General features: G+C 35.9%; 2 protein-coding genes across 3 annotated transcripts in view; one reads left to right on the forward strand and one right to left on the reverse strand.

Annotated features, from left to right (window-relative positions):
* Window positions 1-378: 378 nt before the first annotated feature.
* Window positions 379-23,274, reverse strand: LOC129276657 (uncharacterized). 2 transcript variants are annotated; one of them, XM_054913051.2, is made up of 9 exons: window positions 23,107-23,274; window positions 14,538-16,346; window positions 13,848-14,022; window positions 12,620-12,777; window positions 11,423-11,687; window positions 8,952-9,110; window positions 8,225-8,294; window positions 2,102-2,233; window positions 379-1,462 (listed from the first exon to the last, which is right to left on the reverse strand). In XM_054913051.2, the coding sequence occupies exons 1-9, from the start codon at window positions 23,204-23,206 to the stop codon at window positions 1,295-1,297; spliced, it is 3,036 nt and encodes a 1,011-aa protein (XP_054769026.2). In that variant the 5' UTR covers window positions 23,207-23,274; the 3' UTR covers window positions 379-1,294. The 2 variants fall into 2 exon arrangements, with proteins under 2 accessions (XP_054769026.2, XP_063951357.1); XM_064095287.1 differs by having other exon boundaries at window positions 1,288-1,462; window positions 11,423-11,684; window positions 23,107-23,251.
* Window positions 23,275-41,973: 18,699 nt separating this feature from the next.
* The window catches only part of LOC135153247 (protein crumbs-like), a 15,877-nt gene continuing 6,137 nt past the window's right edge, over window positions 41,974-51,713 (forward strand). The window contains exons 1-5 of the mRNA XM_064095707.1: window positions 41,974-42,139; window positions 45,998-46,052; window positions 47,781-47,960; window positions 48,380-48,487; window positions 51,487-51,594. Coding sequence (XP_063951777.1) covers window positions 42,065-42,139; window positions 45,998-46,052; window positions 47,781-47,960; window positions 48,380-48,487; window positions 51,487-51,594 — 526 coding nt within the window. The 5' untranslated portion in view covers window positions 41,974-42,064. The remainder of the gene's footprint in view (window positions 42,140-45,997; window positions 46,053-47,780; window positions 47,961-48,379; window positions 48,488-51,486; window positions 51,595-51,713) is intronic.

Raw genomic sequence — 51,713 nt, forward strand, 5'->3', positions numbered from 1 at the left:
CAATTTGCGTTGACTTTGTACACAAAATCAAGCTTTTGAACAATTTTTGGTCTGACATGCACTTACATAATGTTGCGTAATTTTGAAACCGCGTAGCTGGGTGACGCAAAGCTGGTCTCATAAGGCCCCCCCCCCTGGCCTGGATAGGGTTAAAGGCATTAATCTTCACTACCACATTTCTCACTCGAGCATTAAGTTTGCTCAATCTTCAGATTCTACTTTCATACCTACACCTGTAAATTACAAGTCTTATTCAGTCCTCAAAATACCTAATATTTACTTTGTATGTTCACACAGCCCTGAACCTGATAAAGTTCCTGTAGTTAAAGGCCAGTTACAAAACTCTTTTATTCCTATACAAACGTTTTTTCCTCCTTTGTAAAGTTCCTGTAATTTGCTTTTACATGGCTAAAATTCAATGCGTGCTTAGAGAATATCCTGGAAAATCCTTGCAATTTTTTAAAAGAACCTACCAACTTGTAGGTATTAGGGATATCACACATTCATGTAATTTACTTTCACACTGGCAAAATATCCTGGTGCTAAGTATCTGAATTTGTTAGAATTCAAGATACACGAAAGTACCAAATTTTTTCGTTCAATATATCTAATTACATGTCTGACCTCACGATCCTAAATTGTACAGGGACTATTTTATAAAGAGTTACATCTCTTGTATTGTCTGCGAAGGTAACAGGGACCAGCAGCCAATTATAATGAAGGTTACCATGGAAGTTCATGACAAAGTTATAAATACGGTAGTTGCATCTTGGTCTTTTGGACACAGTTATGGAAAGATTGCGCAACCATCCCTATCTGGTTTGTAAGTATAAATGCAATATAAAATTACACAACAGATAGAAAATTTGGTTTCTCTCATGCTTTGTACATCATATTGTCTAATTCTGTTTATCCAGGCACATTTCTAGATTATAATTGTATATTCTGATACCATGTCTTTGTAATAATAATAAGATATTTTCTTTCTGTTTCTTGATTGCATGCACTTCTACATGTATACTCTGTCCATAGAAGTAATGTAGTCTCCAGACACAGACCCTATTTATAACTGTAATTAACAAGAGAGTCTTCAGACATGTATGTCTCACAAATACTACCTTTTGAAATAAACACACACACACAGCAAAAAGACAAACATAGTAGTGTAAAAACTAATGATTTGTGCTCATAAGCTACCCTCGAAAATGGTTTTATTTGATTCCTTTTGTGCTTAAGGGGCCAGAGGCAAGTTTAAGTATGTTAACAAAGATAATAATGAAATTCAACAGAAAATTTACCTCTTTGAAGTGACTTTATCTCCCTCACTTGCTCTTCTTTTCACTCCTTTTCTTCCTTCATTCTTCATCTTACGCTTTCGATGCCAGAGGGGACATTTATTTCCCAGCATGCACTGCCCAGTCTCATTAAACTCTGCACAGTCCAGAGTGTGTTTCTTTTTACACTGCAGTGTGAATCACAAGCAAAAATAAGATAATCATAAAATCATAAATTCTATTTCCAACTTTTCCTTTTTCATCAAAAGCCATACTGTGTGCCTAATTATACCACATTATCCCACCTATGGCACACAGACTTGTGAGGTTCGTAGATTAACAAGATGTATGCACTTACTTCATTCCCTGGGAGCACAATCCACAAAGTAATATTGTTCAGTATACTACAGATATGGCATGCCATTTGTCTCATACAGGCGATAAATAAGTATTTCACAGATAAATTCAGTTTTTTGCTGATAGACAAGTTTTTCGCCAATAAACTCAGTTTATCAAGAAAATCTCTATTTATCCCTGAAAAAAATTAGTTTTTTGTTTGATAAACATGTTTTTGGGGATAAACTTTGTTTTCACTTGAAAAACATAGATTTTTTGATAAATGCAGTTTTTCTTTTGAAAAGACAGTTTCTTTATAAACTTAGTTTTTGATGCATTTGTTGATCCAGAAGTGGCATAAGCAAGAAAATATACTTCTAATTCAGAAAAAATATTTCTAATATGATTTATGATATATATCATTTTCAAAATAAATGATTAAATGAACCTATATGAGTCAAAGAAAATCTCTGAATTACGGACTGTCTCACCTTGGCCCCACGAGGGCAGTAGCCATGAAGAAATTCCTGACACACCTCTGCCTTCTTACTGACCTTGACATGGGAGTAGGGGCAGTTGTCACGGTTACAAATCCCTTTCAAGAAGTACACGCATACTGGCATCTGTGGTAAATGATATTAGTTGGCAATACGTCATTTTCTCTACATTAGAGTACATGGTTCTGATGTCAAATACTCCGAAATGAAAGGTCAAGTCCACCACCCAACAAATAAGTGGATTTGATTGACATGGAAAGATAAAATCAAACAAGCAGAGCCCTGTCATTTCATCAAAATTGGATGTAAAATAAGAATGTTAGTATGTGGTTTCAATAATCTTCACAAAATAAATGGACAAAGAGTTTCTAATCATAATGAAGAAATATAGATAATTTGGTTGTTCTGGTATATTTTCAAAATTTGTCTTCCAATATTATCTTTTTGCAGCAGTGATCTTTCCATGATGTATTTTTATGGTAAGAGTCTGATTATCACCATCTTCACATTAGTTTCTTAATTGTAGATTGTGTTGGTTGTTCTTTACTCCAAGACAACGTTCTCATTATACTTTCTAAAACTAGTTTACTGGAAACCAGTTCAAGAAACCAGTTTAAAAGATCGCTTTGCTAGCGTTCCCATTTGATCACCCGAAAGTGGTTTTCAAAACCACTTCACTGAAAGCGATCTTGTTGCTATGGATACGCTCTCAGTTTCGCGCGAAATTTGAAACCGCAGCATAGGCATTCTACACACATGTGCGAAGATCGCTTCCTGAAGAATGGTTGTGTTCTCACGCGAAATCTTGAAAACTACATCGCGATGTGGTTTTCCGAACCGGTTTGGAAGACCTCTTCCAAGACCGCTTCGACCATTCTCATTACACGTTAAACTAGTTTCCAGTAAACTACAGTTGTTTTCCGGGGTCATAATGAATACAACGATGAAACAAAACCATTTTTTTCTTCTCTGTTATCTCCCTCTTTTGTTTTAATGTCCGACATTTATCTTATTGAATTATGCAAATATGTTACTTGATTATACACTGTGCCAATTGAAGGTTTTTTTGTCTTTCCTTTTCCAAATAAAAAAAATGATGAAACTACTTTTGGTCATTTTGCTAATGTTTAAGATCAATTTAACTTCAGGAGTTGTATCTGACACAACTCTTTGTAAGTCAAGCCTCTGAATGTACATGTAACAAATACCTCCCTCCTCTCCTTCCTGTCATGCACGTACAATTTACATAAAATTTTACATTAAAATTTCTATTTTGTTGTGTTATCTTGCCTCATCATAACCACACATGAGTTTATATTACATGCTGCTCCCTTTTTCTTTTCTCTATTAGTGCAAGTGTATGTATTTTGCATGAACAAAAGCCTTTCACACGCAAAATTCGTTCCGTAATTTGAGTGAAACTTAAACTGGCATTCACCTCAAGAGTAGAATTTGAATTTGTGATTGTGATTAGCATTCGTGATTCTAATGATGATCTAGTTTGGTTTCACACGTGCTACAAATTTGTCATTAGCCTTATTTTTAACTGGATTCATTCCAATTACGTTTTTTTTTACCGTGTGAAAGGGCGGGTAGTGTACTAAAGTTCATTGCAAATATGCTGAAGGCAAGTTGCATGATAATTTTCTTAAAATTATCCTCTCCAAAAGCATTCACATCAATTCACACATAACACATATTGGTATCTGGTATGTGGTGCCAGCCACTGGCTAAAAAAAGAAAGGGGGGAGGGAGAAAAGAATATAAAGTGAATAGGAACTGTAAATTCAATTTCAAGACACATTGAGAACACATTATTCTTCCTGCTGTTTTTTGTTTCTTTCTCTTTCTGGACCAAATTTCACACAGCTTTACAGCTTAATTCCATAACTGATTAGATAAACCTGTATTGTCAAAACATTTGGATTCTGGCCAAATTTCCAGAGTATAGCGACTGTAACAATGCAAATTTTCCCATCCAAAGCTAGCCGTGTTCCAATCACATCAGAACGGTCTGAATAATTTGACATTGATGGATCAAACTTGAATGGTTACCACTAGACAAGGACAAATCTTTGAGAAATTATGGATGCAATGTTTTGAAGAATACTGGATTATTCGAATTTTATTCAATTTCTGATAAAACAAGAGCACTTATTTTTCTATCACAGTGCACGTTAGCTTTCATCTGGGCATTTGACAAGAACAGCTAGTACAATAATATGCCAACGGCAGTCTGTACTTTACAGGAAAAAGAAGAAGAAGAATTACAATAGTTTTCAATTATTTGGAGATGTAGGAAAATTTCATTGCATAATGCGATGAAAATTAGTTTATATATTACTGTTATACAGTGTATATACAACATACTGTTATAATGACTTCTATGTCATTATAAAACAAAATGTTAATTTATGTCAAGTGATTTCCTCCTCATTCTTCTTTCTTTTTTTTCTTCTTCTTCCTCTGCTTCCTTCTTCTTCTTCCTTCTTCTTCCTTCTTCTCATCCTCCTCCTCCTCCTCTTACCCCTCCTTTCTTACATAAGTTATAACTATATTTGGTAAAAACAAAGTGTTTTTTTTTTAATTTGGAAGTCAAAACCTTAAATTAACCCACATAAATGTATAAATTGCATACATCCTGTATAGTAGCCCTTTATCCTGTGTACATGTACATGTATACTGTGTACTGTGTATTGATAGAAACCTTTTTAAACAAAAGGAAATTGATCATCACTGGTTACACATACACAATAGGATGCAGGTACAAGATAATTGCAAATAAATAAGGAAGTGTGATCAATTCTTGTATTTCCTTAAAATAAACCATAGTAGGAACATGGAGTTATATTCCATGGTGTGAACACAACTCGTGGCATAACCTTGTCATGTGACACAGACATCTCAACTTGTCTTGTTTATACAATTAAGCTCATTTAGGAAACCAAGTAATGGCCAATGACGTTTCCGCTGGTAAATTAATCAGGGCTCTCTCATTCTCTCTCTCTTCAATTCTCTACTCTACTCGTCCCCCACTTTCCCATTTTAGCTTCAGGTGGTTGTGTTTGTAGGGTGACATTTAATTATGTGGTTGATAAGTTGAACCTTGAACACTGAGCTCTGTTTCCCTTTTGGTAGCAGTTCAAGTGCAGTGCAAAATCAATACAATAAATTCCAAAAGTTTAGAACATCTACATATTATATGTGTTCTGAAAAGCCATAATAACTTTATTACAAAAAATCTGGACTCTGTCTTACAAAGGAAAAGTTTTGATAAATTTACATCAAAAGCAAATGGTGAGTGATCTAAAACTATCATCCCTTTACAGTAACAAATTAGATCACACATCAAAAGTTTGAATTTGAATCTTGCAAAATCTCTTTGCAAGAGAGGGCCTTGCACATCCTATGTAAGGGTTGCAAATATAAACAAATATGATGCATGTCTCTTCTCTGCACATTGTGTTTTTTATCTAAAGGTCTTTGTTAGCTTTATTAATTTGTTTCTTCTTCAATATCCTCTTTATTTGAAATGATAATATTTTCCTCTCAGATTGAATTTTCCACTTTCATTTGCTTCTGACAAGGACATGCATTTGGAGTGAGGAACTGGCTGTGTTTTCAACACAATTTCCTAAATTGACATTGCCTGTTCTCTCCAAGCCTTGAAAAGTCTGCTCTGTGTTGATAGGAGTGGCTGATTCCATTGAATATATAAACAAGAGAATGAAGAATAATATTGAGCCGGTACTCAGAAAATGAAAGTAGATGTCCAAGATGTATGCAATCGGTTCGAATGTGAGCAGTAGGCCTACTAATGGAAAGAAATGCAAATTTGATATCCACCACACTTTCATACCTTGCAATTACAAAAATATCTGTAAATTACAAGAAATTATGGAGTGATTTCAGATGATATCACATGGAGGGCATGATGATGGGAAACCTGTGCATCAGAGCATAAAAATAATGATTTATCATGGCTTGATGCACATGTTTTTACTTTTTTTTTGCCTCCAACATGTCTGCTTCTAGGGATGCTCAAGCAAGGCCTCAAATCAACTAACCTTTGGGCAAGTCCTCGTGGGCAGCTTGTCTGCTGAAAAGGGTTTGAAAATAGACTAAGGCAGTGTCCGTTTAATAGTGATCAATGAACCAAGCTTCTTCGGCGACAAGGCCTTCGCTAACTTGCGGAGCTCATTGTATATGTGCATATGTATGAGGGTCTTGCATATGCAGCAGTTACTGACGATTGTGGCCAATCATACTTGTTTTGCAGCAGAGAACTTTTATCGGCACATGTGAATAAAAGTAGCCCCCCCCCCAGCGCCCCTGCAAAACTCTAGGCAGTTTTGGTATGAGAGGCCAGCAGGATTTGTGTTTGCAGCCACTGTGGCCTGTGGCAGTGCTAACAAAGAAATCTTGCAAAGTGCAATGACTTGAAAATGCAGCAGATTTGCCATAAACCGGTTGGAAGATTAACAAACACATCTTCACTTTTCTATGCTGATCCTATAACTTTTGATTTTAACTCCTTAGAATATAACAATTTAAACCTTTTAACCCTATATATTCAAGCCTTCCTGATACAAAATCTTCTTCATCACCTGCCATGTGTATTGAGCATGTGACAATGCATGATCAATTAATCAAAAGCTTTATTCATGAATATTCATTAAATTCTCTAATTGATTAATCATATTAGGTGTGAATAAGTTAGCTTTTGGAGTAAGCTATTTTGCAGCTGATTGTCTATCGATTTGGAAACAAAAGTCTAATAACAGAAGAAAACATATAAACAACAACAACCATTCACGTTAGTACAGACCTCGGGCTAAAGCACCTCAAATTATAGTCTATGCATTCAGGTATGTTCAGGTGCAATTAGGGAAATATTCTGTATTTATTACCCAGTAATATTCAAGGTTTGTGAGTGATCACAAATAGAAAGAGCCTAAAAAAGCTGAAGAGTGTTGAAAACAAAAGCTGAACTTGAAAGAGCTCCTTAATTTTGTACAGAGAAAATATAAAATAAGCTGGAATTAAAGGTGAATCCAACAAAAATTAAAAGTTGTTTTTAGAGGAAAAAGGACAGATTAGACAAGTAGATAGGTAATGGTTTGAACAATACTGGAAAACAATAAGAAAGTTATATTTCAAAAGTTTTAAAGGAGGGTATTCACTATACCTATGGAAACTTCAAATTGGTCAAAACAAGCTAAAAAAAATTGTCTCATGAAAAGTATCCAAGCAGAGAGGAAAAAAAAACCCAATCACAACCTGTATGTATTTTAACATGATATACCTACACACACAAAAATTTGTTAAATACTTTTTTTCCCCCAATTATTGAAGAGGAATTTGAAAACTAATTTGGGGGTGACAGACAAACAGATGCAAAGCTTCATGCCTCCTCTACACTTTGTCTGGGGCGGAGGGGGCGGGTGAAAATACATGATACAATACAACTTTCATTAGCTACCCATATTCAATATATTTTGTAGCCTGTAGAGTTTATATATGTGAAACAGGAATTTATGAAGGCCAATTCTGGGATCATTTGAATATCTTTTCTAATGATAAGGAATGCATGTAATTCCCTCATACTGAGAAATGGAATATAAATCCGTAAAACAACTAATGGGAAATGGTGTGTTGGAATTATCATTAGGCCCTACTTTTACTTGGGATATTAGGTATATACATGTTAGTGATTTCTTTAATTATTTATTCATTATTTATTTTTTTCATACAGATATAGCTATGAATATGTTCATATATATTCTGCCATCTCAGTCTTTACTTTGATAGCACATGTTATGTTACCATTTCCTTAGAATTCGGACAGAAAACATAAGGTGTTTTCCAGTTATTCGGTTCTCTTTCTGGCATTCCAAGGGCCAATGTAAGTCTTATCTGGGTTGGTGATATTCAGTGCGATTGTTTTTCAGCATATATTTCATTGTGCATACACGTAGCTTCAAAAAAATAAGGTTCATATAAATTAACCAGTTCTATTATGAAATTGTGACAATTATCCTTCATTTCAAAGACTATCTCACTTAATAAGTGTTTATTGCATCTACATAAATGTTTTTATTTTCCTTTTAGACTCACCTTATCCTTGGAGACCTTATGGGAGAAGGGACAAGAACCATCAGTCTTCTTACAGGTTCCTCTCAAGAATCTACATATTGAGAGAAATATAAGAGAATGTATAATACATGATAAATATGAAATATGAACTACTTTCATGACATTGCTGAGAGTAAGATGGTTGGATCAAGGATTCACTGAATCATTCTAAGTGGAGAGAGGGGATAAATAAGGATGAATGCAAGATGAAGTGCGAGGTGAATCCCGTCATGCCCAGTCAGCAGGGACAAAAACAGTATTTAAAACTTGGGACTAATAACTGACTGACTGACAAAAAAAAAGATTCATAGCTTTAATACATTGAAAACAACTAATCGTTCATAAAGGGAGTAAAAAAATTAATAATTTGATATCAAAATACTAAGTTTGTTGACCTCACATCACCTTTTGACACTATTTTTATTATCAAATAAAAACCTCAAACAAAATTAAATTAATTTGATGAAATATTTTTAACATAAAAATCAAACATCAATTATTACCCAAGTTAAATTGCTCCGAAATGACATTTCGACCGTGACCCAGTAACCTGAAATTATACTTGTCTAAATTCTGAGCAAAAAAAACCAACAACAATAATTCATCAGAACTAAAGCAGTTATATTGGTTCATTATCATGCATGCAAAATGGCTTGTTCATGAAACAGTGATGATATCAAACAACCCTGAGAAGTAGAATCCTACTTACTGTGTACAGACAGCAATCTTGTCTGGGTCATGAATGTAAGGGCACTTGTCTCCTCTGTGACATCTGCCATAGCGATTGTAGAACTTGCAGTAGGGCTCCCTCTTCAGATTCTTGTTGCCTCTCTGGATCTTCTCCTGTATTGTCCGTCGAAGGACACGACTGGTGAGGATAGAGGGATGGACAGAATTGTGATTTTATTTCATTAAATTTTTTCATACAGTTTGGAGCAGGACAAAACTAGTGAAGACAGACATCAAGAACTATGGTTTTTACATTATGATAGATTCCCACTGCCTCTCAAAGAAAAGGAATGTTATAAAGGTACCTTGTTAAAAGTCAGAGCAGAGTCTTTGACAGGAGAATCCACAAAGCGAACTTTCATTACCAATTCTTATATTTCATCATAGAAAAAGCAATTGCCAATGCAGGAAAGCCCTAATAAAAAGATGCATAAAAAACCTTTGAACCCGAAAAGCCAGAACACTGGCTTCACCATGAACGCACATATACCCGAAAAGCCAGAACACTGGCTTCACCATGAATGCACATATACCCGAAAAGCCAGAACACTGGCTTCACCATGAACGCACATACATGTATACCCGAAAAGCCAGAATACCAGCTTCAAGTAATGTGATTGGAAAAGCAAGGGTTTAAGATATCAGGTGACCAATAAAAATGACGTCATTCTAGAGATATTCAGTCAATAACTTCAGTTTATAATTTTGTCAACGATTGACTTTCATTTATAAAGTTTTAGCATATAAATTGACCAAATATACTACCCTACCAAGGAGGCTCGTGTGATAATACAACAATGAGTCGTATACGGACTATGCCTAAGCTATTGTTAAATTTTACTTCGTCAAAGCAGTGATTTTGGGGCAAAATTTGAGATTATCGTTAGTACAGGAAGCTAAACAACATTGGCCGGGTCAGGCCGGATACAGGCGGAGCTGAGCCGATTAAGGTGCCGCTGACATAGTTGGGCTCGAATCATGAGAGTAGGAGATAATGTGTTTCAAATGTCATGTATTCCTTCATTTTACAGATATTCTTGATATCGGCAAATAATTCAGGGTGAGGGTCACGATCGTCTTAATTAATTCATGGTTCAAAGGGTTAAGGCAGGATTCCTGCTATAAGGCATGGCATTGACTTTTGACAGGGAGTTGACAGAGAGTCTCGAAAAGAAATGATTTAATGAAATTTCGCAGGATAGGAATTGCTAAGGATAGACTGGCAGACAGAATTATGGTGTTTACTTCATAAAATTTCCATACGGTCAGACGAATACATATTCATACAAAAAATTATCAGAGCATTGTATTAAGGTTTGGCAAAATGACATTAAAAATAATAATTTTGTAAAGTCTTGATTTCTTTGATTGTCTCATGCAAGCAGTTCCCCAATAAAATAACGTTAACACATTGCTTTCATTGAGTCATTAAGATTTCACATATTTTTTCATAGAAGTGTGTGTGATATATAGGGTAAGATTAGACATTGAATGCATGAATTAACTAATTCTCCATTTTCTAAGAAAAGTGGCATTTCATGAAATTCATAAGCAATGAAATCATTCATAACATTGCAAAATTCAACATGTACAACTCTGCTTAAGATCCCAGAATGGATTTTTGCCAATTTTGTTTTTTAGCAATTTGTGTCTTTCAATAAAATTTGTTAGCATTTTAACAAAACTAGCAAAGGGGAGGGGGTGGACTTTTGTTTTAATTATCAATATGAATAGAATATAAAGATCATCACAAGGTTCAATAGATTATTAAAGATGTCTATATTTGGATGGTCACATGGGTGACAGTGTTTGCTTTAACCAAAGGCGATAAAGGTCATTCCCTTGGTTGCCCACCTAATCTGCCGTGCTGCCCTCAAAATTTTCCTTTTTTACAAAGTGGTTAAAAAGCCCAGCGCAAAAAACAAGGTCTGATACGACAGTTTTTGAAAAATATATCGCATTGAGCATTAAATGTGAAAGTTCAAGAACTAAACTTATTTCCTTTGCAGTTTGGCATAATGATAAAAGTACAAAAATCAGAACTCTTCTTTGCTGCACGCCTTGCGGTTAGAGTAAAGTGCAATTGGCGTTTAGTTTCAGCCGTTGATTATGTTATTTCGATTTATGACTGAATTTGATTTTATTCCTACAGGGAGGCTTGAAATTCAGAATTTTGATCAATAAGATTTTATATGTTGGAATGTTTTGTATTTGTATTTATTTAGACAAGTAAAACATACAAAGTAAAACATGTTAAGGGATACAAAAAAAGGTTTGAAAAACCCGTACAAGTTTGAATCCCAATAAATACCAGTATCATATACTCTAAAAATCAGATAGCAATGGATGGTGTTATGTGCGCCAGGCTTTTGGCAATTTTTGGAAAAATCACAATGACCTTTAGAGGGCTTTCTGCAAGGGCTGATGGGTAAGTTAAGGACATCAACTTACTTTGCAACCCACTGTGTGCTGGAAACCCTCACTGCACTCTGCCTCTGAGACCATTTGTGCATACTGGCAGTCCATGACCTAGAGAGGGAGCCCTGTCTTAATCTTGATGTTGCTTCTGATCTGTGGGATGATGATGCTAAGACAGCAGGGGAAGAGCCCGATATTCTCCTGAGACTCTTCCCTGACTTGCTCTGATGGTAGTGGACCCCTTTAGCTATGACCAACCGAGGTCTTGGATGCTTCTGAGATGGGCTCGAAGGAGCTGCTGCATGAATAATTGTAACAATAATAATGTTATTATTAATAATGATAATGATGACGATAATAGTCATAATAATAATAATTATATTCATAATAATAAAAATATATGCACTCCTACATTAAGACAGTTGATATGACATAATTTTAAAAATTATTTTCCAGGGTAGTCAAGCAGTTAAGCTAAAGCTTATACTGGCAATCCCTGCAACCCTTTTTAAAATCTATTTATTCATTATTTTGCTTGTATTTAGAGACAATTTTTAATCAAATATTTTGTTACATACTATGTTTATTGTATTTTCTTTGCTAATTTGTTTAGTTGCAGAAATCAATAATTTCAATTCATACCTATAATAATCGCCATTCCTATGTATGTTTCGGACGGCATAACAAGGTAAGAATTGGAAATCCCTGGGTAAACTTGGGCCAAACTATTATAGAATGCTCATTGCCAAATCGTGCACCAAATTCATCTAATTTATATCCTGCAGTAACTATTATACTGTAAATACATATTTTCTAAACAAGATATGATTAAGAAACATATAACTGAGTATACAATTAACTTCTATAAATTGCTGGGTACATATTTGTCATTAATATTGATGAAGATGAATCCTAGCATTGTGTTTCAGTATAGAGCTTAATCTGGGATTTCTTTCTCTCTTATTATTTGGAAATGTCAAGAGACCCTAATAACTGCCCTCCTATCCCTTCCTCTTCTTCCTTGTAATTGTTACCATAGAATTAGTTTTTGTGCTAAAAATTCTGGATGTCGTTCAAAAGTGGCCTGCCATTCTCAGTTTCCTTTCCCTTAATTTGTTTGTGACCTTCCAATAGTAGACAAACATACGGATTTGTATTTTTAACATGGTCCTTCCAAGAAAAAACACAAATAAATATGACATTGTCCTTCAATGATACAGTAATACTTACTTGTTGATTTTCTGATAAGCTTGGTCCTGGTTTTCTTGAGAAGTGGTTGCTTTGGGCTGTGTCCTGTCACTGTCGTTGAGTTGGTGTGTTGAGAGTTGATGAGACGGAAGCGGGTGCGGAGTAAGACCGGAGTGTGTGTAAGGACAAAATGCATTCTCCTGCAGAAATCAATTATCATGGAAAGAAAATAAAATCTGATGACATTCACTTTCCACATTCTTCATTTCAATATGAAAGTTGTTTTTATGTCTTAAACAAGATTTAATTGTCTTTCTTTGAAGAAAAATATGTTCACTTAAAAACTATAATATTCATTACCAAACAATTATCCTAATACTAATAGTACCTCTTTTTCAAATGTGGTTTTGGAACCACTGTGTGTTTTACCACTGATTGCAAATCCACAAATGATAACATTTGCCTTCAATGACCCAAGTTAAGTTTTCATACTACCTAAATTCATGGTCATTAAGTAAGAGAGAGAGAGAGCAGAAAAACTACTGGAGTATGTAGAATTTCAAGGGTAAGTATATGGCATTGATATATGAAAATGGAACGATGCAAAAAATTTCAGATTCAGACTTTGGGAAGGGAATTGCACATAAAACTTGGCAGAAGAAGATTCAGGTTTATGCATACGTGGTCTAAAACCAGTATTCACTTCATCTAATAACCAGACGGACTATCTTCATTTGGGCTAAGACCATTTGGTCCACATTTAAATTTTGTTTGACTGGTGCAGCGATGCAGCCGAGTAGATTAGTCTCTAGACTTTGAAACAGAGGTTCGTGGGTTCGGTTTCCAGCAATGGCATGATTTCCTTCAACAACGAATTGGTCCACAATGTGGTGCGCTCCTCCCAGATAAGGTAAATGGGTACCAGGCAGGAATTAAGAAATGCAGTACGCGTTACAGCTGCTCTGCTAAAGCTAGGGTAATTATGCTGTACTTTATCAAATTCCCGGAACATTTAAATGAGCATTTGGTCTCATTATCACCAGGTTAAATTACTTCTTGGTCTAATTCCATTTGACCCAAAGAGGACATCAGCCCAAATATATAGCCAAACAGGACATTTAGGTGAACTGATTATTAGCCCAAATGGAAATTAGAAAAAATATCTGGCAGGTGAACTGTTTGCAGACAAACTGTGGAGTTGGACTTACTGCTAATCAGACCAATTGCTCATAGACCAAGTGAAAGTGTGCCATAATACTATTTTGTTTACCTGCGCATGAAGGTATCCGGAGTGGCAGGTTTAGAAGGAGATGCTTTCTTTGCTTGCCACTTGAAAGGGGATGAGCTGGGTGACTGCATAGGGGGCATCTTCCGGGGAGTCCTGCTGGAAACCTTACGCATCTTGAACCGACTCCTAACCACTGCGGTCCCTCTCGGTCGACGATCTGTAACAGATTAAAAGTGCATCACATTCACATGGTGAATATATAACAGAACAGAAGTATTATTAAGGAGATCTCATACTCCATTAAATTAATTTTCAAATTATAAATTCCATTCTAAAAAAAATACATGACTTTGAAATAAATTTGTTTGCGTTTTGCAAAAAAAAGAGAAAAATAAACTTTGAAACGTTATATCATATATTTTCACAATATACAATTAACTTGATTACATAGTTTCTATTCATTCCAAAGTGCAAAATCTCTAGGGTCTAGTATTCAAGTTATGAAAGTAGGCCTATACAATTTACATAGTTCATGTACATGTATAATTAACTTTCTTTATAGAGTTACAATATTTGTTTTCAACACAGCCACTATTGTACGGTGTTAATTACATTACTGTTAACTGTCATGAATATTCATTATTCTGAATGAAATTAGGATGTATCCAATTTGCAATTTATAATTTTTAATAGTTATTACTTATTACAATGCTGAACTGTAGCAATCATTACCTATCTTATGCTTTGACTGCTTTCTGTTTGAAGTTGAAGTCGGGGCTCTCTTTGTTGTGTTCTTCTGACTAGATTTTGCTTTCATCCTGTTCAGTTTTAGCTGTGAACGGTGAGGAATCACTATGGCAGACTTCTTTGGACTTTCCAATGCAGGCGGATGACCCTTGACCTTTTTGTATCTCGAGTTGATAGCAACATGTGGTTTGCGTGGAGATAATGAAGACATTTCAGGTTGCTTTGGGGAAAGCATTCCAGGATGTGAAGATGCCTTAACAAGCTTATACCTACTTATCCTCACATTGCTTTTGGGTACATCAGTTTTCTCTGCTGACTTTGGTGCAGACGTACTGACAGCTTTCCTGTGATCAACTTTATGTCGAGAAATTAGAGATGAAGACAATTCTGCTGACGATTGCTTTTTCATTTTGTACTTGGTTCTAATGATTTTGATCCGAGGGGAAATAGATGTTCTTTGCATCAAAGGCTTTAATCCCTCGTTCATCCCTATCCCTGCCCGAATTCCATCAGGCATCCCTTTTTTCTTCAACAGATTGTCTGTTCCCTGTGCTTTTTCTTTGTTGGTATTCCCTATATTGCTAGTAGATGCCTTTGCTGAATTTACCTTTGGAGCCAACCATTTATAATCACTACTTCTTGGTAACGCACCACATTCAGTTCCAGCTGCGCTATCTTCAAGTTTTGATTTCTTCCACCTGTCTTCGGTACTGCTTAATTTCAGTTTACATCCTTGATTACTTCTAAATGCCTGGCTACCAGCCAGTGTAGCAGTTTTTTCAGTTTCTGTATCCCTAACATTGACAAATGGTGGCTTTCTGATGCCAGCAGTGGATTTAGCTTTGCCTTCATTTGTGCGAGTTCTGGTTTCTTTTAATCGAGCAATATCCACAAGGCATTTGTCCAGTTCCTTGGACAGAGTGGCAAGAACCCTAGCACTTTGACGCTTTCCATGCTGCTTCTCATGATGGACAATTCTGATGGACTGCTCTGGCATAATCGGTTTGGTAGCTGTTCTATCACTTGCCAGGGCCTCTGAAAGTTCAGAAGATGAATTAACAGAAACTGTTTGTTTTCTTACATTCCCTGATAAACAATAGATCTCATCATCAATTTTGGCACCTGATTTTGAGGTATTTGAATTCTTTGACGTTGCTAAAACGACAATCTCTTTATTTTGTTGTCTGTTTGACACTGATGGCCTGTCCCCCGATTCATATTCTAGTGATGTTGCTTTTCTTGCAGGAGGACCATGATCTGTTGAATCTGCTTTACCCAGTCCTTCCGGCTTGACCAATGTAGATACTCTTGATGGAGGACATGCTTTGGATATTCCTGTATTTGCAGTCTCTGTGGAAATTAATTTTCTACCTTGTTGAGATACAACACTTCTCCTTGAATTATCATCTTTTCCTGGAAGTGGGTGTTGACCAGTTGTAGATTCTGTGGATTGCTTCTTCTTGCTCGTAAAAACATCAGTTTTGTCATTGGCACTCCTTTCAATTGCAGTTCTATGCACATCCTTAGCAAAATATTTGTATCTACTAGCCTTGCTGCTCAAGTGGTCATCGGATCTTTCCTTTGGTTTCTTCCAAGTTAACCTGTCCTTAGAGGGAATATAGTGAGAAGTCTGTGACCTATGACCTTGCTTGTGACATGTATAACTGGTTGAAGACTGAGACGATGATGAGCTGGGTCTTTCCTTGGTCCATGAGAACTGGTTTGAGATATGTCCTGATGCATTTTGCTTGCTCTCTTTATCAGCAGGTTTCTCTTTATGTTTGCTTATCAATCCTGCAAATGAGAAAAACACAAATACAACATCAACAATTCGTAACTAATTATCATCCATTATAAGAAAGTTTTTATCCACATTGTAATGCACTCAACCAAGGTGAGGTGAAGATTAAAGAGTATATGTATAGGCTACCTCGCGTATCTGGCAGGATCTATTCCTTGAATGTACTGAGTGTTGTATGGAAGAGATAGCTCAACGCACTTTTAAGCATTCTGAGGTTTAGTATGCTATACTGACCTTGCAAACCCAACCATGTATGGGTCTGGATTTCTGAGAAGTGAGCAAACATTGCGTCATTACAGAAGTAATGTTTGCCGAAACTTGCTCCAGCTACAGTAACAGGGGCTCTTCAAGGTGAGTAGCTATACAACTGTATGTTTTTTGTTAATTCTACAAATCAAAATTCATTTTAAAAATAGCAAAATCGCTCACCTGGAAAGTGGTTTTGCATGTCTCTTCCATGGAAATAAAAGGAAGCTTGATGGTGGCGCTAATAAATTTGACAACCTAAATTCAGCTCTTTGGTAGTTTTATAACTGTGTCTAGATTCATTGTACGCACAATTCCTATGATTATTTGATAAAATATGGGCACCAATAAATGTGATACCTTCGAAAACGTACTTTAAGATTATGACTGGTGATGATAACCCTTTTTTGGAATTCACATGAAGCAACGACATATAAAAAAAAAATCAACGTCGTGCCTTGAACGAAGCCAGCAGTGCGACTCTTTGTTCGTTTGTCAACAACCAGTCCACCAAAGTCTATAAAATGAAAAGATTGGACACTCCACCAACGTCACATAATGCTTTGCATCGATTTGCGTGTAAAATAGTATAGGTGCCTAGTCTTTCCCTTGTAGTGTCTTTGACATGAATACAAATTGCGCGCCCACTTTAGACAAAATTGGAATCGCCAAGTGAGCTCCACATTTGTCGACGAGAAGAAAAATGGACAATTCAATATCACCATCTGGTGAATACTTGGGAAAAGTGGATTCACATCGTTCGGTAAATGACATAGAAAATGTTTAGGCCAAGTAAACAAAGAAAGAAGTTGATCGTCTGGGTTATTCGAGAGCAGTGATGAGGGAAGTCCTTACTATTTGCTATCTTACTATTTTTTTCTTAAAACAAGGAGATCGTTGCTTGACAGGGATTTTTGACATCAGTGATGAGGGAGGTCTTTACTATTTACTATTTTTTTTTGCTATTTTTTAATCAAATGATTGTCAGGCCATGTCAGGCTCGATTTAGGTGATCGATGCATGCTCAATTTTAAAGGTCAAGTCCACCCCAGAAAAATGTTGATTTGAATATTTAGAGAAAAATCAAACAAGCATAACGCTGAAAATTTCATCGAAATCAGATGTAAAATAAGAAAGTTATGGCAGGTTTCGCTTATTTTTCACAAAACAGTGATATGCACAACCCGGTGACATGCAAAACAGTCGATGATGTCCATAACTCACTATTTCTTTTGTTTTCTATTGTTTGAATTATACAATATTTCATTTTTTACAGATATGACAATGAGGACCAACTTGACTGAACCATAGTATAAAACAATTCTAATTCCACATGTGCAGGGAGGAATTAATCGTTGTTTCACTTGACAATGAGCATAAAATTAGAATATTTCATATAATAAAAAACAAAAGAAATAGTGAGTGGATGACGTCATCAGTTTCCTCATTTGCATATCGACCAGGATGTGCATTTAACTGTTTTGTGAAATTAAGAGAAACTAGAAAATGTCATAACTTTCTTATTTTACATCCGATTTTGATTAAATTTTCAGTGTTATGCTTGTAGGATTTTTCTCTTTTTCTTCAAATCAACTTTTTGTTGGGTTGGACTTATCCTTTAATAATAAATGAGTATTGAACATAAATAGTAGGCCTATACATTGTTTTCAATTAATTGGAAATCTATTGGAAATAAAATTCATTGATGTTTTACTGATGTATATGATATACCGGTACTGTTAATTGTGAAATAAAATGTTCATGTCAAGTGAAGGAAGTTAATGAATTCAAATTAAAATTAATGTGGTTATTTTTTTTCTTCAGAATTCAGCACATGATTTCGCATCGCAGTTTGTTTTGCTTGTATATTCGTTTAAAAAATGTTTAACATTGTTTGTTCAATTGCTACATGTACATGTATTTATTTTTCTTTGTCATTGATTGTTAAATGATTATTCAATTTATCAATTGTAGCAATTAACATTTATTATTTCAATATTTGTAGAACTCTAGATCTAGACCTATTTAATAACTTACAATTGTCTATCAAATTGAATAGTTAAAGGAAACCAAAACCCAAGAAGAGAAGCAATCTTATTGGAAAGAGTAAAATGAGAGGAACAATTTACAAGTTTCATGAAAATCGGTTGTGAAATATTAAAGCAAGTTATGGACGTTTAAAAGGTCTTGTTGTACTTTCTATGGGAATCCTCAAATTGGCAAACATGCTTCAAAATGGCTGATTTTGTGGACAACCCTCCATTTGTTTTGTACACATATTTTCAGATTTTCTCCTTTATTTTACATATTTCACATCATTTCCTGATTTTCCTCCTGACCTTGACATATGTGGTGTGAATTATATTTTCTCATGACATATATCATGCTCAGAATGAGGCAATACGCAATTTGAAACATAATGGGGAAAACCTGAAAAATTGTGTACAAAACAAATGGAGGGTTGTCCACAAAATCAGCCATTTTGAAGCATGTTTGCCAATTTGAGGATCAATTGGCTTGACTTTTCAACTGCTTCGATATGACGAAGCTTCGATGAGCTATGTTACGAAGTGCCGTTTTAACAAACAATTCATAGGCCTAGATTAGAATCATTTATTACATAACAAAATTTAAATTTTGATTGTAAATAATAATTATCTATAATCAAAATTTAAATATGTTTTGATCATCATTTGAAAGATATTAGTGGTAACTGCGGTCTAAGGTAGGCCTACAATATTTCTGAATTTTATGTATTTTCGTGTAAAGTTCTTTTTTTATAATGTGACATTTTATGTAAAAAAAAAAAACGGTCTGAAAATCGGGTTTTCGCCGAATGTTAGATCTAACGTTACTGCCAATACGTTGTCTTTACGTACGGGCCAACAATACTTCAGTCTATGTATTGGTGAGTGGAGCCAACGTAGTTCAGCGGAACAACAAAAATACAGAGACTGAACTCTGAAGGTTTTTGGTCTAGGCCTACCCAGTGCCAGTGTAGCCTGGAGGCTCCTGGAGAGTAAAGTTATTTCACTGACGTAGGCTTAATCTCAATGGAGCCTGGGACGGGATAGCGTTGGCACAGCGACAAATTGTGTACAACGGATAGTGGAGCGTTCAACGCTAGCGGGCGTGTACATTTTGCTTATTACATGACGTCATCCAGCCACTGCCAAGAGCCAATTTATGAATGAAAATATAGTAAGCATGCGCAGTGCAAGCCTTCCATTTTCCCACAGTATTCCACCAAAACAAGTGTGCAATTCTCTATCACCTCGTACCAAAATCGACCTAGACTTTCACTTTCCCATATTTTATATGAATTATGAAAGGTATTCTCGGAGGATCTATTTTCTCACCGATACCGCACAGGTAAGCGAATTTCAATTACTTCTTGCTTTTCCGTCAAAATCTTACGAATTAGCGTCGATATGGCATCGTGTTCGTTGGAATTTGTAGAGTCTATCGCAACGTGAACAAAGTCAATTGGCTTCCGGGTTTCGGAGCGTCGCGTGAATATGCATGAAATTGCAGAGTTTTGATAATTTTCAATTGATACCGGAGCGATCCGATCACGAACCAAGACCATTTCCTGCGTACACAACGTGACCGGATATCGTTATCGCTATCGATACTTCCGCACGCAATCCAAAGGAATTATTTTGGCGACCACGTAGTCATGAAGTGATCTGCGCGATAGACCAATCAGCGGTCTCCGAATCGCTGTGCGGAGATGATCTATCCGTCGTACACAGTCAATGGACGATTTGTCGCTGTGATTGGCCCACACAAACCGAGTATTTTGGAGACAACAATGTTGCTCCAAAATACTTGATTTGTTTAACTTGCTTATCACACAATTTTGTAAATGGAAAAGAAGTTCATTTCCCCCCATTAGGCACTCATAAAGTTTTTTTTACACGAAAAATAATACAAATATTAAGAAAAATCATGTAAGAAGATGAGCAGATACTCACCGATGATCTTGTCGCCATATTTCCTTCTTTGTTCGTAGCCTAGTTACAAGACGCGTATAAGAGAGGGCGACGATATCATGAGCTCATGGCTAATGCAAGTATTTTACAATTCACGATATTCATCAGCCGATTGAAGGCTTTTTAAACTTTAAATTGGCACTGCTCATGATACAGTAGAGGCGCACGGCCAATATTGGAGACCGCATACATTCGTAATTCCGAAGCTTCGTTATTCCGAAGGTTCGGATATTCCGAAGGTTCGTTATTCCGAATGTTCGTATTTCCGAAGGTTCGTAATTCCGAAGGTTCGTTAGTCCGAAAACGAAATGAGGTTCGTAATTCCGAAGGTTCCTTAGTCCGAAAACAAAGTGAGGTTCGTAATTCCTAATGTTCGGTAATCCGAAAAACGAAATGAGGTTCGTAATTCCGAAGGTTCGTTTGTCCGAAAACGTAATGATTAATGAACCTTATTTCGTTTTCGGATTATCGAACCTTCGGAATAACGCCACAAATGTTCGGATTAACGAACCCTTTTACGTTTTCGGATTAACGAACATCGAGGTATAGGCAAATTACGTGTTTCGGAATTACGAACCTTCGGAATAAAGAACCTTTGGAATTACGAAGTGTAACCATTGGAGACTGTCTCCAATGTGTGAGATTATCTCCAATATCAGAGACTTTTGTAAAGAATTTGGGTATCCAATTTCAGAGACAGTCTCCAGTTTTGGAGACCAATTTCCTTTGTTTACATTTGTTGCAAAAGGATTACCTTGGCGGCAAATAAAAATGTGATAAGGAGATTCCTCATGAAAATGTACTTTTGTTTTTATAAGGATTTTTGTTGTCAATCACACACAAAACAAATGGGCTTCTGACCTCAGTGAGACAAAATTTTGGGTAGAAAAAATCATGCCTTTGTTGGTGTTGTTTCTTTTGTCCTTTTGCAAAGCAAGTCTCCAATGCGGGAGATTGTCTCCCCTATTGGAGAGTCTCCCATATTGGCCATGCGCCTCTACTGTGATATCGTCGCCCTCTCTTATACGCGTCTTGTAACTAGGCTACGAACAAAGAAGGAAATATGGCGACAAGATCATCGGTGAGTATCTGCTCATCTTCTTACATAATTTTTCTTAATATTTGTATTATTTTTCGTGTAAAAAAAACTTTATGAGTGCCTAATGGGGGGAAATGAACTTCTTTTCCATTTACAAAATTGTGTGATAAGCAAGTTAAACAAATCAAGTATTTTGGAGCAACATTGTTTTCTCCAAAAACTCTCCTTCGTGTGGCCCAATGCCTTGCCGTGCCAGGCGTCATGGGGAGTAAGCCTACGTATAGTAGAAATAATTTTACTCCTCAGACACCTCCAGGCTAGGCCCACCCATGGGTTCAATTCATCTCGCGTGCGAAGGATTCATATGCACCTGGTGCACACAAATCTTTCACACCCTTTTTGCTCAAATAACTATGACATACCATTATAGCTAAGATTTCTAATTGTGCTATGACACCTACCGAACCATATGGATCGTTTGTTGAATTCTCTTTGCTGGTTTTTTAAATTAAAAAAAGCATTTCTGCTTGATCTTCATGTAGATGCCTCCTGATCAGCGTGGATATCAATTTTTGCCTAAAGAGGGCGCGCGATATTATTCATATGCCTGTTTGTACCATTTGTCTGCAGCTTGTACTGCTAGCTGCATTCTAGGCGCTCAGCATTATTTTCTTGCTCGTTCAATCCACTTTCATCATCATCGGTCAAAAGATGGCATACTTTACCTATAAGTATATACATAAAATGCAACCTGTTGATTTTTTTTTCTACAATTTCCTATGCGCCGACGACTTAAATCGAGACTGTTCGATAGGAAAAATCGCATTTCAATTGTTTGCGTGATTTCCATCGCAGTACTTGGAAGGACAGACGGAGTATCTTGGCCGAAATTTGGAGCTAAACATTAAAAAATCATTTTTACAAATAATTTCGAATAAATTGAAAAAATAAAGCTAGGTGATTGTTGTAAATTACGTATAGGAAATATGTTGAACTTTTTGGCATGTTTCATTCCCTGACATTCGTGTGATGAATGAAAACGTCAAAATGCACTATGAAATCACATGCGTTGTGCGAGGTTAGTATACTAACCTCGCATGTCGTGTGAGTGGGCTAGGCCAGTGGCTGTGGAAATACGGCGCATTTGCAATTCAACTTCAAATTATTCTGCATTTTTAAGGACAAAATTTGAATTTTCAAAGGGGTTATTATATTGGACTTAAAGTTAGGATTTTCCTGTGATATGTTTGGTGTGTGTTATGGTAATTGACTGTGCTGGCTTGTGAAATAAGTTTGACATATCGAATCGCGGCAGTCAATTCCGGCCCGGTCACGTTATCGTGACAGATCTAGAACTAGGGCTACACAAATTCCAACGAGTGGGGCTGTAATGAAGGTGAAAACAAAATATTTTCGTTTCAATCCAAAATTGAAGAAGAGTGTTAACCTATCTTACTTAGTTTATATACTCACCGGCCAAAAAGGATAATTCATCGCCAAGTTTTTGGCGTTCACTTCCACGTTTTTTCCCACTATTTTCACCCTTCCTGATCCTGCTCCCTGTGTTTACCATCTTGTCTTCTCAATCTCATCTTTTTTCCGATATCGCGGTCGTCGCAAGATCAGCTGCCCGGTTATAGTGGCGCACAACTTCCAAACGGGAAAAAAAATCAGATAATCAAACATGTTCTAATAAAAATTCATCTTATTCATGGCCTGGGAAACGGGGGTGCTGAACTAGTTCTAAGCACCCCTAGGATTTTTCTAGGGGATGCTGCGTATGTTATATAGAAAGTCCACCCTGTGTGATAAAAAGTCTGAATTTGACCAAAATCACCTCCATTTTGAAGCGAAATTAAACTCCCCCCATTTTGTTTGTTGAAGAGCACCTCTTGCTCTCTGCATAAATCGTTAATTCCCAGGGCATTCATTGTCTTACTAAGGCAATATATAAAGATAGGGGGGGGTCCAATCAATAAAACATTACGAATATTTGGTTTGATACGGAATTTCAACATTAGTAGGCAGGGCCCTGGGAACGATTTTTGACTGGGGATGAGGCTGATGTATATTCCAAAGCAAAAAAAATAAACAAATAAAAAGTAAGAAATAAAATAAGGGTATAAAAATATGGTCTTCGTTACAAAATGGAGGTCAAATTAGTCCCGAGAAATTAGAAAAGCAAAAAAAAAAAGTTTTCACTACAAAATGGAGGTCAAATTGGTCCTGAGAAATTTGAAAAGAAAAAAAAATCAAAAGAAAAAGAAAGAAAGAAAAAAGAAGGGTTTCACTACAAAATGAAGGTAATTTTGGTTACATTTTTCAACTTTTACAAATCTTCCAGAATACCTGGGGGTGCTGCCCAGGCGCGTAGCCAGGGGGTGGTGGGGTGTAATGACGCCTCTCTTCTCTCCTCCGTTCAATTTGAACTTAAATCTTTGGAAATCGACTTTTGCTATTATTATTTTTCTCTCATATTGAAGGACTTTTACAAAGGAATATCATAGGACATGCATCGTGAGTACAATTTGGATTATTGTCCCGTTTCCGAGATGTTTGCCGAGAAAGCTACGCCACTCCCTTCATTTCTTCCACAAGGTCCCAAACCCGTATTTCTATGTTCAACCGACATCCGTAACGTAGACAAGAAACCACTTTCGGGAGAGGAACTTTACAAGAGTATCGTAAAGGTCGTTGACCCTGAGAATATCTCAGGTATTCAAAAAATTTGACACCTATGGAGAATTTACCTAATCTCATCCGAGGAAAGAGTTTCATTGATTTCAAACGGCCTTGATCTACGTGGATCTTTTGTTGCTATCCATGACGTCAATCCTTTTACAAAGGCGAGGGATGAGCATCTTACCAGGGTTGTAGTGAAAGATATCCCCCTTTCTTTAAGTGATGACGTCATCAGAGGAGAGATCTTGGCACGAAAGCAAGAAATAAAAGGAGATATTCATCGGCAGAGGTTGCGGGTCAACGGTCAGCTGACCAATTGTTTGAATGGGGATAGGGTCATCTTCATCACCCCTCCAACCAACCCACTCCCAAGAAAGATGAGCTTCGGTAACCTGTTCACCGGTAGAGTTTACCATGATGGCCAACCACAGCAATTCAGCAGGGGTCAGGTGAAATGCTCGAGATGCTTAGAAGTTGGTCACCATGCATCCAAACTTCGAATACGTTCCTAGACAAAGTTGACCTTATTCTCTACTTTTAATGATCGGTGCTTCAGTGCACTTTATATCCTTGAATGTGAGAGGGCTTCGGGATCATCTGAAGCGAAGTAAGATTTTTCTTTGGTTAAATCAACAGAAAAGTGATATCGTGTTTTTACAAGAAACGTACTGGACAAGTGATCTAGAACCTAAAATTAGAAATGAATGGAAAGGCCAATGTTATTTTAATCATGGAACGAACCATTCGAAAGGGGTTGCAGGTCTGATTAAAAATAAGCTTCATATTGAAAACATATGTAGCAAAGCTAAAGGAGATGGTAGAATACTGAATTTATCTTTTACATGTCAAGGTGAATGTTTTAATTGTATTAACATTTATGCACCCACCAAACGATCTGATAAAGGTTCATTTTATAAAAATTTTATGAGTTGGATTAAAAACGTTGTAAATCCAAATGAGAAAATGATTTTTGGTGGAGATTGGAATTATGCTCAAAACAAAAAATTAGACACACAAGGAATTTTATATACATATGGTGCAGATAATTATATCTTAAAGCTAAAAAAACAATACTTATTGTTAGATATCTGGAGAAAGTTATATCCAGCATGTAAGCAATATACATGGAGGCAAAATTCCCTCAATTTATTTTCTCGTTTGGATTATTGGCTTATTTCAAGAGACCTTCGTACAACGAAAAGAGAGAGAAAAACTTGTTCAATTCGAAAAGCAATATTTTTTATTGAACAAAGAAATGGACAGTAGTCCTAATGATAGAAATGTTGAAGAAATCAATAAAATAAGGAAAGATATCGATGATTTGTATAATTATAAATGTAAAGGAGCTTACATAAGATCGAGAGAGAAGTGGATGGAGGAAGGTGAAAAATCAACAAAGTACTTTCTTGGCCTTGAAAAAAGAAACGGAAAAAAGAAAGAAGTTGATTGCCTAGAACACAACGGTAAAACCATCACTGATAAGGTGAAAATATTACAGAGATTACGTAAATATTATGATGATTTATATAAAAACCTTAATTTGATTTGGAGTACGAAAAATATTTATTTCATACAAATCCTAAATGAAAATGAAGCATCGAGTTGTGAAGGTGATATAACCGAAAAGGAATGTGCTGAGGCTCTGTCAAGAATGCAGAATAATAAATCACCAGTAAGCGACGGCCTCACAGTCGAGTTTTATAATTGCTTTTGGAGCAAGCTAAAAGATATGTTAATGAACAGTTTAAATGAAGGACATAGAAAGCAGCAATTGTCTCCAAGTCAAAACAAGGCCATGTTGGCGTTATTGTTTAAAAAAGGAAATAAAAACATCATTCATAACTGGAGACCAATATCAATCCTAAATGTGGATTACAAATTCTTGCACAAGTTCTTGCCAAACGACTACAAAATGTAATAACGAGCATTGTATCCCGGACAAATAGAACGTACTGAAGAACCGATAAAATATTTAGGTATATATGTTTGGAAAAATTAGAAAGATGTTGAAGATTATAATTGGCAAAATAAACTAGATAAGATACAAAATATTATTAAAGTATGGAAACTAAGAAATCTAACATTTTTCGGAAAAATTATTATCATTAAAACTTTGTTGGTGTCTCATATTGTGTATCCTGCAAAAGTGATTAGAGTTCCCCAGAAAGTAATCAAATCTCTAAATAAAATGTTATATACTTTTATTTGGAATTCTTCAAAAGAAAAGGTTAAAAGAAATGTTTGTATAAATACAACAAACGAAGGTGGCCTTGGTATGGTCCACTTGGAATCGAAAATTGAATCGCTTAAGATTTTGTGGATAAGCAAGTTGTTAGAGCAAGGCGAACGTAGTTGGAAATTTCTTTTTAATTATTGGTTATCAAAGATTGGTGAAATTCCTTTATGTTTTGAATACAATATATCAACAAAAGATATGAATTTTCTTTGTACAAAAGCAAATGTACCTAGTTTTTACCATGATTTTTTTTTGTAGCTGGTCTAAGTTAAGATATATTGGTATATTTGGAGTAAAAAACATTGAAAATGAAATCATTTGGAATCACAGCAATATTACTTTTAATAAACGTATTTTGGTATTTGAGAAATGGAAGCATGCAGGTATAATTAGGGTTAAAGATGTTATAAGAAATCGTCAGTGGTTAGCACCAAATATTTTAAATAAATCTGTCTATTCTTCTCAGCTTTTATTTGATTTAGAATATGCTAAATTAAAAAAGTATTTTCCTGTTTATTGGTTGAATAAGTTGTTTAAGGAAAATTATCCACTCGAATTAAAAAAAAAGTGAACGAATCTTAATTTCATTAAAAAGTGGAGAACAAATAACTCTAGATTATTTACCAACAAGAAAGATATATTCTTTATTATGTTCGGAGGTATCGGAAGAACCAGGCATTGTTTCTTTTTGGTCTAATCTTTTTTCATTACCAGTTTCCTTTAGTTGGAACCATGTATTTTATTTTAAGTTGCATTTAATTGTGGATAATAGAATTAGACAATTTAGTTTCAAATTTTTGAACAAGATTTTACCCTCAAGAGACAATTTATTTAAGTGGCATGTAGTAGAAAACAACTCATGTAACATTTGCGGAGAAGTTGATACCACTTTTCATTTCATACTGTATTGTAATTTGTAAATATGTTCGATTTTTTTGGAAAATTATAGAAAGGTTGGTATTTTATATTTTCAAGATTACTATTTCTATATATGAAAAAACATTTATCATAGGTTATGATCTGCAAAGTTCCAGCAATGTTATGTGTAATTTATTTTGTGTTATTGCTCAATTTGTTATTTATCGAAATTACATAAAAAGTATATGGGCAATTCCACAGGTTGATGGACATGAGCTTAAAAATTCAAATTCAATATTTTCTTGAATTTTTTGATACTTTAAGTCCTTCATGCTTGATAGTTTCAGGAACAAGAAATAAAAAGTTTATTATCATGTGTATACTTTGGAAAAAAATGGTCAAAAGTTGTGTCTTCCATTCTGTACCAAAATACAAGAAAAATAGTGAAAATGAAATATGCCTTATTACCATTTTGTTATTGCAACAACATACCACTTTATATATTTCTGAAGTTTAGAAGAGTCAAATTACCTAAAATACACAACAGCTTTTCAAGTAAATTTGTAGTACTCATTCAAAAATGAATATTGCAACTTGCTCAGGTGATGTAACTAGAGTAACCGAAAAAAATGACTTTGTTTTCTGAGAGAAAAATTCTTCACAGTTAATTGGTGGGATTTTAAATTCTCTTCCTTCAAACAATCTTTGACACAGTGATGACTAACAAAATCATTAAAAAGTACAATTTTTAATAAAAATGATGAAGAAAAACTGTAACTTGAGTAACTTTGTAACGTGAGTAACCATCATGTAATGTGAGTAACCAGTAAAAATTGTGCAGTTAGGTAACATTTTCTGTGGGATGTCAAGTTTTAAGTCTCATGGTGAGTTGTGAAGTTATTTTTGATTAATTAAAAGCAAAATGAGGGTACACCTCTTTGATGTGACTCTTTGTTCATCAAAATATCAGTGCTCATACAATCACACAAAAAATTGAATATTAGTAGAAGTATTCACAATGCGAGAGTGCATTAGTAAGACTTGGTTTCAATTAACCAAACTTTAAAGAGTGTTCGAACAACACATTGAATGTCCTTACCTGTAACCCTATCTGGGGTATTTTGGGAGTTAATATGGCCCAAGGGGGGGGGGGGGGCCTCCTAGGCCCCCCTTGAGATCTCGGCCTTTGGCCGCCTGATCACGCCGAAAATTTGCACGCAGGTTGTCTTGGACATAATCTACAATACTATCAGTAATTTATTTCATGCAAATTGGTATTAAGCAATTATGCTAATTTATGCATAATTAGTAAGCAAAATCATACTTTTCCCTCTTACTCCCTAATAAAGCTCCAATTGTTCAAATTTTTTGTATAAAATCTCTTTTTGATGTTCCTAGCAATGAATTTTACACACATTATTGAATTTTTAATGACATTTGTGTTGTTAACCATACATGGACAAAATGTAATGTGAGTAACCGTAACGTGAGTAACCATATTATCTGCACCCCAAGTAAAAACCATGTGTTCTTTATTTTTTTAATTATGTACAAAGTTTGTCTCCCTAATATACTTCTTTTAAATGGATATAATCAACTTTCATAAAAGCCTTGTATGAGGAGACTTTTCACTTATGTCGACTTTTCATTTTATGCATGTCCAAATCATGTAACGTGAATAACCGACACATTCTAAAGATTTGCCAGGAGCATAATAAAATTTCTCAAGTTTTGTTTTTATACAAAGGATAGTCAGACTGTGTATAGTCACGTATTGTATTACCGGACACATTGTGATTCCGGACGCGCATATTACTGCGTTCGAAAACAATTTTGTACCGTAAGCAAGGCTAGACATTAGCGGTGGCCCGGTGGCCCGGGGCCACCAAAAATTCACCCCGGGCAACCATTATTGATAAAATGTTAAGTTTTGGTGGCCCGAATCGGGCAACCAATAATTTTCAAAGTAGCGCAATTTTTCTCCCAATTTTGCACGCATTTATCAACTTTCTACAGCTCAAATTGCAAGCCAGTTCGTCATGCGCCCTTTTTGTTGATCTACACACAAATACACACACACAAAGTTTGCATATTAGGCCTACAGCTATAGCATACAGTAGCTATTATCCAGCCAGACGCGCCGGCCGGCTGGCGTGAGTTTGCATGAAGCCACTGCATACAGCTGTGCTCTAGATCTAGCTCAGCCTATTCAGACTCAGGGAGCTGCGATAAAAAATGTTGCTGCTGAGAAATCTTCCACAGAACTTTGAAAATCTCAGTCAAAGTCACATTTTACACCAATGAAATGCATTTCTACAGTCTATATTACAAAAATCTGGTGTATCCTGATTATTTGCAAGTATTAAGAAGAGGAATTATGACCTCTCTTTTGACTCAAAAAGACCGATTTCCACATAAAACACATAGGCAAGTACATCACAGTCCCACGTGTGCATTTGTATGTATGTTGATACTTGGTTTCTTTCGAAGCTGTGTATTTTCTAGCCAAAAACAAACAGACAGTTTCTTTCTTTCTTGTTTATAAATGACTTCTTAAACCACTCTTGAGAAAGTAAATACTTTGGGAAGGCATTTCATTGATATGAAATGTGATTTTTTCCCCAACATTTTGGCAAATATAGGGAAGGACTTTTCTCACACTTTTTTTCCAGATATAATTTTTGCCGTTTTTTTTTTTTTTTTCCTTTCATTTTTTTTTGACAGTGGTTAAACCATTTATACCCCTTCCCATTGAATATGCCTGATTAAAAAATATGTTTCTACTGAAAATAAAATAATACAAACTAAAGGATATAAAAATAAAAATGTGCCATTCCCCAAAAGTAAGTGAAAATTATTTGCTTGGCTTTTAATTATATTCCAGTCAGAATAGACTGTTGCCACAGCTGTTAAAAAATATATGTAATGGCTTCTTAATTTTCCCCTTTTCCCCATTTTTTTATTAACTTTGTTTTATTAATTTTTCTTTCATTTTCTTTTCTTTTTTCTCTCTAATTTTTTTCTTTTCTTTTTTTCCCTGTTCTTTGTTTTTTCTTTCACTAATTTCTTTTATTATTTTTGTTTCCTTTTTGTAATCTACTTTTTGAAAATTATTTTCGTTTGTTTCCCCCTTTTATGCATTGTTCTAATTTTGCAGCATATTTTTCTGTGATTTTCTCCTTCTATAATATGCTGCAAAAGAGAAAACAGAAATAAACTGGATTTGGGGCATGCATATTCTAGGTTTTAGGATTCAAAGAGGAAGGAAGGAAAATCCATTGTTTTGTACATCTATCTGAATTTGCTATGCACTATTTATTTACTTTACCATTATCTCTATACAGAGATTTAAAAAAAAGTCCACACAACCTGCGAACAATACAATTAATTTATTCTCTTTCAATCATTTTGTTTTTACGATAGAAACATTTATCAATTAGCAAAGTAAAATAACAGCAAACAAGGTTTACATGTATAAAGTAAAAGTAACATAGTGGTAGTGGCTGCAGAATTAATATTTCAGAAGTTTGTTTTATTAATTTTTAATGTTTTTCTTTATATTTTTCGGGCCACCAAACTTTAATATTGGGCCACCAAAAAAAAAAAATTTGATGGTTTTGGTGGCCCGAACGGGCCACCACCAAAAAAAGTTAATGTGGAGCCTTGCCGTAAGACTTCCGCAATTCAATTTCACAGAGCAAAACATAGAACAAGATTGCGAAAACAAGGCGAAAAAATCCAACTTTTACCTTATTTATCTCTAAAATGACAGAAAATGCTTAAAATATCATATAACATAGTTTTACATTAACAATTGATATATTTTCTAACGGAAATATGGGCCTGATTTGCCGAATTTCAATCTCGTCCACTCCTTCGATCGAATGATGAGGTGTGGTGTATTGTGGGTGACCGTCGACGGCTAGTTCTCAAGGTACCCATGCGCGAGGTTTACCGTGAGTAGAGCCGTCGATCGGCAGCACATCGATAGAACTTGACGAGCGTCACGATACGAACGCGAGCATATATTATTGGAAAGTGCCATGGAACATGCAGCTAACAAGAAAAAATAAAATAAGTTATCAAACACGAATTTATTACCAACATCTGCTCAGATTCGATATAAAAAGCAAATAAAAACTTAGAATTTACTCATGATATGATATAAGAAGAAAAAAAATCACACAAATTTGTTCTTACATCATTATAATAAAAAATATCTTTACCCGTCCGGCGCGCGTCCGGAATCATGATGTAATTTGTCGCGCACGAAAATAATTGTTTTTCGTGGAGGGGTATGCGGCAACTGCGATGCAAAGAAAATGGTTGGTAAATATAAAATAATTTTATCATTAGGGTGTCTGGAGAAAAAATAATTTTTCTTATTTCAAGAAAATATCACATTTTCTTTGTGAATTTGAAGAGAAATGACCTTCAGACTGACAGAAATGTAACATTTTTGAAAAATATCCAATTATTGGCTGCAAAAAAGAAGAATGAAATTAGGTAAATTTTCAGCATTTCTCTGCCATAGACTGTGTAGTTAAGAAATGGACACACACAAATCCAAATTTTTAGCTTCCGAGAGCTGTTATAAATTCATTATTAATGCCATAAACTTGTCCATAAAGAGTCCAATATGATTTTTTATGCTCTACATGTATCTGATGGTACAATTTTTATAAAGATTTGGAAACCAGATCACAATGAAAAATAACGACAAAGTGAAAAAAATTGTGCAAAACAGAAACTTCATTTTCCCATAGAAAACGCATGGAGAAATGGCAATCTCAACACACACAAAAATAAGGGTTTGCAATTTATCTCTAAATCCTTATTTAAAATGATCATATAAACTTGTCCTTACTGTCAAAAGAAGCCCCTGAATTTTCTCTTTCCATACATGCCAAACACAAGATAATAATCAATTCAGATCACATTTTTCTAGTAGCCTGAACTTCCCCGAAAAAATGTGCCATATTTTCCCCTAAATCAGCCTGTTTTATGCTGACACTTTTCAGTGTGGCTTCAGACACCCTATTATCATATTCATAATTTTCATAATATTTGGAATAGCAAGTGTGATTTTTTCTTGATTGTATTTCCTCTAGTTGTCATTTTTAAAGCACTGAAATAAAGGTGTCCGGCAATAGGATACACTGCCATACTTTGTTGTGATAAAGAGATGTTTAGTTCCTATCAATTATAATGGAGTTACAGCTCCAAGTATGACTGAGTCAAGGTGTCTCCAAATGTAACGTGAGTAACCGTGGAATAGCCCATATTCAATCAAAGGAAAAAGATATGATGCGAATTCTTTATGGATTGAATTCAAGCTTACTATGATTATTTATTTAGAAAGTTTATGTAAACAAAAAAGCAAGTTCGGAATTTTGAAAAAATGTGATATTTAATTTTAAAAAATTATTGCATTATTGAAGTGAATTGATTTTTTTAAATTGTTTGTATACTATAGTAATAATCACTCATGGGATCAATGCATCTCGCGTGCGAAGGATTCATATGCACATGGTGCACGCGAATTTTTCACACCCTTTTTACTAAAATAACTAAGCCATTCCTTTTAAAATAATGTTTCTAATTGTGCTATGACACTTACCGAACCATATGGATCGTTTCTTGTCTTCTCTTTGGTGTGTTTTTAAGAAAAAAAATGCATTTTCTCGTGATCTTCACGTAGATACCGCAGGGTCATTGTGGTTGTAAACTTTTGCTTAAAGAGGGCGCGCGATATTATTCACAAGATGTTTGTTTACGGTTCTGCAGCTTGAACTGCTAGCTGCATTTTAGACGCTCAGCATTATTTTCCTCTTTCTGTTTTTTTTTTTGCTGTCAAGCGGTATTTTCTATTGTAGCGCCATCAGCGATGATGAAATGTAAAGAGTCGCCTTGAAATGAAGAAAAATTATGTCACATTAATTCGTTAGTTTGTTTCCTATTTTTTTTCACTTTTTTCTTCTTCCTCATCTATGATCAAAGGTGAATACCTTTTTTTGATATCTGTTCTAAAAGCTGGACATTTTAAATATTTTGTTCAAGTAAATAAATCAACAGGATAGTAATCAAAATGCGATAGAGCTGCCCGAGCTGAAAATTCTGATACAAGGACTTGAAAATAAAACATTCTGAGCACTTTTTATAACCATGATGAGGAGACCTATATATATATATATATAAAATGCTTGATTTATTTACGCCTATATATATATATATATATATTTATATATATATATATGTATATGAAATAAGCTAACACGAAAAAAATACGTTTTGGGGACTGTTAAATAAGAATTCATGAGTGGGATAGGTAACTATCTATTCTATTCTTGTTCGTTTTCTATTATTATTTGTGTGTTGTGTTTATTTTTCTTGAAGCACCAAAAGGTGGACATGTCCGCTAAGATATATTAACGAAGTCACCATTATTATCACAAGCTAACGGATCAATTAAAATGCGAGCGTGAAACGTGAGCTTCTTTTTTTCTTAATTCAGTCTTAACGATACTTTTTCATCATATTTTAAAGGTGAATCTCATGATTCAAAATGATAAATGCTTGTCGCACGGGCAGAAATAGCGGGACCAATAGTTATTTTCAATATTCCGAACTGCATTCTGGACGTTGTATAAGCGCCTTTGTATAACAATTAAAAGGGTAGGTCTATTTACCTTACAAATTATGCGAGCGCTGAACTTTTGGACATTTAAACCTCAACAAATGGACATTTTTAAAATATGAACAACATCATAAATGTCACTTACAAAAATGATGCCAGCGCGAAGCTCGCGCTTAGAGTTTTTGATATTGATGACAGGACTGTATCTAAATGAAAAATAATGCGAGGGCATTTGCGCTTAAGATTTAAATTTGGGATTTGAAAAGTCCGACAGATTACCTATACTTTTAAAAGAGGAATGACCTCCAGAATTCAAGCGCGAAGCGCCAGTAGATTTATGTTGAAGTTTAGACCTAGAACAGGGACGTTGAACCTTTATAATCATGAAAAAGATGGTATTTTTATAAATAAAACATGGGAGTCTAATTTTGTTTTAGTGTTAATATTCAGATCTTCAAACTTGACATTTTCCTATCCCCTTCATTATCCCCTCTCCTTCTCCCTTTCCCCATTTTCGTTCTCCCTTCTTTTCTTCTCTCCCTTTCCCTTCCCTTTTTCGCTTTTCCTTTCCCTTCTTTTCTTTCCTGTCTCCCTCCCCTACTCTTTTCTCGCTCTTTCCATTTTTCTTTCCCTCTCCCTTCCCCTCTTCCTTTCTTTTGTTTTCTTTCTATTTTATGGTCTCCTTTTCCCTCTCTCTCCTCTACCTTTCCCCCTCCCCTGATCTGTCTTTTATTGTCTCTCCTTTCCTTTCCCGCCCCCTCCATTCCCTTTCTCGCTTTTTCCTTTCCCTTCTTTTCTTTCCTTTCTCCCTCCCCTATATACTCTTTTCTCGCTCTTTCCATTTTTCTTTCCCTCTCCCTTCCCCTCTTCCTTTCCTTTGTTTTCTTTCTATTTTATGGTCTCCTTTTCCCTCTCTCTCCTCTACCTTTCCCCCTCCCTTTTCCTTTCCCTTTCCCTCTCCTTTTTTGTGCAAACATTAACACGAACATCTTGCTTCCTACACACACACACAAACGCCCGCAATCTAACACACGTAATGCGAAACAATCGGGACATTATCATTTTGTTCATACATATATATGTATATTTTCTCAATGAACATTTTCATCTATTTAAAGCTTTGAAAATTATCAAACAATGATTCCACAGGCGAAATCTCAATGATCATTAGAAAGGTACTTTACCCATTTTCATTTTATGTCATTGTGATTATTCCATACTAAGGCAACATATTTTGGATATAAAATACATGAAGGATATGTTCCTCTTCTGTTTTATAATTTAACAGAAAACATTTTGTTCAACCAAATTATGATTTGTATTTCCAAGTTCCATGTAATATTTTCATTGGAAAATCTCTTAAAGGTCAAGTGCACCCCAGAAAAAATTGTTTGAATAAATAGAGAACTATGTTGATTTTTGGTACAATTTCCTATTATGCGCCGACGACTTGAATCGAGAATGTTCGATAGGAAAATTTCGCATTTCGATTGTTGTTTGCGTAATTTCCACCGCAGTACGAAGGATGACTAAGGACGGACCGAGCGAAGTATCCTGGTTGAGATTTGGAGGTAAGAGATAAAAACACTTTAATAAATAATTTATAATTGCTTTTTCAAATAAACTTGATCATACGATCAAGATTAACATAGTGGACAAATATTGAAAGGTTTGGCGTAGTTTAGTCCCTCACATTCGTGTGATGAATGAAAACGTCAAAATGCACTATGAAATCACATGTGTTGTGCGAGGTTAGTATACTAACCTCGCATGTTGTGTGAGTGAGTAATAATATATGTACGGTACCGGTACATGTTATTGTGAATAAATACCTCGATTAAGAGGATAAAAGAAAAAAAATATTGGACTTTAAGTTCGGATTTTCCTGTGATATGTTTGGTGTGTGTTATGGTAATTGACTGTGCTGGCTTGTGAAATAAGTTTGACATGTCGAATCGCGGCAGTCAATTCCGGCCCGGTCACGTTATCGTGACAGATCTAGAACTAGGGCTACACAAATTCCAACGAGTGGGGCTGTAATGAAAGTGAAATTGAAAACAAAATATTTTCGTTTCAATCCAAAATTGAAGAAGAGTGTTAACCTATATTACTTAGTTTATATACTCACCGGCCAAAAAGGATAATTCATCGGCAAGTTTTTGGCGTTCACTTCCACGTTTTTTCTCACTATTTTCACCCTTCCTGATCCTGCTCCCTGTGTTTACCATCTTGTCTTCTCAATCCATAGAGATATGTACTATTAGTACCGTATATAATCTCTTGAGCTCTATATGTAAATCTCATCTTTTTTTTCCGATATCGCGGTCGTCGCGTCGCAAGATCAGCTGCCCGGTTATAGTGGCGCACAACTTCCAAACGGGAAAAAAAATCAGATAATCAAACATGTTCTAATAAAAATTCATCTTATTCATGGCCTGGGAAACGGGGGTGCTGAACTAGTTCTAAGCACCCCTAGGATTTTTCTAGGGGATGCTGCGTATGTTATATAGAAAGTCCACCCTGTGTGATAAAAAGTCTGAATTTGACCAAAATCACCTCCATTTTGAAGCGAAATTAAACTCCCCCCATTTTGTTTGTTGAAGAGCACCTCTTGCTCTCTGCATAAATCGTTAATTCCCAGGGCATTCATTGTCTTACTAAGGCAATAAAACATTACGAATATTTGGTTTGATACGGAATTTCAACATTAGTAGGCAGGGCCCTGGGAACGATTTTTGACTGGGGATGAGGCTGATGTATATTCCAAAACAAACAAAAATAAACAAATAAAAAGTAAGAAATAAAATAAGGGTATAAAAATATGGTCTTCGTTACAAAATGGAGGTCAAATTGGTCCCGAGAAATTAGAAAAGCAAAAAAAAAGTTTTCACTACAAAATGGAGGTCAAATTGGTCCTGAGAAATTTGAAAAGAAAAAAAAATCAAAAGAAAAAGAAAGAAAAAAGAAGGGTTTCACTACAAAATGAAGGTAATTTGGGTTACATTTTTCAACTTTTACAAATCTTCCAGAATACCTGGGGGTGCTGCCCAGGCGCGTAGCCAGGGGGCGGTGGGGCCGGTCGCCCCCCCAAAAAAAAAGGGAGAAAAAGAAAAAGTGAAGGAAGAAAAGGGAAGAAGGGTATAGCCAGTGGCGTAGCTAGGATTTTTTCCTGCGGGGGGGGGGGGGGGGGGGGCACTGGGGGGTCCTTGCTTTTTCAGGGGGGGGGGCACCATTTTTTTCGGTGTGTGTGTATGTGTCACAAGGGCGGATCCGACTTTCGCCAATAGGGGACGGTGCCCGAAATTATCTTCACCTATATTTTCCCCGATCAGTCACTTCTTAGTTTTATACTTATAAAACAACATAAACATGAAATAATCTCATAAGCCTTATAAAAAGTGCGAGCGCGAAGCGCGAACGATTTTTTTTTACTTTCATGTATTTTGTCCTGAAAATTTGATATTCTGGGCAATGTTATGTGTGATCCTGAACAAGATTCGTATGTAACTAGATGGTTACTGCGAACACCAAGCGCGAGCAGACATTTTTATTAACTATTCTAGCATTATCGAAAAGGCCTGTTAAGGACTGCTTACAGTTACCCACGAAGACGGTATATATTTCAATAATGAGAGTGCGAAGCGCGAGCAAATTTTTTTGACATTCCGACCTAAAAATTGTCATTCTAAGCACTTTTTGTATTAATAAATGGGATAGGTATGTAACTAAACAATTGATGCGAGTGCGAAGCGCGAGAGGAAGAAAATTTAGATTTTAGACCCAGTTGTTGTTGTTGTTGTTGTTATTTTGAATAGGCAAACTAGTCAGTTTTGACTATTGTTGCCTTGTAAAAAGCGGGACACTCAAAAGCGGGACACCCAAAAGCGGGACACTCTATTCATATTTTGTAAATCATAAATAGGATATAGTTAATTGGGTATCATTAATAATGCGATGGTTAATCGTGAGCAGACAATTATTGATATTCTGATGTGAAACTGGATAATTCAAGTACATTTTAAATAAAGAACATGCAGGCTATCGCGCATGTTTTAGATTTAGACCTAGAATCTGGGCATTCTGAATACATTTGGTTAATAGAACATTATGGAATACACGTAGACAATATGAACTTGGCAAATCAAACAATGTGACCACGCAGCGTGAGCTTTAAATGCTGATATCTGGACCATAAAACGGACATTTTACAGAGCACTTAAATTTGTAAATGAAAAAAAAATAATGAAAGCTCGATGTCCGAGCTAAAATATGCTTTGTATATTGACTTCAAAACTTGCTTCATATCAGCCTATTGAGCAAGATATGAATTTCATCGAACAGGCAATTCTGGCGCGAAGCGCAAGCAAACATTTTATATGGTATTATGAAAGATTTTTTTGCAAGTCTTCCCCTCTCATTATTTCATTAACTCGTCTTCCTCCTCTTATTTTCCTCTTATTTTTTTTCTTCTGTCTTTCTTCTTTTTTTTCTTTTTTTCTTTTCTTCTTTCTCCCTTTTTTCTTTTTTTTTGCTCTGCCAATTTTTTTCAGGGGTGCACGTGCCCCCCAGGCCCCCCCGTAGCTACGCCACTGTATTTGAGAACTTTATGGAATACAGGAAAATAATAGGTACCTGACAAATCAAAGAAAATGTTAATATTCAGAAGATAAAACATAATTTTTTTACAGAGCACTTTTAAAATCAATTTGTAAATCAAACAAAATAATGAAAGTTCGATTTCTGAAATGAAATATGTTTTATATATTGAATTCAAAACTTGCTTCATATCAGCCTATTGAGCAAGATATGAATCTCATCGAACAGGCAATTCTGGCGCGAAGCGCAAGCAAACATTTTATATGGTAACATGAAAGATTTTTTTGCAAGTCTTCCCCTCACATTATTTCATTAACTCGTCTTCCTCCTCTTATTTTCCTCTTCTTCTTTTTATTCTGTCTTTCTTCTTTTTTTCTTTTTTTCTTTTCTTCTTTCTCCCTTTTTTTCTTTTATTTTGCTCTGCCAATTTTTTTCAGGGGGGCACCTGGGGGGGGGGGGGGGTACGTGCCCCCCCCCCGCCCCCCCCGTAGCTACGCCACTGTACTGGGTACAGCTTTATTGTTTTTTCTTTCTTTTTTGTCAAAAAAAATACAAACCTAAACGAGATGTTCTCTCTCTTCATACAAAATTTGGCGTCAGCGCTCCGCGCGACGGAAAAAATATCAGAATTGCCTTTCCCCTTTGTTTCCCACACCTTTTTTTCTACTCCGTTTTTCCCCCTCCCGGCCATTAGAATTGCAATCTTGCCAGAATTCATAAAGTATACATGGGTGTAAAGAGTATGAAAAGTATTTTTTTTAAATTGCACACAAAAAATTTCGGCTCTTCTGTTTTCTGTTCAGAGAGGGTAAACTTTTATACCGTCACTCGATCCCCGAGTCCCCAAATGCTATTTTTGTTCCGCTTTTCAGCAAGCAGTTTTTTTGGCAAAGTATCTGCTCAAAGGGGGAAGCATATTAAATTCGTGCCGTGCTATATGCAAAAGTCTGTTAATAGCTCTATGATGGAACTTTATTCTATATCGCTGCACATCCATCTCTGTTTTGCGCCATTGATTTGACATTTTGATTATCACTTATCTTCATCCATAAGCTTCATTCCCATCTCAACCAACAAAAACTGTTACAAGTATTCGTTCATTCCAAGAACCATCCCAGACTGGAACTCCCTCACACCCCCAACCACTGAAATCAAGAACATAGAAACCTTCAAGCGAAACGTACTTCAAATCTACACAAAGCAAAGCAAAGACTAAAAAAGCATCTTCTCTCTCCGTGCCATTAACATCTGCGCACTTCCTGCCCGGTTGGCTCCCATTATGGGGCGTTGGGCAGTATACCCAAAGAAGAAGAAGAAACAAAAGGAAGCGCTAGCTTAATTTGAGCGAAATTACACAATTTTTTTTCTTCCAAAATAAATCACAGAGGTTTCCACGAGCATGGGAAAGGAAAAGTCCCTCTTCTAGCTTGCACCATCCCTTTCACATTTTGAGCTCGTTTTTCTTCTTGATCGAGTTATATATAATTTAAGGAATATCAAATTTAGAACAGGTTAAAGTTTCAGAGAAATTTCTAAAATTCAGAGCTTCAATGCCATTCGCGGGAAGGAATAGGGCCTATTTCCTTTTTTTTAAATACCCGTCTTCTACTCTGTTTTGCGACTTGAGTTGACGAAATATAAACTTTTAACAATCAAATCTTATGTGACCAAGGTAGGCACAATATTGTAGGCCTATCATTTCTGTTCTCAGGGGCGGATCCAGCTTTCGCCTATAGGGGGGGGGGGCCGAAAAATATTTTCATTAACATTTTTCTCGATTGGCCGCTATAATCTGATTTTTTTTTTTTTTTTTTTTTTTTGGGGGGGGGGGTTCACAGGGGGTAGTCCTAACTAGAGACTGAAGTTTTAAGTATATGTTAGTTTTTATTGTTATAAACAAGATAAGGTATCTCATGTGGTCTTAATATATAATGCGAGCGCGAAGCGCGAGCTCAAATTCTTTGATATTTTATGTCCTTAGACCTGAAGATTCTGAGGAGATTTTATAATCATGAAAAAGATAAGTATCCAACTAAACAATGCGAGCGCGAAGCGCGAGCCGAAATTTTATCATAGTAACGTGAAAAGAGACTCAATTAGGACTGTTTTTAGTGATTAATGAAGAGGATACAAGTATCACCATTTAAATAATGAGAGTGCCAAGCGCGAGCTCAAAATTTTTTGATATACCTGAAAACTGGACAGTCTAAGCGCGTGTTTATTTAAATACAGAAAAAGCTGCGTGTCTCAAACAATTAAATGCGAGCGCGAAGCACAAGCTCAATTTTTTTATATACTGACATGATAAAGGAGCATTTTGACAAATTTTGGTAAGAATTTCCAAAGAGGATAGGTAACTCACAAATCAAACAATGCGAGCGCGCAGCGCGAGCTGAACATTTTGATATAAACAATTTGTGTAAAACAAACAAAATAATTAAAGCTTGATGTGCGAGCTAAAATATTGTGTGCAAATTGATTTCAGATCTGGATATATAAGTGTCATTTAATCCTCTTGAATGGGATTCATTGGCACAGGCAATGCGAGCGCGAAGAGCGAGCGAATTTTTTTTATAAAGTTTTTTTTCCAATTCTTCCCCTCACCCTTTTCTTGTTTCCTTTCGGGGTCGGGCCGGCCGTTACGAGGTTGTAAATTACACATCCTGGGTATAATACCTCTTTCCTACTTTTCTTTAGTGTTTTTCTTATAGTACACTTTTTCTGTAGGTTGTCAAAAAATAGGGGGGCCGGGGCCGCCTCGGCCCCCTCCTGGATCCGCACCTAGCTGGTTCTCTATATTTTTATAAAACGTTTTCAGCTTCCGCGCTTCGCTTGGTAAGAGGAGTTATTTTAAATTCCTCAATCTTTTCCCATATTTCGGGCGCTCATAATTTCTTTAGAAAAGTATTTTTTTTAATAGCAAGTCAATATTCGAGTTGATAAGGGTACTTAACTAGAGACGCATGAGATGCCTTCTTTTGATTTGAAATTGATGAGATATAAAAAACTTCGCGCTCTGTTAGTGTTGGCACGCTCCGCGTGCACTTTACCGGGCTTATTATATTCACTCGCGTTCGTAATCACTCGCGTCGCGTTGGTAATCACACGCGTTTTTTATTTTTGGCGATTTTTTTTCATTTCGGTGCGATTTTTTTCTAACGGTGTCTTCAATGGGACAAACACGCTGGGAAAATAAAATGAAATTGAAATTCGAGTTTCGTTTTAAGCCGGCAAGTGCCTTAAATAAGATGTACTCGACTACTGTTTTAACATAACAAACAAGCAAATCAGCCATGTGGCTCAACTAACTTAGAATAGATCCGGACTTCTACTGTGTCTTATACGAGGACTCCGAGTCGGAACTTGCCATATCTGCCACATCGATATTACATCGTATCATTCCCATATGCGGACATGCCTGCATGCAATGGCCCCAAGGCGGCCGGACCCGGCCGCGGTCGGACACGACGTGCATCGGTAGCATGGAGCAAGCTAACGTGAGTCGAGCTGAGTTAGATCCCACGTTACATATGAGACGCCGATTGTACCAATATTATATAGAACAATTATTTGTTACATAATCATTATTCATTAAATAATAACTATTATTTATATATAATTTACATTCTATTTGTAAATAATTACTATTATATAAAATAACATTTCTAATTATTTATATATAATTCCAAGTAATACTTCATTATTTGTAAATAATAATAGTTCGACATCCTATTATTTATAAATAATGATTATTTGTTTCGCGCTCGCATTATTTGATTGTTGATATATGTATCGTCTTAATGGGTAACTGCAAACAGTCCTTTAACACTTCCATTTCGATCAGACCAGAGCGTATATAAAAAATATCTGCTCGTACTGATCACGTTCGCAGTTATTATTTGTTACATATGCATCTTGTTCAGGACCACAAACATTGCTCAAAATGTTCAATTTTACAGGACAAAAACATGAAATTTCCCCCCCCCAAAAAAAAAAAAATAGCTCGCGCTTCGCGCTCGAGTTATCTAATTATTTATCTGTGTTCTTTTATAAGAAGTGACTGTCATATATATGTATGTATATATATATATATATATATATATGTGTGTGTGGGGGGGGGGGGGGGTTGGTGGGTGTGTGTGTGTGTGTGTGTGGGGGGGGGGGGTTGGTGGGTGTGTGTGTGTGGTGTCCTTAGAGGTGTGTGTGTGTAATTATGGAAAACTCAATTGTGTTCCCTCCTCCCCCCCACCTTTGAGGAGAGATTTCAGCACCCCCACTAAAAAAATTGTTCCCAGGTCCCTGTCAAAGTGAAAAATAATTGTTCCCGGGAATTATTCATTGGCCTTGCTTACATTCCGCATCCGGCCATCCATCCATTCATCTGTGTAGAACTGAACAAAGGGAACATTCTGATGGAATTAACGAGATATGTGTTGCCAATGTCATTGTGATATTAGTTTTATGTGGAAATAGCAACCACAAAATGTAATTACAATGTCGAAGTGATGTAAGCGTGTGATGCTACCAAGGACACCTTCATGTTCATTTCCATATTGGGCCTATTATAGTAGAAATGTTAAGCCAGTTCGGAGATACCATCTGAGCATGAGGTCTGTTGTACCAAAATCTTAAAACTACTGATATAAAACAGGGTTGTGTGATATAGCAACACTAAATTTATACAGCCCCATTGAATGCAGGCGGATAGAAAAGCTCGTATCCAGTTGTTCATCGCTGAAAATTTGATGCATTTATTGGAATGCCCTACATATAGCTGCACTCGCGGTCCATTCCAGAAGTTTTTCAATTTTCAAAAGGGTATTAAAAGCGAGTCATGAGGAACCTACGTTACTTTGTGAGTGCCTGATCAAAGTGCACAAAACTATCTGTTTTAATATCATCTGCGGATATTGAAGTCATTCGTACGTGAGTTGGGGCTCATCACAACTGGTCTATAAGGGGAAGTACATGAAAATGGTTAGTTTAAGTGTCGCCTGGTGTTTGGCAACACAGTTTCCCAGGGAGGACAACTCCCCCGATAAGATCACCCAACAAACATTCTGGCATATATAGACTAAAGAACATCCCACTTTGAACATGTTGAAAGGAGACCGCCCCAACGTGAGACCAGTTCGGAGTTAACCCATGGGCAATTTTGCTCTAAATCTGATTTTTGTTGTTTTTGATAAAGTAGTCCTAACCGAACACTAATTAGCTTTATTCTTACAAAAAGATAAGGGAGATTTATGTCATAAGACCAAATAGGTAATGCGAGCCCGAAGCGCGATCTCAAAATTTTTGGTATTTTATGTGTTTAATGACGTTCCACAGTTGAAATAAAATCCATGTCATTTTCAAAAAAATTTGCACAGAGTTACTTTAGCACCTGATTATTCAAAATATGCAAAAATTAACTTGGGTTCATGTGCTTGATTTTTTGCTCTCAAGCTTTGAAGTTCACCCATAGCAAGGTCTCGAGAAATACGCAATATTTTTTTGTCGTTTTTAAACCCCACGAGATCACAACGTTGAGTGTAAACCTTTATTACTCAGTCAAAATCCATCTAAATTTTACCACATTTTACATTATAGTTCAGAATTATAAGATAAGCAATCCACTCATATTGCTGTTCGTTTGCGCTTTAAAGAGTAGTAGCACCTTCAATTTTAAACATAAAGTGTAAAAGGCGACAAAAACCTATCTTTAAAAAAAGATAAATTGAAGAAGTAAAATAAATGACGCACTTTATTTAAAACCCATGCCATTTTCACCAATTTTCGCATAGTTGTAGAGAAAGGTTTACTAAAGAGGTGTTAAGATTGAAAATTGGGGGTTTATTTGCTTCTTTCCAAAATATCAGCATTTATGTTGGAGTAAATGTGCTTTTGAAAACACAAAAAAACGCGTCAAAAGGCTTGTATCTTCAACAGGGAAAATTCTACACCACTGCAGAGTAAATTATTCTGAAGAGGTGGAGGTGTTTAAAAAGTTGGTCAATATATTATTTACAGCCAACAGCTTCGTAAAATAACACATCAAGATTTGCTGTTAGATTTAGAGTACAGAATGTTTGGAGAATCAGCTGATACCCTGTAGCTGAGTACTCACCTGTTCATTTATTTTGACATCAACGCGGACGGGACGAACAGGATGCCTGTCGAACTAATAACAAAGTAATTATGCGCGTGCGAAGCGCGAGCTCAAATTTTTGGAATATTTTAATAATTTTTGTTGTTTTCGATGGGTAGTTCTTACTGAAAACTAATTAGCTTTATTGTTACAAAAAGATAATGGAGATTTATGTCATTATATCAAATAAATAATGCGAGCCCGAAGCTCGAGCTCAAATTTTATGTGTATTTTATATGTTTAAACCTAAAAATCAAACATTCTGAGCATTTTTTTTGTAAGCATGAACAGGATGCGTATCAACACAAACAACACAAACAAATTATGCTAGAGCTCAAAATGTTTATATAGGCCCACTGTCCTAAAAAGGGTCCTGATGAGGACTGTTTGCAGCGACTACGAACAGGATACATAGGCTTATATATATCTATTCATTAAAATAATGCGATATAGCAGCACGAGCTGAATTTTTTTCATATTCCGACCTAAAATCTGGACACACACTCAGAAATAGGGGTTCAAATCCAAACCCTTGGGGTTAGTACAATTACAATACCCCAAATGGTTCTAATGAGTTTAATTATGCTCATTTTGTGCACTTTAAAGCGTGCAGTTAGCTACATCATCACCCTTACAGGTACAGAGATAAACCATAATAAAGTGAAGTATTATCAACATTAAAAGTTGCACCTCCTAGGTTGCAAACGGGCATTTATTGGCATGCTTGGTGCAAATTATAATAAAAGGTGATATTTTTTGCACCTTTTCCCATAATACTTAAAATGATAATAATAATCATTATTATTATCATCATCATTATTGTTATGTAGTACATGGTTATTACTCGCTTTCAATAGAAATAGCCAGGTTTTTTTGGCACTGCTATCATTCTTGATATTCTCATCATAAATGATATCTGTTTATGTTTATGTCGAGGTAACTCCCGTAGGAACTCGGTACAGCAGCTTTCTGCCGCATCAACGCCAAGCTGATATATAACTTACATAAATTATGAAACATTTTACGTCTAGGTTAATCTGTCATAGTGGCTGACCATTACAGGCGACAGAAATTACTCTCGGGCCTTTTGGTTAAAGTGGAGATAATGACAGAGCTGGGATTTGAACTCACAACCTTTCAATAATGAGTCCAATGCTTTAACCACTAGACCACACATTAATTTTTAATTTATATTTTAATTATTCATGTCTATTTCCCCTTTAAGAATTACTCAAAGCTCACAGTCGTGGTGATCACCATACTCAATCAGCATCTTAACGGTAAGCTATCCATTTTCAGACTTTGCCGCTGATCATATATCTTGGGATTTTCCCCCTATTATGTTTGGGGAAATCTAACGTCATATCATTGCTTGTTAAGAGTCCACTTTAGAAGTATATGCATACGCATGATATACACATTGTAATGGCAGTGCCCCCTTCATGCCCTTCCGTTCCCTCCTCATTGGCAAACCAAAGGCTTGTGTCTTTATGCTATAGTTATAAAAAGTGGCGTACCGTGGGTCGCAGCATTGGGGGGGGGGGGCACCAGCAAACATTTTGAATTTTTTAGTGGGCGCGCGAAGCGCGCTCAATTACCAGGTATACTGACATAATAGTGTATTTCAAGGACTGTGCCCTTAAACGGATATATATCTCACTGATCAAATAATGCGAGCGCGAAGCACGAGCTGAAATTGTTTTATATTGAGAACTCAGAAATGGACATTATAAGCATTTTTTTTGTAATCATGATACGTACCTGTCTCACTAAACAAACAATGCAAGCGTGAGCTGAAAATTTTGTATATATTGACCCCAAACAAGGACATTTAATGGTCTATTTTTTAGGAATTCATGAAGAGCATACATTATCTCACCATAGTCACCTAATACGAGCGCTAAGCGCTTGCTGATTTTGTTTGAATTACACCTAAACATATGAAGTACTTGTTGTAGTCATTGTAATCATGAATATTATATGTATCTCACTAATCAAATATTGCGAACGCGAAGCGTGAGCTGAAAATAATGAAATTCAGACCTGCTGAAGAGCATGGCCCTGGGAAGCGGGGTGCTGGGGTGCTTCAGCACCCCCAATATTTTCCTTGGGGGTGCTGCGTGTATTATGTTACATAGGCAGCATATCCCGAAATTCTGGAAGGTGAGAAAAATAGATAAATATAATCCATATTACCTTCTTTTTGGAGTAAAACCCTTTTTTTCTTTCTTTTTTGCTTTTCTAATTTACATCAGCACCCCCACTCTATAAATCGTTCCCAGGACCCTGCTGAAGAGGAGCCTTACATGAAACAATAATAACTCGAAGTACGAGGAAATATATTTGGTGTATATTGATTTAAAAACGGGATGTTTTAGTACAACAGAACACATAGACCCTATGTTTCATAAAGTTATGATTTTTTTTGTTATTTCATATAATATATATGATAAATACAATATACATGTAATACAATATAGTATAATATAGCATAATGTATTAAAATTTCTTCTTCTTCCACTTCGTTTCTTTTTCTTTCTCCCTCTTTTTATCATTTTCCTCCGTTTTTGCCAGCCGATGGAGGGGGGGTGGGGAAAGCCTCCGTAGTTACACCACTGGTTACAAACTATATAGTTTCTTAATCACTATTTGTTAAATGAATTGAAGCGTCATATGAATGAATTATGAGGGTCGATAATGAAGAGGACCGTGCAACTGACCTAATTGCCGAATGTCTCATAGTTTCATTAGTTTTATGTACCCCTCCCTCTGTTTCATACTTCTCCTTTTCTTTTTTTCTTCTTCTCCTCTTTTTTTATTTTGTCTTTGTATATTATATTCATTGTCTCTTTATTTTCTTTCTTCTTTCTTCTTCTTCTTCTTCTTCTCCTCCTTCTTCTTCTTATTCATCTTACTCCTCTTTACACTTTCAGCTTTTTTCATTTTACTACAACTACACTCATCCTCTTCGTTCTTCGCTTCATTGTTCATTCCCGATTTATCAATAGTATTTGGAAGTGAAACGTGTCAGTCAATACCTCGGAATGCATGCCCCTATCAAATCTCAGAGCACACTGGTGAATTGGTTCAGTTTGTCGCAAAGTATTTAACACGTGATCACCCAGAATATCACGCCAGAGTGCGAGAAGAAGTACGGGACAAAGTCAACTTGTATTGCGCTCACCCAGGTAAGATGTCATAAACAAAAATGATTTCTAGATATAGAAAACAAAAAACACGAAAAAAGGACAAAATGGATTAAAGGTGGATCCCATAAAATCTAAAACTTGCATATAAATTTATAAAAATAAGTTGGACTACATTTGCAAAATTGTTCTGAAATGAATCAATACTTTCTCAGCCGTCAGTTTACTGTTGCCTCATTTTATTTCCCCCGAATTGATCAACATAAAAAAAAAATAAAGGGTTGTAAGAAGGAAAAAGGGATGAGAGATATGTGTCATAGAACTCTATAATAATATCCCTTATTGGGTCCTAACAACAAATGTGATTTTATAAATTTTCATCAATAGATACGTGAATCACCTCATATCAACATCAAAGAACTAAAATATACACCACAGAGTTTGTGCTTTGTTCTTTAAAGATTGTCACCCTAATCCGTGTCAAAATGGTGGCACGTGCGAGGAAGAATATGTTGGCTATAGCTGCACATGCCCGGGAGGATACCATGGAGTAAATTGTGAGATTCGCTGTAAGTATCATAGGCGGATCAAGGTTTTGGCAGGCAGGGACCTGAGAAGCGGGGGTGCTGGGGGTGCTGAAGCACCCCCAAAAATTATCCTGGGGGTGCTGCGTGTATTATTTTCCATAGGCAGCACCCCCACGAAATTAGGTTCCCCCTGTATTTTTTTTAATATGTTATAATGTACATAATTATCACATCAGGCAATCGCAAATCATTTATATAGTCTTTCACATATTCCAATAACATCCCTCCTTTATAACGCGACTCAATCAAGCTCCAGCGGGGCAGCCACTCCACTCCGATACAGACGTAGTCGCGCGCAATACGTGATACACACTGGGGTGGTTGAAACTTCCAGGTTTTATGTCGAATCAAGTGAGCGCGCGCCCGACCGCCCGTGTATTGTATACAAAAATTACAAGTAATAGAAATCAAATTTCACAGTCTTTTTTTCGCCCTGCCCCATGGCCCTACGGGCTGGGAAGCGGGGGTGTTCGGGGTGAAGCAACCCCAAAATTTGGGGGTGCTGCGTGCGTTATTTTCCATATATATAGGCAGCGCACCTCCTGGAAATCTAGTGGTAGGTATGATAAATGACAGAAATGTAATGAAAATGAACGACGTTTTGTAGAACCCCCCCCCCCCACTTCAGAATTTTCTGACACATTACTTGAAATAGTGTTTAAATTCACCCTCTTTCAGATCGGAATAGCAAATGTTTTCTGCTCGCGCTTCGCGCTCGCATTATTGATTTTTATCATAAAAAATGTATTTAGAATGCCCAGATACTATATAGGTCTAACTCTAAACACGCGCACGCATGTTTTATTCAGATACGCAGCTTCACCAGCTTGATTTGGGGGGGGGGGGGGGGTACTCCGGGCTGAAAATATTTATATCAAATACATTTTATCAAAATAAATAAATTTTATCAAAATCTGATAACGATTAGTTAAGTTATTTAATTCTAAAGTTTAGCAATATTTTTATGAAAATGGTGATATGCATGTCGTCATGAATATTTAATAGGTGGGCTGATGCTGTCACATCCCCACTATCCTAGCTGTTCCTTGTGGAATCAAAATTGTTTCATTTTTTTCATACCAGAATGAATGATATGTCTCCCTTATAATGAAATAAGTTGCAGCAAAGAATATCTAATGGACTAAATCAGTTGTCAATTCAACTGTTTTGGTTCTTGAAAGGAAAATATTGAATAAACCTAATTTTATATAATAAAATACAAAAGTGGGGAATAATGCTAATCTTTAAAATGCAATAACTGTGATTCCTTGTCTGATTTTAATCAAATCTTTATTCTTATGTTCGTCTGAGTTTTCTTTATCTGTTCAAACCATTTTACATTCAGTGTGGAGTTTCAGATCAGAATATCAAAAAATTTCTGCTCGCGCTTCGCGCTCACATTATTAATTTAAGAATATATCCAATTACCCATCATTTTCTTGATTTACAAAACATGAATGGAATGTCCCGTTTTCAGGTCTGAAATCTCAATTTTGTTTCCGCTCGCGCTTTGCGCTCGCATCAATTGTATAGTTATATACCTATCCTGTTCATGATTAGAAAAGTGCATAAGATGTCTCGTTTCAAGTTAGGTTTGAAATCTCATTTTTATTTCCGCTCGCGCTACGCGCTTGCATCAATTGTATAGTTTTATACCTATACTCATCATGATTAGAAAAGTTCTTAGAATCTCTCGTTTTTTTGGTCTGAAATCTCAATTTTGTTTCCGCTCGCGCTTCGCGCTCGCATCAATTGTAAATATACCTATCCTGCTCATAATTAAAAAAACGTGCTTAGAATGTCCAGTATTTAGGTCGGAATGTCAAATTTTTCAGGTCGCACTTCGCGCTCGCATTATTTGATTGTTGATATATGTATCGTCTTCATGGGTAACTGCAAAACAGTCCTTATAACACGTCCCTTTCGATCAGGCCAGAGCGTATATAACAAAATATCTGCTCGCGCTCACAATTATTATTTGTTACATACGCATCTTGGACCACAAACATTGCTCAAAATGTTCAATTTTCAGGACAAAATACATGAAATTTCCACAAAAAATAGCTCGCGCTTCGCGCTCGAATTATCTAATTATATATTTATGTTCTTTTATAAGAAGAAAGCCAAGAAGTGACTGTCATATATATGTATATTTATATATATGTGTGTGTGTGTGGTATGTGTAATTATGTTAAACTCAATTGTGTCTGTCCCCCCCCCCCCACCTCTGAGGAGAGATTTCAGCACCCCCACTGAAAAAATCGTTCCCAGGTCCCTGTTGGCAGGGGTGGGGGTCGTGCGGGTCGAGTGGCGCCCCTAATCCCCCCCCGAATCCACCTATGAGTATGTCTGGAAGAAGAGGGAATGAATGAAACATCTGTGTCATAGAATTATACAGTGGGTCCCAGAAAAAAAAAAACGAGAAATATCAGTGATTTATTATGATTCTAACAGACATATTATCTATCATTTTCAAGTTTAAATCCTCTTTCTTCCATTTTCTTAAATAATTAAAATTTAAGCATTATTTTTAACAGAACTTGAGATTAATTTACGAGAAAATCTTAGATAATTCTTAGTTTGTTTTGTTTTTTGGCATAATGAGCCAAAACTAATTTTTCGAGGGGTCAGAAATCATATGGCGTTTGGGCGTAAATCCATGTAAAGTTGCGAGCGAGTTAAAATTTCTGCGTTCTTAATACAGAAACCTAAATTTGTGATATTTCACCATTAGCCGTTTTTTTTACATTTCTCCCTTTTTTATTGGTCGTAAAGCCCCCCTTTTTTTAGGGGGGGGGGGCATGGCCCTCTAAGACCCCCACCTGTACACCAGTTTTCCCTTTAATTTAATTAAGCCCCACCTAGAATGACTTTATAAAAACATTACATAAATCAATTCACGATCCACCTTATATCAACATCAAAGAACTCAAAAATAAATATACACCACAAAGTTAAATTGTTCTTTGTCTTTTTTGAAGATTGTTCTTCCAATCCGTGTCAAAATGGTGGGACATGCAAGGACGCATATGTTGGGTATAGCTGCACCTGTCTAGGAGGATATCTTGGAATGAAATGTGAGATTGCCTGTAAGTACGTGTTGGTTATAGTATAAACTTTAAAGGGGTAGTCCAGATCAGAGATCAACCGTCCCCTTGGTAAGCCAGGGGCAGTGTGAACCCCGGGAATGTAATGAATAATAAACAAA

This window comes from Lytechinus pictus, chromosome 2 (assembly GCF_037042905.1).
Source record: "Lytechinus pictus isolate F3 Inbred chromosome 2, Lp3.0, whole genome shotgun sequence".
In the NCBI taxonomy this organism is placed as follows: domain Eukaryota; kingdom Metazoa; phylum Echinodermata; class Echinoidea; order Temnopleuroida; family Toxopneustidae; genus Lytechinus; species Lytechinus pictus.

Coding starts and splice junctions, on each gene's coding strand:
- LOC129276657 (XM_054913051.2), bottom strand. CDS start 23,206: ATGGTAAACACAGGGAGCAGGATCAGGAAGGGTGAAAATAGTGGGAAA. Junction 12,778..13,847: donor CCGGATACCTTCATGCGCAG/GTAAACAAAATA, acceptor TGATTTCTGCAG/GAGAATGCATTTTGTCCTTA. Junction 8,295..8,951: donor AAGATTGCTGTCTGTACACA/GTAAGTAGGATT, acceptor CTCAATATGTAG/ATTCTTGAGAGGAACCTGTA.